Source organism: Camelus dromedarius, chromosome 9, assembly GCF_036321535.1.
Source record: "Camelus dromedarius isolate mCamDro1 chromosome 9, mCamDro1.pat, whole genome shotgun sequence".
Classification (NCBI taxonomy): Eukaryota; Metazoa; Chordata; class Mammalia; order Artiodactyla; family Camelidae; genus Camelus; species Camelus dromedarius.
In genome coordinates, this window is record NC_087444.1 from 15,702,863 (window position 1) to 15,774,951 (window position 72,089).

The 72,089-nt window shown below is 35.4% G+C and overlaps 1 protein-coding gene and 1 pseudogene across 2 annotated transcripts; both read right to left on the reverse strand.

Annotated features, from left to right (window-relative positions):
- Positions 1-18,101: 18,101 nt before the first annotated feature.
- On the reverse strand, positions 18,102-19,827 carry LOC135322003 (bridging integrator 2-like; annotated as a pseudogene).
- A 1,709-nt stretch (positions 19,828-21,536) lies between these two features.
- On the reverse strand, positions 21,537-40,346 carry LRIF1 (ligand dependent nuclear receptor interacting factor 1). 2 transcript variants are annotated; one of them, XM_010993467.3, is made up of 4 exons: positions 39,881-40,346; positions 27,584-29,090; positions 26,113-26,382; positions 21,537-25,258 (listed from the first exon to the last, which is right to left on the reverse strand). In XM_010993467.3, exons 1-4 carry the CDS (start codon positions 39,946-39,948, stop codon positions 24,821-24,823), a joined length of 2,283 nt encoding a protein of 760 aa, XP_010991769.3. In that variant the 5' UTR covers positions 39,949-40,346; the 3' UTR covers positions 21,537-24,820. The 2 variants fall into 2 exon arrangements, with proteins under 2 accessions (XP_010991769.3, XP_010991770.3); XM_010993468.3 differs by lacking the exon at positions 27,584-29,090 and having other exon boundaries at positions 39,881-40,333.
- Positions 40,347-72,089: the final 31,743 nt, after the last annotated feature.

Sequence of the window (72,089 nt, forward strand, 5' to 3'; positions counted from 1 at the left end):
GATGAGGATTGGGTTAGATAATCTAACATAAGTATGACTAGAGTTACAGAGAGAGAAGATACAAAGCATGGTAGACACCATACTTAAAGTTATAATGTCTAAGAATATTCCAGAAGCAATGAAAGGTACAATTCACAAATAAGAAGATATATAGACAGAAGGCACATGAAAGGATGCACAACATCACTAATTATTTGAGAAATGCAAATCAAAACTACAATGAAGTATCACCTCACATCAGTCAGAATGGACATAGTCAAAGTCTACAAATAATAAATATTGAACAGGGTGTGGAGAAAAAGGAACCCTCCTACAGTGTTGGTGGGAATGTAAATTGCTGCAGCCAGTATGGAAAACAGTATGTAGGTTCCTTTAAAAACTAAAAATAGAGTTACCATATGATCCAGCGATCCCAATCCTGGGCATATATCTGGAGGGAACTCTAATTCAAAAAAATACATGCACCCCCAGTGTTCATTGCAACACTATTTACAATAGCCAAGATATGGAAATAACCTAAATGTCCATCAGTAGATGAATGGATGAAGAAAATGGGATATATATCATATATTGTGTGTGTGTGTGTGTGTGTGTGTGTGTGTATAATATTACTCAGCCATAAAAAGGAATGAAATAATGCCATTTGCAGCAATACTGAGAGACTCAGAGATGATCATACTGAGTGAAGTCAGACAGAGAAAGACAAATATCATATAATATCACTTACATGTTGAATCTTAAAATGACACAAATGAACTTATTTATAAAACAAAGAGACACACAGACATAGAAAATAAACTTATGGTTACCAGGGAGAAAGAGGGGAAGAAGGTATAAATTGGGAGTTTGAGACTGGCAGATACAAACTGCTATGTACAGAACAGATAAACAATAGGGTCCTATTCTATAGCACAGGGAACTATATTAAAAGGCTTATAGTAACCTATAATGAAAAGAAATATGAAAAAGAATATATAAATATATATATATATATATATATATATATATATATATATATATGAATCACTATGCTGTAGAACACAAACTATAAAACATTGTAAATCAACTACACATAAATAAAATTTTTAAAAATATTTAAAACAAAGAAATAATGGCAAAAAAAGAAAAGAATGCCTGAAAATGTCCCTAACCTGGGGAAAGATACAGACATCCAGGTTCAGGAAGGCCAGATAGAAGTCCAAGTAAGATAAACCCAAAGACCCATACCAAGACATATAACTAAATTGTCAAAAAGACAAGGAGTCTTAAAAGCAGCAAGAAAAAAGCAACTTGTTATGTAAAACTTTCAGCAGATATTTCAGGAGAAATTTTTCAGGCCAGAAGATGTATTCAAAGTGCTGAACAAAAAAATGCCAACCAATATTACACTACCTGGCACAGTAGGCCTTTAAAACTGAAGGAAATATAAACTGTTTTCCAGACAAACAAAAGCTTAGGGAGTTAATTACCACTAGACTAACCTAATAAGAAATGTTAAAGAAAGTCTTCAGGCTGAAACAAAAGGACTCTAATAACAGAAAAATATATAAAAGTATAAAACTAAAGTATTAAAAATAGCTTGAACAACAACAGTTTGTGAGTGGATAAACAATGTAAAAAGATGTAAATTGTGACATCAAAACAATATGTGGGGAGAAGGAGTGTAAAAATGTTAGGTTTGAATGCATCCAAAGATTTTAAGTTATTATCAACTTAAAAGAGATGGTTATAAATATAATATATTTTAAATAAACATCAAGCTAACAACAAGGTGAAAAATTGTAGTAGATACAAAGAAGATAAAGAGGAAGAAATCAAAGAATACCACTACAAACGGTGGCAATGGTAAGTCCACACCTATCAATAATTACTTTAAATGTAAAAGGACTAAATTTTCCACTTAAAACACACAGAAAAACTAGATTGAAAAAAAAAACCCACCTATATGCTATGTACTGGAGATATATCTCAGCTTTAAGGGCACATGTGACTAAAAGTGAAGGGATAGACAAAAGATTTTCCATGCAAATGAAAATTGAAAGAAATCAGGGGTAGCTATACTTATATCAGACAAAACAGGATTTAAGCCAATGACTATAACAAGAGACAAAGAAGGTTATTATATAATGAAAAGGGGGTCAATTCATCAAAGGGCATATACTATTAGTAAGTAGTTCTGAACCAAAATGTAGAAGCACCTAAATATATAAAGAAAATATTAACAGATCTAAAGGGAGAAACAGACAGCAATAAAATAATAGTAGAGAACTTAAATAATGCACATTCAATAATGTATAGATCATCCTGACAGAAAATTAATAAGGAAACATTGGATTTTACATATTAGATCAGATGAACATAACAAATATTTACAGAACATTCCATCCAACAGTAGTAGAATACACATTTTTCTCAAGCTCACATGAAACATTCTCCAAGACAGATCATAAATTAGGTCACAAAAGTCTTAATATATATAAGAATACTGATATCATATCCAGCATCTTTTCCTGCCATAACTGTATGAAACTAGAAATCAAATACAAGAAGAAAACTAGAAAATTCACAACTACATGGAGAATAAACAACATGCTCCTGAACAACCAAAGGGTCAAAGAAGAAATGGAAGGAAAAATTAAAAAATACCTTGAGACAAATGAAAATGGAAACACAACATACTAAAATTCATGGGATGAAGCAAAAGCAATTCTAAGAGGAAAATTTACAGCAATAAATGCTTACATTAAGGAAAAAAGATAAAAACTAACTGAAACTAGAATAAGAAGAAGAAACTAAGCCCCGAGATAGTAGAAGGAAGAAAGTAATAAAGATGAAAATAAAAATAAATGAAATAAAGACTAAAAAAAAATTTAAAAGTCAATGAAACCAAGAGCTTTTTTTAAAGAAAAAGACAAACTTTTAGTTATAGTTAACAAGAAAAAAAGAGAAAGAATTCAAATAAATAAAATTAGAAATGGAAAAGGAGTCATTACAACTAATACCACAGAAATACAGAGACTACTATGAACAAGCATATGCCAACTAATTGAAAATCTAGAAGAAATGGATAAATTCCCAGAAACATAAAATCTTCCAAGATTGAATATTGAAGAAATAAAAAATCTGAACAATCCAATTACTAGTAAAGAGGTTGAGTTAGTAATCAAAAACCTCCCAAAAAAGAAAAGTTCAGAACCAGAAGCGTTCACTGAAAAACTCTACCAAACATTTGAAGAACTAATACTAATCCTTCGAGAACTCTTCCAAGAAATTAAAGAGGAAGGAACATTTCCAAATCTTTTTTGTAAGGCCAACAATACCCTGATACCTAAGCCAAGCAAGAACACTACAAGAAGAGAGAATTACAGTCCAAAATCCCTGACAAATATAGATGCAAAAATCTTCAATAAAATATTAACAATTTGAAAAAGATCACACACCATGACCAAGTGGGATTTATTCCAGAGATATAAAAATGATTTAACATCCACAAGTAAATCAGTGTGATACATTAACAAACTGAAAAATAAAAATTATATGATCATCTTCATAGACACAGAAAAAAGGACAAAATTCATCATTTCATGATAAAAATTCTTAGCAAATTGACTATAGGGGGAATGTATCTCACATAATAAAATCTATATATTACAAGCCCACAGCTAACATCATGCTCAATAGTGAAATATTGAATTCTTTTTCTCTAAGACAAGGAACAAGACAAAGATATTCACTATTTTATTCAATGTAGTACTAACATTCACAGCCAGAGCAATTAGGCAAGAAAAAGAAATAAAAGGCGTCCAAAAAAGAAAGAAAGATGTAAAATTATTTCTATTGCATTTAACATAATATTATGCATAGAAAACTCTGAAAACCCCACCAAAAACACTGTTAGAACTAATAAATGAGTTCAGTAAAGTTGCAGGATACAAAACTGGTATACAAAAATAATGTTTCTATACACCAACAATGAACTATCAGAAAGAGAAATTAAGAAGAGAATCTCATTTACCATACCATCAAAGGGAATAAAATACTTAGGAATAAATTTAGCCTAGAAGTTGCAAGTTCTATTCACTGAAAACTAAAAGAAACTGAAGAAAATCCAAAGAATGGAAAGATGTTCTGGTTTATGAACTGGAAGAATTAATATTGTTAAAAGTTCATATTTCCTAAAGCAATCTATGGATTCAATGTAGTCCCTACAAATTCCAATGATATTTTTCTCAGAAATAGTAAATACAATCCTAAAATTTATATGGAACCACAAAAGACCACAAATAGCCAAAGCAATCTTGAGAAAGAACAAAGCTGGAGGCACCATATTTCCTGACTTCAGATTATTTTATGAAGTATAATAATAAAAAAAATGGTATTGGCATAAAAACATACATATAGATCACTGGACCAGAATAGAGTCCAGAAATAAATGTATGTATATATGGTCAATTAATTTAGGACAAAGGAGCCACAAATATACAATGGAGAAACAACAGTCTCTTCAATAAATGGTGTTGAGAAAACTATATGTAATCAGCTATATGCAAAAGAAAGGAACCTGACCCCTGTCTTACACCATACACAAAAATCAACTCAAAATGTATTAAAGGCTTGAACATAAGATCTGAAACCATAGAACTCTTAGATGAAAATGGAGACTATAAGCTCCTTGACATTGGTCTTGGCAATTATTTTTTTAAACATTTTTTTCTTGAGTTACAGTCATTTTACAATGTTGTGTCAAATTCCAGTGTAAAGCACAATTTTTCAGTTATGCATGAACATACATATATTCATTCTCATTTTTTTTCGCTGTGAGCTACCATAAGATCTTGTGTATATTTCCCTGTGCTATACAGTATAATCTTGTTTAATCTATTCTACATTTTGAAATCCCAGTCTCTCCCTTCCCACCCTCTGCCACCTTGGCAACCACAAGTTTGTATTCTATTGTCTATGAGTCTGTTTCTGTTTTGTATTTATTTATGTTTGTTTTTTTTTTATATTCCACATATGAGTGATCTCATATGATATTTTTCTTTCTCTTTCTGGCTTACTTCACTTAGAATGACATTCTCCAGGGACATCCATGTTGCTGCAAATGGCGTTATATTGTCAGTTTTTATGGCTGAATAGTATTCCATTGTATAAATATACCACTTATTCTTTATCCAGTCATCTGTTGATAGACATTTAGGCTGTTTCCATGTCTTGGCTATTGTAAATAGTGCTGCTATGAACATTGGGGTGCAGGTGTCATTTTGGAGTAGGGTTCCTTCTGGATATAGGCACAGGAGTGGGATTCCTGGGTCATATGGTAACTCTATTCCTAGTCTTTTGAGGAATCTCCATACTGTTTTCCACAGTGGCTGCACCAAACTGCAATCCCACCAGCAGTGTAGGAGGGTTCCCTTTTCTCCACAGCCTCTCCAGCATTTGTCATTTGTGGACTTTTGAATGATGGCCATTCTGACTGATGTGAGGTGATACCTCATTGTAGTTTTGATTTGCATTTCTCTGATAATTAGTGATTTTGAGCATTTTTTTCATGTGCCTATTGATCATTTGTATGTCTTCCTTGGAGAATTGCTTGTTTAGGTCTTTTGCCCATTTTTGGATTGGGTTGTTTGTTTTTTTCTTATTAAGTCGTATGAGCTGCTTATATATTCTGGAGATCAAGCCTTTGTTAGTTTCATTTGCAAAAATTTTCTCCCATTCCTTAGGTTGTTATTTTGTTTTACTTATGGTTTCCTTTGCTGTGTAGAAGCTTGTAAGTTTCATTAGGTCCCATTTGTTTATTCTTTCCTTTATTTTTATTGCTTCGGTAGACTGCCCTAGGAGAACATTTTTGAGATGTATGTCAGATAATGTTTTCCCTATATTTTCTTCAAGGAGGTTTATTGTATCTTGTCTTATGTTTAAGTGTTTGATCCATTTTGAGTTTATTTCTGTGTATGGTGTAAGGGAGTGTTCTAGCTTCATTGATTTACATGCTGCTGTCCAGTTTTCCCAACACCATTTGCTGAAGAGACTGTCTTTATTCCATTGTATATTCTTGCCTCCTTTGTCGAAGATTAGTTGACCAAAAGTTTGTGGGTTCATTTCTGGGCTCTCTATTCTGTTCCACTGGTCTATATGTCTGTTTTTGTACCAATACCATGCTGTCTTGATGACTGTAGCTCTATAGTATTGTCTGAAGTCTGGGAGAGTTATTCCTCCAGGCTCTTTCTTTTTCTTCAGTAATGCTTTGACAATTCTAGGTGTTTAGTGGCTCCATATAAACTTTATTATGATTTATTCTAATTTTGTGAACTATATCCTGGGTAATTTGATAGGGATTGCATTAAATCTGTAGATTGCCTTGGGCAGTGTGACCATTTTAACAATATTCATTATTCCGATCCAGGAGCATGGGATATCCTTCCATTTTTTAAAGTCTTCTTTAATTTCCTTCATCAATGGTTTAAAGTTTTCTGTGTATAATTCTTTCACCTCCTTGGTTAGATTTATTCCTAGGTATTTTATTACTATGGGTGCTATTTTAAAGGGGATTATTTCTTTACTTTCTTTTTCTGTTGATTCATTGTTAGAAATGTAAATGTAAAGAAATGCCATTGATTTTTGAATGTTAATCTTGTAACCTGCTACCTTGCAGAATTCTTCGATCGGCTCTAGTAGTTTTTGTGTGGACCTTATAGGGTTTTCTATATACGGTATCATGCCATCAGCATATAGTGACACTTTTACTTCTTCTTTTCCAATTTGGGCCCTTTTTATTTCTCTCTCTTACGTGATGGAGAGTATTATGTTAAGTGTAATAAGACAGACAGAAAAAGATAAGTACTGTGTGATATCACTTATATGTGGAAACTTTTTTAAAAATTTATTATTTATTTTATTTTGACAGGGGTGGGGGAGGTAATTAGGTTTAATTTTTTTTAGAGGAGGTACTGGGGATTGGACCCATGACCTCATGCGTGCTAAGCTACCACTTGAGCTATACCCTCCTCCCTGTGGAAACTTCTTTAAAAATGTCAAACTCATTGAAACAGAGTGTAGTAAAGTCGTTGCCAAGGGCTGGGAGGTTGGGGAATTAGGGAGAGTCTGGTAAAAGAGTACCAACTTATACGATCAATAAGGTCTGATGATCTAATGTATAACATGGTATCTATTGTTGATAACACTATATTGTGTAATTGAAAACTGCTAAAAGAGTAGAACTCAACCATTCTCACCAAAGGGAGTTTCATTAAATAAAGACTTTGGTAAATTAAGTTTACACGTTGTCATTGGTGAGTTGCCAACGAAAGAACAGAAATATTGGTAAATATTCCAAACTAGTAGAGATAAAAAGTGAAATGATTAAGAGAGAATACTTCTCAATCTAAAAATATCAAGAAAGGAACTTTCTATGAGTAGGACTAACAGAAAGCCCCAAATAAAATTGCGAAGATAAGCCCAACTATTTCAATAGAAAAACTAAATGAAAAATGATTAAAGGTGCAATTTTTAAAACATCATTAAACTTGGTAAAAACAAAATTAAACTAACAATAACAACAAAAGCTGTCTTTAAATTGGTCAAAAAATACTTTAAGGAAAACAGCATTATTATAGGTGAAGTATCACTTCAATTCCCTAGAAAAATATATATAAGTTTAAAATTTTGTATGTACCTAATTATATAGTCTTAAAGACAAAAATTGACAGAACCATGGGGAGAAATAGACAAATAAATAATTATAGTGAAATATTTCTAGCAAACTTCTTTCAGTGATAGACAAAAACAAACATAGGAAAAATCAGTAAAGATTTAGGAAGCATGATTCATAAAATCAACCTAACAGACTCTTACAGAATGCTATCCCTCCAATCTGAACAATATAGATTGTTTTCAAACATACATAATATTATTTTCCTATTTCTATGTAACAAATTGCCACAAATTTAGTGGCTCAAAACAACAGAAATTTATTCTCCTATAGTTCAGGATATCCAATGTCCAAAATGGGTCTTAAGGGATTAAAGTCAAGATGCCAGTAGGTCTGGTTCCTCCTGAAGGCTCTAGGGGAGAATATGTTCCTCTTTTAACTTCTAGAGGTTGTGGCGTTCCTTTGCTTCTGGCTGCATCACTCCAAACTCTGCTTCATGGCCTTACTCCCTCTATAGTCAAATCTAACCCACCCTCCTCTTGTGATTACATTGGACCTACAGGGATAATCCTGCATAACTTCCCCACCTCAAGGTTCATTCTTAGCACATCTACTAAGTCCCTTTTACTGTGTAAGGTAACATATTTATAGGTTTTGGGCTCTAGACATCAACATCTTTAGGGCTCAATTATGTAGTCTACCACATAAATAAACATTTATTAAATTTGACTCTATATAAGGGTCATAAATCAAGTAAAAAGTATCAAGGGATTAAAAACCATAATGCAATTTTGCAAGAAATCAATAACAAAAAATAGCAAGAAGATGTCTATATATTTGGAAATTAAGAAGTACATGCCTAAACTTCCATGCATGAAGAAGTAAACAATGACAATTAGGAAATATTTAAACTAAACATTTTTTTAATATTGTTAAGGAATAATGGCTGAGAATTTTTCAGAACAGATGAAATGTATGAGATGGAGTTAAAATGAGTGCTACACTGGGATTTATTTCCTAAATTCATGTATTAGAAGATTAAAAAGACGGAGCATTCACCTCCGGAAGTAAAAACAGAATGGCAAAATAACCTGAAAGTAAAACAAAATAAATAACAAAATATAAACAGGAATTAGATACATAACAATATGTTGCAGATAGGATCAATAGGACTAGAAATAGATTTTGTTTAAAAAAATCTAGTATTTTAACTTCTGGTAAGATTGTGTTAGGGGAAAAAAAAGAAAAAGGCACAAATTAAAAATACGAATGAAAAGGAGATATTTTCAGAGATTCCAGAGACATTAAACAGAAGTAAAAGTATTGTGAATAACTTCATGATAATACATTTAAAAATTTAGTTGAATTGGGAAAAGTCTTAAAATAATTTATCAAAACAATTTTAAGTAGAAAACATGAATAGTCTAATAACTTTATAAAATTGAATCAATAATGAAAAATATTCTCAAAAAGAAAATCTAGGCCCAGATGGCTTCATGAGTGAGTTTTAACAAATATTTAAGTAAGCAATTAATCTTGCAAAAAAAAAAAAAATGCCCAGAGTATAAGTATAAGATGGAATACTCCTCAAGGTGAACTTGACACCAAAAACTTAAAAAACAATATGAGACAGGAAATTAATAACCATTTTCAATGATGAATATATCTCCAAAAATCTTAAAATATTAGCAGAATTAATTCTGGAATAAATTTCTGGATAAAACATCATGATCATGTTAAGCTTATCTTAAGAATGCATTAGAAAATCAATGTAACTCACCACACTGACCAAGGATAAAAACAAACCTCAATAGATGCAAAAAAAAGCATTTGATAAAATTTAACTTTCATTAATTATTAAAACAAAAACCAAATACCTCTTAATAAACTAGTAATAGAAGAGAACTTTCTTAACCTATTGTGATGGTTAATTTTATATGACCTTGGCTAGGTAACAGCACCCAGATACTAGATAAAACACTATTCTAGATGTTTCTGTGAAGGTACTTTTGCTTGAGATTAACATTTTAATCAGCAGATTTTGAGTAAACCAGAATGCCCTACATAATATGGGTGGATCTCAGTTAGTTGGAGGTCTTAAGAATACTGACCTCCTCCAATAGAAGAGGGAATTCTGTCAGCAGACTGCTTTCAGAATTAAACTGAAACTCTCAGCCTCCCAGCAGATATTCTAGCCTCCACAATTGCATAAGCCACTTTCTTAAAATAAATCTCTCTTTCCTTCTCCCTCTCCCTTCCTTCTCCCTATCTTTCCAGACCTCTTTTGGTATCTGCAGGGGATTGGTTCCAAGAGCCACTGTAGATACCAAAATCCCCAGATGTTCAAGTCCCATAGTCAGCCCTTACTGAAGGGCTTAAGTTCTGCATCTGCAGATTCAATGAACTATGGATGGAAATATCAATCTGAGGTTGGTTGAATCCATGGATGCAAAACTGGTAAATACAAAGGGCCAACTATATATTTATTGGTTAAAATCCACCCATAAGTGGACCCTCACAGTTCAAATCCATGTCTTCATGGGTCAACTACATATAATAGATATATACACATATGTCTGCATACATACACCTTACTGGTTTCTCTGAAGAATGCTGACTGATACACCTAGAAAAGAATATTTACCAAAAAAATACAACATTGGTTTTCATGGGAAAATGTTAAAATTTTTCTCTTTTATATTGAGGAGGAAATAATTGTTTAGTATTATGTCAGAGGTGCTAGAGCAAGTGAATAAGGCAAAGAAAATAAATGAGATAAAAGGATGAGAAAGGAAGGATAAAAACCACCATTATTTACATATGATATGTGGCTGTATATGTAGAAAACCTAAAGCATCTACTTATAAACTATTAGAATTAATAAGATACACCATCAACAAACAAAAAATAATTTACATTTTTATATGCCAACAGCAGTCTGGTAGAAAATAAAATTGTAATCTGATATAAAACATTTTAAAATCAAGTAAATCAGAGGACAAATCTAAAAACAGATGTGAATAATTATTCAGAGAAAACCACAAAACTTTATTGAAATTAAGGTAGACCTAAATAAATGGATACACCATCTCATGAACTGAAGATTGATAAAAATGTCATTTCCCCCAAGCTGATTTATAAGATAAATATTGTAAAAGATACAATCAAAAGCACAATATTGTGTATGTGTAAGGCAACAGTTTTAAATGATTCTAAAATGTATATGGAAACTGAAAGAACTGGAAATAGACAAGATACTTCTGAAGAAGTGTAAGGTAGGAGACTTGATCGATGAAATATAAACACATTATAAAGCTAGAGTAATCAAGATAATGTTGGCATAGGGACAGATAGACAGACCTTTGGAATAGAAGACAAAATAGAGAAACATACTCATGCATACATAGAAACTAGATATATGACAGATGTGGCACTATAGAGCACTGGAGAAATTATGGGTTTCTTAACACATGGTGCTGTGATATTTGAGTACCACTATGGAAATAAACAATCATACTCTTACAAAGACCAATTCCAGGTGATAAAAATACCTTAACTATGAAAGAAGAGAAACAAAGTTTTGTAGAAGATAATATAGGAAAATTCATTCTTGATCTTGGGGTAGATAAGGAATTTTTGAAAACATGACAATAATCACAAAAAGAAAAAACTGATGAATTTGATTATCTTCTACCTATCAAAGAACATCCCCAAATACTGGACAAACCACAGAGGAGGAGAAAATATCTGGCTCACAGATAATCAGCAAAGAGCTTATATCCAGAATGGGTGAAGAATTCCTACAAATGGATAAGAAAAATACAATATTTAGAAAATGTAGAAAAGACTGGACAAGGCACTTCCTAAACAATGAAATTCAAATGGCTGGTAAATATGATAAATTACTCAGACTGATTAGGAATCAGGGAAATAAAATATCATTGCATACATCACTTTGGCTAAGTAAATAAAAGAGCTGACTTGTTCCTGTGTGAGATAGGATATGGAATATTGGGAACTGTTATACGCTGCTGTTAAGTATATAGTTTAATATAACTCCTTTTATAACAGTGTGACATTTTCTATGATGCAGTAATTCCATTCTTAGATAAGTATTCTACAGAAATGCAGTTACTGCACAAGGACACAAGTATAAATTCATTTTATAGAAGCATTGTCTATAACAGCTAAACATTGGGAAAAGTCCTAATGACTATCAACAATAGAATGGATAAATTGTGACGTATTTATACAATGAAATACCACATGGCAATAAAAATGAATGAACTAATGGATGAATTTTTAAAACATAATATTGAACAAAAAACCAGCCCTCTGATAAATATATGCAGTATGCTTTTTTTAAGTACCTTTAGAGTTATGTATGTTATATTTCATACCCCAAATGTTTAATTATCGTTTTTAATATATCAAAAATATCAAGTATCTAGAAATAAATCTCTAAGAAGTTATGCAAGACCTTTTTGGAGAAGAATATTTTTTAATTAAAGTATAGTCAGTTTACAATATTGTGTTAATTTCTGGTGTACAGCATAATGTTTTAGTCATACGTATACATAGAAATACTCATTTTCATATTCTTTTTCATTAAAGGTTACTACAAGATATTGAATAATTCCCTGTGCTATACAGTATAAACTTATTTTTTGTCTATTCTATATATAGTAGTTCATATCTGCAAATCTCAAACTCAATTTATCCCTTCCCACCTCTTCCCCCTCTCGTAACCGTAAGTTTGTTTTCTATGACTGTGAGTCTGTTTCTGTTTTGTAAATAAGTTAGTTTGTCTCATTTTTAAAGATTCAAAATTATAAGTAATATCATATGGTATTTTTCTTTTTCTTTCTGGCTTACTTCACTTAGAATGATGATCTCTAGGTCCATCCATGTTGCAGCAAATGGCATTATTTTATTCTTTTTTATGGCTGGGTAGTATTCCATTGTATAAATATACCACAACTTCTTTATCCAGTCATCTGTCAATGGACATTTAGGTTGTTTCCATGTCTTGTTATTGTAAATAGTGTTGCTGTGAACATTGGGGTGCATGTTATGTATCTTTTTGAATTAGAGTTCCCTCAACATAAGTGCCCAGGAGTGGGATTGCTGGGTTACATGCTAAGCCTGTTTTTAGTTTTTTAAGGAATCTTGGAGAATATTTTAAAACTCAGTTGAAAGGCATTGCAGAAGACTTAAATAAATGGAGAAATATACCATGCTTAGAGATTGTTATCTATCAACATTATGTACATGTCAATTATCTGCAAATTAATCTATTAATTTTATTTAACCTGAATAATGCCCAACAGATTACATTATGGAATTTTACAAGATAATTATAAAATATATACAAAAGTGCAAAGGATAAAAATGCCAAGATATTCTTGATGAAGAGTAAGATAGGGTACTTGCCAAGATTTATATTAAAGCTATTGTAATACTAAGATAAAGACCAGAAAATAAATCCACACATGTACAGACACTTGCTATATTATAAAATAGGTATTATATGCCAGTCGAGAAAAGACAGATGGACTTTTCAATTAAGAATCTTTAAACAATTGATTAACTATTTGGAAAGAAATGGAATTGGACTCCTTATTTACACTATATATGCAAAAATCAATATGAGGTGAATTAAAAATCAATCTTTGAAAGGGAAAATTCTAAAACTCTTAGCAGAAATGATTGGAGAATTTTTTAAATAAATTCAGAGTAGTGTATAAGTCAGAGTTCAATCAGAAAAGCAGAACCACTAGAATGTGAAATATGTGTATGTGTTTGTTGTATGTGTAAAAGGACTTGTTCCAGGAATCTGGACTTCTTGCCTCCCTGTGAGGAGATATTTCTCCTTATCTGATCCTGGGACTTGAAGTCCACAGGGCAGAAAATCAGGAAGAAAAGATGAACGTGGCAGGAGGGAGAGGAAGAACAAAATGAAACACACAGGGGCAAGCTGAGGGCCACAGGACAGATTGAAATCTGTGTCAGTTCTTGTTGTCTCTGACCTTGATGGTACACATATCCTCCAAAAGCCATGTCCTCAATGTCACGGAGTTAAACACAGTCACCTGGCCAAGAAGTAAGAGAAGATGTAGAGAGTGCCAAGGAAAGATAAAGTAGTTTGAGTTCTGGCCACACCTCACATCATTGAGATGATCTAGTAAATCAGAGACAATGTGTGTGATCTACAAAGTGGCTGCTTCTTGCTTTTGTCCTCCAACTCTCCCACAAGACAGTTTTTCTAGTAATCTAACCTAACTAGAAATACTATACACAAGGGAATTCTGGGAAATGTAGTTTAGCCTAGCCAAGCTGACATAATACAAACCACCAGAGATGGAAATACTTTTCTTAGAGAAGATACAATAAACAGTTGTAATAACACATGTTTAAGTAATTTTTATTTAAGAAGGAAAGATGAGAGGTATACTTTCTGGGCTCTTAAGTATTTGAGAATATCTTTTTCTTGATATCATATTTCATTAAAAACTTAAGTATGGAGAAAATTCTTGATTTTATTTTTTCCCTCAGAACTCTATAAAAGTTGTTCTGTGTTTTTCCTCTTAATATTACTGAAATGAAAGCAGAAATTCATGAAAGTTTTTGGCTACCTTTTAAGCAATATTATTTTTTTGTCTGAATAGCTTGTAGTATTCATTTTTTGTCCTTATAATGTAAACTTTTTGTCAAAATGTGGTAGATATGGTTCTTGCAGCAGACATTATCAGTAGCCTACCCAGTATCCACTCCCTTGCTTCTTTATCCATCAGAAACTAAATTTTGTTTGAACAATAATGTTCCCAGCCAAAAAAAAAATTCCCAGCCTTCAGTGTAGTTAGAGGTGGTCGTGTAGTTTGGCCAGTGATCTCTTCTTTTTAACTTCTTTATTCCTGATCTTGAAATTGGAATGAGACATTGGAGGTGGAGCAGCCTCCATGTGACTATTCCTTCTCCCTTAATGTTCACTTGCAATATACCAGTGAACAAAACAATCAAAGACATTTTCTCTAACTTAAACATTGGTGCAGCTGAAACTCTGCTGTATATCAACATATAATAATATAATTAAATAAGTAAAATATGAAGAATATTGACCATAATAAAAGCAATGAAAAAATATCAGAATATGGAATTCTAGGACACTGGTGGGTGCAAAATTAAATAGGATGATGAGGAACGTTTCACTGATAGGATAACATTTGACTAAAGACAAAAAAAGAGAGCAGGCCATGCAGTTAGCTAGAGGAGGAACCAATGGTAGTGAGGAATAAACCAATGCAAAGGTCTGAGCCAGGAATGTGTCTGCTATATTCAAGGAAAAACAAGAAACTAGTTTGGATAAAGTTCAGTGGGGATGGGTGGACTAACAGGAGATGAAGTTAGAGAGGAAGTGGAGGGCTTTTAGGCTATTGTGCAGAATTTGTCATCTAATATGAATGAGATAGATAGTTAATAGAGGATTTTGAACAGGGGGGAAATTTTAAAATGATTTACATTTTAAAAAGCTTTTCTTTTGTTTTGTATTTAAACTTTTGATTTGATTTAATTTTAGACTTACAGAAAAATTGCAAAAATTGTACAAAAAGTTCCCTTATATCCCTTATCCCACTTACCCTGTGTTAACACCTACGTCAAACATAGGAAATTAACACTAGTGCAATATTATTAACCAAACTTCAGATTCTTATTCAAATTTCACATTTTTTCTTCACTTATGCCTTTTTCTTTTCCAGAATCCTATCCTAGTTCCCATATTGCATGCAGTTTTGTTCTTTTTGTTTCTTTCCTTCTTAGCCTCTTCCAGTCTGCAACAGTTCGTTACTCTTTTCCTTCTTCCATGACCCTGACACTTTAGAAGAACACTAATCAGCAGTTTTGTAGAATGCCCCTCAAATTGTGTTCATCTGATATTTTCTCATGGTTGGAAAGAGTATTAATCAGTTCAGGCTGCCATAACAAAATACCACAGATTGGGTGGCTTCAATAACAGCTATCTATCTCTCCCAGTTCTGGAGGCTGCAAGTCCAAGAGCAAGGTTCCAGCCAATTCAGTTTCTGGTGAAAGTACTCTTCCTGGCTTGCAGATGGCAGCATCCCCACTATGTCCTCACTGATCTTCGGTGTGAGCATGCTGTCTCAGTGCATTCTCCTTGGCAGTGGTGTTGTGGGGATCACTCTGATGTCTCATCTTGTAAGGACACTAATCCTATTGGATCAAAGCCCCATCCTTATGACCTCATTTTACCATCTTTTTTTTTTTTTGAAGTATAGTCAGTTACAATGTATCAATTTCTTGTATACAGCATAATGCTTCGGTCATGCATATACATACATATATTCATTTTCATATCCTTTTTCATTAAAGGTTATTATAAGATATTGAATATAGTTCCCTGTGCTTTACAGAAATTTGTTTTTAAATCTATTTTTAAATATAGTGGCTAACATTTGCAAATCTCAAACTCCCAAATTTATCCCTTCCCACCCCCTTTCCCCTGGTAACCATAAGATTGTTTACTATGTCTGCAAGTCTGTTTCTGTTTTGTAGATGAGTTCATAGTGTCCTTTTTTCTTTCTTTTCTTTTTTATATTTCACATATGAGTGATATCTATGGTACTTTTCTTTCTCTTTTTCACTTACTTCACTTAAAATGATGATTTCCAGGTCTACCCATATTGCTGCAAATGGCATTTATTCTTTTTTATTGCAGAGTAGTATTTCATTGCATAAATATACCACAACTTCTTTACCCAGTCATCTGCCAATGGACATTCAGGTTGCTTCCATGTCTTGGCTATTGTAAATAGTGCTGCTTTGAACATTGGGGTGCATGTATCTTTTTGAATTAAGGTTCCCTCTGGATATATGCCCAGGAGTGGGACTGCTGGATCATATGCTAAGTCTATTTTTAGTCTCTTGAGGAATCTCCATACTGTTTTCCACAGTGGCTGCACCAAACTACATTCCCACCAGCAGTGTAGGAGGGTTCCCTTTTCTCCACACCCTCTCCAGCATTTATCGTTTGTAGACTTTTTAATGATGGCCATTCTGACTGGTGTGAGGTGATACCTCATTGTAGTTTTGATTTGCATTTCTCTGATAATTAGTGATATTGAGCATTTTTTCATGTGTCTATTGGTCATTTGTATGTCTTCATTTGAGAATTGCTTGTTTAGGTCTTCTGCCCATTTTTGGATTGGGTTGTTTGTTTTTTTGTTAAGTTGTATGAGCTGTTTGTATAGTTTGGAAATTAAACCTTTTCAGTTGCATCATTTGCAGATATTTTCTCCCATTCCATATGTTGTTTTGTTTTATTTATGGTTTCCTTTGCTGTGCAAAAGTTTAATTAGGTCCCATTTGTTAATTTTTGCTTTTATTTCTATTACCTGGGTAGACTGCCCTAGGAGAAGACTGCTAAGATTTATGTTAGAAAATGTTTTGCCTATGTTTTCTTCTAGGAGGTTTATAGTGTCTTGTCTTATATTTAAGTCTTCAAGCCATTTTGAGTTTATTTCTGTGTATGTTGTGAGGGAGTGTTCTAACTTCATTGATTTACCCTTAATTACTTCCTTAGAGGCCCCATCTCCACACTGGCTGGGGGGGGTGGTTAGGGCCTCAATATATTAATTTTAGGGAGGACACAACAATTCAGTCCATAACAAAGGTTTTGTATTTTTGGAAGGACTACCACACACACACAAAAGACTTTATGCAGCATATCAAGGGATTTATGATATTGGTGTGTCTTATTACTTGTATTTATCTTGATCATTTGGATAGGTTGGTGTCTGGTAGGTTTCTCCCCTATAAAGTTACTATAAGTAAAGAGTATTTTGGGGGAGATAGTTTGAGGCAGCAAATCCTGTTTCTTCTCTAACTTCTGCCCACTAATTGTAGCACTCATTGATGAATCTTGTCTGCAACAGTTACTACTAGGACACTTACAATGATAATTCTCTATTTCCCCTTTCCATCTACACTTATTAACTGAATTTCAACTGTAAGGAAGAGGTGTCCCTTCTCCCTCATTTATTTAGTTTTTTTCAGGGTAATACTTTATATAACAATCTGAAAATCCATTCGTTTGGTTTTAAATCTTACAAAATGAGTGGTAAATCAAAGATCTGTTCACTATTCTCTGAGTATGTGTGCTTATATGTCTCTGTGTGGACGAATGTTTGTGTCTGCAGAAGCTTTTGCTTTTTATAGTCATTTTAGCCCCACTTTAACTAACATATAAAGTCTTATTAGTCTAACAGTGCTAAAACCTCCATTAATGCTAGATCTTTAGAGACCGCCAGTGTTCATACTATCTGGGAAACCAGACATGAATGCTGGATCTTAAGTCCCTCTGACCTATATCCTCCAGCTGAGGAGCTTCTCTGGGGAGGTGTGTGTGTGTGGAGGTCTTGGCAGTTCCTTTTCAGAGCCGTGCATTTTCAATCATAGATACCTCGTCTTGGGGCTCAGGTGCTGTGATGTGGCTCTCTCCTGGAATTGCACACACAGGAAGCTGAAGAGCTTGGTGCTGAGAGGTCATCACGGTAGGGGAAGAACCAAGTTCTTTTGGGTTCAGATTGTCAATGTTTTCCTTTTCTCTGGCCTCAGGAGTTCCTGCTGGCTTCTCTTGGCAGCTGTGGATCAGGAGAGGCCTCTAAGGAGGCCCTAGGACTTGGGGCCTCAGCCCCTGAGGAGGCCTTAGGGCTGGCAGATAACCCTGTTCGGAGGCAGAAGGGCTGGAGAGTGCATTCCTCAAGGAGAACCTAGGGCTGGGAGTGGCCCTGGGCAGAGGCGGCCTGTTGTGGGGTGCAGAGGCCCTCTGCACTGAGGCTGTCTTCTTTGGCCATTCAGATCCTTCACTTGAGGTGTGGATTCGGACGACTGCTTCTGGGAAAAATGAAGCCTGCTCTGAAGAGATCAGGATTCTGCCTGGTGATGGAGCTGGGGAGCAAGAAAAAACTTCCCCCTGGGACTCCCCACTGTCAGTGGTGGGGGAGGCCTGGGCCTGGGTGGGGCCATTACAGGCGAGCAGCGGCTCTTCTTCCTCAGAGGAACTTGCCTCGGCCTCCTCCTCTATTTCCTTGTTTTGCAAGGGCTCTTCTTTAATCTTGGAGTTGTCTTCTCTCTGGCCTGGATCAGACGCCAGTTCTTCTTCACTTGCTGAGATGGAGTCCCTCTCGCTCTTCAAGGAGAGTGCAGAGGCGCTGGTAGGTGAAGTCAGAGGGCTGGTGACTGTGGCTGTTCGGATCGGGGGAGAGATGACTAAGGAGCGCCTGCTGCTGCTTGAGAGTCCCTTCACCACAAAGACTTTGTCAGAATGTTGCTTCTCCAGTTTGCTCATCACCTCATAGAGATTGTGGTTCAGCTTGCTCATCTCCCTGTAGAAGACGTCCTTCAAGTTGGAAATGTTTTGGAAGATGGTCACATAACAGCCAATACGACTATTATAAAGAATGGGCAGCTCCTCTAGTAGTTCCTGGTTCAGATCTTCAAACACAATCTGGGCTTTGTTGAACTCATCCTCTGCCTTGGCAGTCTTGGCGTCATCTTTCTTCTTGGCGTTCAGCACTGCCTCCTGGTGGTGTCGGGCACTGTTAAACTCCACGAGTTTCCGGCCCCGCTAGGCGGTTCTTTCCTTAATCTCACTGAACTGGTCTACATAGTTCTCCATGGTCCTCAAAGCCTGGTGAGCTAACTTCTGTTCATAGTCTTCCCAAAGGAGATCATTATTGGCTACGATGGACTTCAGCTCCTCACGAACATCCTAGTTGCTGCTGTAAATCTCCTGCAGGGTTTCCGACACTCTCTTTGAACTTTCACGCATCACTTTGACGGCTCCTGAGGAAGTTCTTCAGGTCCTTGTATAGCTTGTGGCCTTCAGCCTGTTGGTAGAAGTTGCTGACACTTTGCTCAAACCGTGCATCTTTGGTTTCCACAGTTTTCCCCAACTTCTGCAGTACCTTCTCCTGGGCCCTGCTGAACTTCTTATCCACCTGCTTGGTGAAGAGGCCGGCGGCGCCGCCCGCCTTGCCCTCGGCCATCCTGTCGGCTCCCCGGGGGCGGCCTGCCTGGCTCTGCGCCCTATGGTTTTCTCAAGGCCACTGAGGAGGAAGTGCGGTTCCTGACATGCCTCGCATCCAGCCCGGGGGGCAGGCCTCGCGCTGCGCAACCCGCCCCGCCGCCGCCTCGCCACCCGCCAAGGTCCACTCGAGGCCCCTGGCAGCGGCCCACTCCGAGCCCGGGCCGCGGCCCTCCTGCGGCCCTCTCCGTGGCTCTCCTGCGGCCCTCTCCGTGGCTCCCAGCCGCCCTGCTCCCGGGTGCGGCCCTGAGGCACTGGGGGCCTTCTCCCTAATTTATGCATTTGATTATATATATATATATATATAGCATAGACTCACTGGGTATATTTTATTCCAGGGTTTAAAGTCAAACACTATCATAATTGTTGTTCAAATTATTCCAGTTTTGGTTAATAGGCACTTTTTCAGAGTGTCTTCTCTGTTTTTGATGAGCCTCCATCTTTAGGAGGAACATTCCCCCTTACCTTCTGACATCACAAAATGTTCTAGGATCATCTTGTATTTCCTTTGCTCCAGCCCACCCTGGAATCAACTTATTCAAGGAGCCCTGGTTCCTTACGTTGGAGAATGGTATTTAGAAGCCAAAAACTGATGCTGGGTGTGCTCTTTGTTCTGGAGTATCACTGCTTCTCGGCCCTCAGTGAATGAGTTAGGAAATACGTGAATGTATGCCACACATAGACCCATATGTGTATTTCTTTATCTGTCTGAATATATATTAAAAACCACGAGCTTATACTGATGCCTCTTGTTCCAATTCAATACTACAGGATTTATTTTCGCTTTCTTCCTTTCCTCATAATGTCTTCCTCCAACAGTCAGAAACCTGGCTCTCATTATCTGCAATATATGTACTCATTTGTTCAATTCTAGCGTACACACAAAAGTAGTTCAGGACTGCTGACTCATACCCCTGAGAAAAACTTTTACTAACTAGATTACAGTGCTTAAGTCTTTAGCTTTGTGCCCAGTGTCTTTACTGCTTCTAGGTTACTTTGGTTAGTTAGTTTTCTTTTTCATCCCCTTAAGTATTATCATGTATTCTTTCACAATACATTTACTTTCATTTGTTAGCATTTGTATTCCAGTTTGGGTTGCCCCCATTTCCTGTTTGGTTTTAATCATTTATTTAGGATTATGTGAAGATTATGCAAGACATTAGCATGATTCTAAGAGCTATACAAAAAGATAGAGAAATATTCCTTGCTAACACATTGCCATTCCCCTCTTCTTTCTATCCCTGCCCCTTTGGTAGTCAGTCTTGATAGTTTTTAGTTTACCTTTCCTGTGTTTTTTTTGCACAAGTGAACAGATGTTTATGTATGTTCTCACAGCTCTTCTTAATATAAAGGGTAACATGTGATGAATACTCTTTTGTGCTTTGCTTTTTTTTTTTTCATTTTATAGTATGTTTTTTTTTCAACTACTCTCCTATTAATGGGCATTTATGTTGTTTCCAATACTTTGCAATTAAAAACAACATTGTAGCTAATACATTTTGTAGCTATATATTTTCATATTGTTGGAGGTATAGCTTCAGGATAGATTCTTAGAAACAGAATTGCTGGCCCCATTGATTGAAAGGTAAATACATATGTAATTTGGTTAGACATTGCCAAATTTCCCTCCAGAAGAATTTGCATTCCCAATTTACATGTACCAATTTGCATTCTCATCAGCAATGTATGAACATGCCTATTTCTTCACAGCTTTGCCAACAGAATGTGTTGCTATATTCTTAAATGTTCCATTCTGACCAATGAGAAATGGTATCTGAGTGGTTTTAATTTTTATTTATTTCATTTTGAGTGAATTTGAATACTTCTCATATGTTTGAGGGTTTTTTTAAAAAAAAATCTTTCATGGCGAATTGTCTGTTCATATATTTTCCTCATTTTTCTATTTGGTTTTTGGTCCTTTCCTCCTCCTTAACTTACACTTCTAACACAATTACTTGGCTATTGTGCTAAGTAAAGGTTGTAGAAGGACACTGGTGGAAGCAGGGAGACAGTTATTTCAATGATTCTAATGAGAGATAATGCAAGGTTGTCACAGTGGAGGTGGTAAACAATGGTCAGATTCCAGGTGAACCTATAATGAAGAATAAGAAAAGGAATATATGTATGTATATGTATGACTGAAACATTATGCTGAACACCAGAAATTGACAGATTGTAAACTGACTATACTTCAATTTAAAAAAAAGAAAAAAAAAGCTATATGAGATTATCACAAGTGAATATAGGTGTAAAACAGACATGTAAGACCTGAGCAATAAGTAACTCCAACAATAAGAGATCAAGGAGGAGGGGAGGAATCAGCCAAAGAGACTGAAGAGGAGCAGCCAATAAGGTAGTAGGAAATAAAAAATATGGTGTCCTGGTAGCAGAGTTAAGAAAAAATTTCAAAGACAGACATAAAAAGTAGCAAATGCTACTGACAGGTCAAGTAAGATAAAGACTAAGAATTGACTGTTAGATGTAGCAATACAATGACTGTTGGAGACCTTGAGAAAAACAGCTTTAGTAGACTGGTAAAAATAAAACCCTAATTTGAGTGAATTTTAGAATGAGAGGGTAGGAGTTTAAGATCATCAGTATAGACAAATTTTAAGAATTTTGCTGTAAAGTATTCAAGCCACATTTCCATATCATGAAATACATTATGAGAAGAAATGTGGGTGCTTGATTCCATGAACAAAAAAATCTTAATAATAAGCCAAAAAATCAAAAGGAGAAAGTAGGCTGAAAAGAGGTTAAAGAAAAAAATGAAATGAAATGAGGATGGAGGCAATATGTCTCTTAGGATGATTTTGGTTGAATTTATTTAACAAACACTGATAGTATATGTATAGTTGGATCACTTTGCTGTATACCTGAAACTAACATTGTAAATTGACATGTCAATAAAAAATAAGAATTAAAAACAATGATACATTGCTATGTGTCAGGCACTATTGAAGGATTTATAAATACAAATTCAATAATCTCTTCCAATCCTCAAATTTCACTTGAGATTGTCCTTCTTCAAACCTTTAAATGTACTCAGATATAAGAGCCCACAATTGTATCTTATTCGTTTATACTATTTCCCTAAGTGAATATATCCAGACCTATGACTTTAAATAATATCTGTTTACTGATGGCCTATAACTATATATCTCCTAGTGCCCAAATTTAATATTTTAGCTTGATGGGAATATGAAATGTTAATTTTTAATATTTTAACTTGTTTTAATTTTTCCCACAAAGCACACGTTTCTTTAATAATAAAATGTTAAAATTTTTCATAGGTGGTAATTAATGAACTTATATTCCCACTAATAGATAAATTAAGAAGACTGACAAGTGACCATTAGTTATAGCAACATGGAAGTCACTGGTGTCCTTAACAAGATCTATTTTGGTGTGGTAAGGGGAGCAAAACCTGCCTGGAAAAGTTTGGCAGTCCTTCAAAGAGGATATGACCCAGCAATTACACTCCTACGTATGTACTCAAGAGAACTGAAAACATATGTCCACACAAAAACACGTACCAAATATTCATAGCAACACAGAAACATAACATCCTACTAGCCAAAATGTACACAACCCAAAAGTCTATAAACAAATGAATGGATAAATGAAGTGTGGTATATCCATACAATGGAATATTACTCAGCAATTTTAAAAAGAATTAAGTACTAATAGACCTGACACAGCACAATGAAACTTGAAAACATTAAGCTAAGTGAAAGAAATCAGTCACAAAAGAAAATATGCTGAATGATTTAGTTTATGCATATGAATGTCCAAAATAGTCAAATATACAGATAGAAAGTGTACTAGTGGCTGCCAAGGGCTGGGAAAAGGAGAGTCTGGGGAGTGACTGCTAATGCTTATGAGATTTCTAAGGGGATAATAAAGATGTTCTAAAATTAGATCATTTGATGGCTGTGCAGCTCTGTGAATACAATGAACACCACTGAATTATACACTTTAAATGGGTGAATTTTATGGTATGTGAATTATCTCAATAAAGCTGTTACAAAAATACCAAAAAGGCATGAGAATCTGGCTGGTGCTCAGTTTGCATTTGTTCTGCTCCTTCTCAGTATTTTCTGATTTACTGTTGTCTATTTTGTTGGAAATGTACAGATTTTATTTGACTTACTTCCAGGAATTTGTTAATTGTTAAAAAAAAATAACCTTTTCCTCCTTCTCCTTAATCTCTATCTCTACACCACTCTCCAAATCAAAGACAACCAGATAGAAAAATGTTTGTTTGCCTCTATTAGGAAAACTACACTTTACAATTTTAAAAAGTATGAAATATGGCCATATTCAGATTTACTTCTCATACAATCCAAATCACATATGTACATATCAAAAAAAAAAAAAACAAGGAACCATTCACCTAGGAATAATAACATATCACTTTAAGCAAACAATACATTATATAGCCTAAATTCTAAAACCCATTTTGGATTATATGAGACTACTTTGTCAAAGTTACAAAACAAGTGTCCCTCACGCTTGAGAAATGTTTGAATTTTTAAGTAATGCTGCTATAATACATTTTCTTTCATGAAATTAAAAAAATATTTACATCAATGGTGAGTAGAAGCTATCATCATTTTATGGATAAAAAGACATATACATACACAAGTCAATTGACAAAGCTGTTTAGAGCTGATTTCCTCTCTTGGATTATTAATTTCAGCAGTACACAATAAATACCTATTGCTGGAATAACATCTGTGCAATTTAGCTAAAGATATAAACAATAACAAATATTCCAACTTGGGGAATTCTAGTTAAAGTAGAAGAAAAATAGAAAAATTCTCCTTCCAAAAAAAGGTCTGGACAAAGACCCAGATAGCCCATGTAGATTATTCACAAAAGTCAAAAGTGAATCAACCTTTTCCGTACTCCTTAAATAAAATTTTATAATCAATTTTATAATGAAAAGACAAGTTTCATCTTCAAAGATGCTTTCAGAATGCATCTATAATTAACTTAATGCAAAAGTATATGAAAAACACAGCTATTTCATTCAAGTCTTTTAGCATAGCAATATTTTATTATTTTTGGTGCATCTTCTTACGCATTTCTTCAAGAGCTGCTTCTTTCTCTCTCAGCGCCTGCTTAAGTCTTCTTATTTTTTCATCTCTAATGGTTTCTTCTAACTCTGGTGGTGTCATGGGGAAAATATCATCAGTATAATTTTTATTGAAGGAATGGCTTTGTTCAAAAGCTGCACTTGAACTCAGTGTGCCTTTCTCTTGGTTCTCTTGGGTACAATCTTCTATCTCAGGTCTCTCTTCTTCCCTGGTTTTGCTGAGGCTTGAGAGATTGCTACAGTGTGATACATCTGAAGTTGGTAAAATACTGCTAAAGTCTTGCGAACCAGTGACATTAGTTCCTCCATTTAGAGCTGTGTTACAAATATTCTCAGTTTTTCTCTTCTTTGTGTGATCCATCTTCTTAGCTGTTTTTGCTTTTCTTTTCTTATCAAAACCCTGTTGCAATTGTGAGTAAGATTCCAAAAGAAAAACAAATATTATCGCTGTATATATAGTGTACTCTCAAATTTAATGAAGTTTGCAGATATAAATATTTAGCAATTAAATTCAACTCAACAAGATCTATTGAGAACAACTACAGCAAGAAATTAGCATTTACTACTGTATGGTATCAAAGTGAATAGCAATGTCCTGATGGTATTCATTGAGAATTGCTTAATTCACATTTTCCTGCTTAAGTTGAGTATTAGGAGCTGTACTGGTCTACTACCAAAACATAACAATTTGTGAAGAGTCTAAGAAATAGAATTTATTTTTTCCTCTGCATGGTAGGCATATATAGCTTACCACTGGGAAAGACTGACTGGTCTCTGATCTGTAGCTCAGGATATTAAACAATGGTAAAATATTTATAAGTAGAATGACAGAAGGCAAAGCTAGAGGGATATTTTTTTTCATCATTATTGTGTAGATTTCTTAAGCTGTTTTTTATATTAAGAGTAATACTGTAGTGAATATTTGCATGCTTATATTTCCTCTACAGTTCTGTTATTTATTTTAGATATGGTCTTCAAAGTAGGATAACTAATTAAAAAGTCATTTTCTTATAATTTTATGATAAACAGCAGGTGAATAAAAATACTTAAAATTAAAAAAAATTAACTGGGAATGTATTTTTATCTGTGCATACATGGTTCTTTTCAAAACCACTCTGGTATAATACATATATAACTCAAATTTGGTAACAACTATCATTCATATTAATGCACAAGACAAAAAACCCTATCAAGAAAGTTAATACATTTATGTATCTTTGGAGTACATACAAAGGACACTTTAAAATCTATTACCTGTTTTCTCCCTTCCTCCTTCACTATAAATTGTGTCTCTTTGTAAGTATCACTCTTCACCAAATTGCTAAATAAATCAAAACATTCTCCAGAGCCCAAATGGTGAGGAATCCGAGTAAGGCATACTCTCAAATCTTTAGTGAGACCAAATATCTTTTTAAGTTCAGCATCATTCTTCAGATATGCCTTATTGCTTCTTCCTTGAGAATTTTTCCTGTTATTTCTTTCTTGAGTAACTTTTTCTAATGTTGATGCCATCTCATTCTGGATCTGGAATTAGGAAAAAAAAACACACAAACAATACTGCCAATTACTTAAGCTATTTTATCAGACTAGCAACTAAGTGATTATCTCATCTTACTTAAAATGTCATGCTTTAAAGTCCTAAATGGTTGGACTGCTTTACTCTTGCCTTACTACCCACACTTGAAAACCTGAACTTAACTGAGCAAATCCACAATGTTCCCTTGCAATTTTACTTCCTTGCACTAGAAAAGTAGCAGGTAGTCAATTCTTAAACAAATGAAATGAGAATAGAGACTAATGACAAGTTAAAAGTAATCTATATGGCTTTATTTTGGAAACTGTCATGTTTTGGAAAACTCTTATGCCTTTAATCAATCTTATACTTAATCAGAATGTACCTCCTTACATCTCTGAAGTTCAGTGAATTCTGTACTGAAGGGGAGAAATGCTGACGTTATTAAGTAGACCCCTAAGAAGGAAAAGGTGGGTACAAATACTTAGCACAGACACACGTATCTTAAGTAGAACAGAAAGGTAACTATGTGAATATGTTGGATAATTGAATGAGGTGTCAGAAAGAAGGGCTAAAAAAAGGAAAAGGACACGTCTACTGAAAAAAAAAAAAACCCAACCCAATCAAGACGTTGATAAATCCTATTTCCACAAATGACTGAAAGATAAGCCCTGTCCTACCCCTTCCACCACCTACCTAAAAAAAAAAAAAAACTGCCAGATATCTCCCTAACACCACAAAACAAAGAAACAAACAAATCCCAGCTCTCCTCTATGCATAATAATAATCTGTGCATATACTCAAAGTAGGCTCTGAAATATTTATGTGTGTATATGTATTTCGGTGTACAAATATAAGTATGCACATATACACACACACAGTTTTACTAAGCTTTGAATTCACATTGTCCTTCTCCAACTCTTCTAAACCTTGTTGCTCTGTGATTTGTTTAATTTTGTTTTAAAGACTTGGCATGCCAAATGATTCAAGAGAAAGATATTGCTTGAGTTCTCTCTATCACACTCCTGAAGAGTTTTCTTCTGATGAAAGCTTTGACTTATTTAAGCATTCATGTCTGTATGGTATGTGTGTGATGAAGAGGAGGTTGGGAGAGGAGTGGAAAAGAGGTATCACAGATAACTTTTGAGAATTAAGAAAGAAAAGATTTCTATATACATAGATAAAAAGAACACCCTGACATGGGAAAATTACCTTTGGTTCTTGGTCTCTGAAAACACACTGTTGTGAAGTAACAGTTGTTGCATCAACAGAGGAACTTATTTTCTCTATGCTCTGGATGATATTTCCTTTTCTGGGGGCATTCTGTCCTGTACTAAATCCATCTGGAAAGTCTGGCTTTGTGAATAAAGTCTTACTCTGTTTTAAGCAGTTAATGGATTGGTTCATATTATGTGGATCTGGGGTAGAAAGAAATGGTTTCTCCACTTTTTTATTCTTCTCTGCCCTTAGATTGGCCATGGAAGCAAGTCGGGTATTTGAAAGTGATTTTGTCTCCATCTGGGAACATTTACTTTTAGCCAAAACAATATTTACAACCTCTCTGGATATTTCTGTGACTGGACTTGAACTCACTATCTGAGATGTATCTTTTCTTGGAATATCAGGAGAAACAGAATTCTGTTGGTCAATTAGTGATGGCAAAACATCTGTCCCCTTTTTAGCCAACAGGTAGACTTTCCCATTAAACATAACCAAAGCATTATCTTTAATAGGCATACTTTTGGATTGTGTCCCACCAGGACTGATGGTACTCAATGGTGGCATATTAATAATATTGTCTCCCAAACTTTTCCTATCTACAAAAGTTTTTAAAATCTTTGAAGCCACATTATTTGAAGATTTAACAGGAACAAGAGATGGAGTGCAAGGCTGTAGATTTTCTTGAAAAATCCATTTCACTGGAGCAGCTTGAGAATGCTGACCACCTTTTAATTGTGTCTCCTTAGCAACATTCACTGGAATTTGTGTGGTATTTAGTATCACTGGCTTTGCTATTTCTGTAACAGGTTTTGGGTAAATGTTTTGAAAGTTCTTGGTAACTACATTTTTCACTGTATTTACAGGAGATACATAAATAACAGTCGGTATTTGGGAGGCCTCAACTGTTCCTGAGGTACTTGTGGTTGCAGATGCAAGTATCTTTTGCTGAACTGAAGGAGGCAATGATGACGCTGGTACAGATTTCACTTCAGCATGGGCTGGAATCTGTAAATGATGCCCAGAAGGCAAAACTGGAGACTTGACAGTCATTGGAAGACTCTGGGTATTTACTAAAATATAAGATGAATCATTTTGTGTTGAGGAGGGAGAAACAGCAAATGTTTGCATGGTGAGTCCATCAATTTTCACACCATGACTCTGAACTTTAGAAACTGATGAAGTAAAATTTTCAGTTCCCACAGAAGTAACTCTAACTTTTTCTGCTGTATCTACTGTTCTTGTAAGAAAATAGTTTGAAGAACTGGCTGGCTGAAAAATGGGCAATTGAACTGATGAACTTGTGGAAGAGCTGGAAATCTGAGTCTTAAAAGTAACTTGAACTGGGCTTCCTGTATTCCCTTTCAAAGCATCAGACATGACTGAAGATTGAACTAGCGGTATAAGATTTCCAGAGGAATTAGGAATTGGAAGTAATTGCAGAAGATTTTTTCCATCCGAGCCAATCGTCTGAACTACTTGGTACATGCAGCCTGAAACACTTAAAAGAACATTGAGTAAATAAATACAACATACTACATGGTATATACATTTTATTTAAAAACATATTTGCAAATATTATTTTTAAAATACAAAAATTCATAAAATAAATGTAATTTGTCACTTTGCATTTTCAAAGTGATATACTGCAAAACAAAGATTTTGAAGAAGTAGAAGAAATAATCAAAGATATGATCAGCTTTGATTTAGATCTTCTCACATGATTAGGCAATAGGTATAAGATATTAGCATTTATTCCTAAAACTAAAAGTAGACTTTTCTAAGGTTTTACGCTGGATAAAATTTTGCCTACTAGAACATGCTCCTCTTACACTATTAGCATTTTCCTTTCTCCTTAAATTCTTTCCTCTTGTTTTCTCCTTTATTATTACTAATCAGGACTCTCATTTCATCTCCATTTATGCTTATTCCACTTCCCTCACTCTTTTCTCCCTTCACCCAATCTGTTCTATGTTCTTCCCTCTAATAATGACTCACAAGTTCTACTGTCAGCCATACTTCTTTGCTTAAGGCATCTCTTACGTTGATACCTTAGGGTGCCACTATTTCTGGAGACTAAACTTAGTTACTCATGTAGGAACCAGTTTCTTCTTTGATTTATTGTTTCAGCACATTTTTGATATTTGGTGCTAAATAGATCTTGGTGTGGCAATTACTCATATTAGTTCCAACTGTCTGTCAGTCCGTATTTATAACAGCAACATCATTTAGCTGAAAGGTTTTCAATGAACACAGAATACACCGGAAGTCATTTTTTTTCAACCTAGCCTATTTTAATCCTGATACTTATGAACTAGTTCTTAGCACAGGTTGTCTGATTTTTTAAAAATCTAATACATAACAGTCTCTGTATAATCAATTATTCGTAGATTTCTTGAATGCAGACTCTTCAAGTTGTACATACCTAAAATCACCTTTCAGTTCTTGGAAAATACTAAACCCTCACAGGACTCGGGGCCATCACACATGCTACCTAGGTATTTCTCTCCCATCCACATAACTTAAGTCTCAACATAAATGATACTTCCCAGGAGATACATTCTCAGGCCACCTTAACTACCCTTGTCCTTCCTTTATAATTAATAGTATTACATCTATCAATTTCCTTCATGGTACCACAAGTTGTCATCATATATTAGTATTTTTCACTAGTCAACACACTGTCTCTTATGCTAAATTCCAGCAACGTGGGTAAAGAGTCCATGTCTTACAGACCCAGTATGACCTTCTATGACTAAGGTCAATGAAGAAAAAAACTTAACAAAATATAATAAGCAGACTTCTCATTAGTGCAAAGGTGTGTTTTACTGCCTACAGGTACTTTTAAACACTCGGGTATTAACACGAATCAAAGCCAAAAATTCTATGCATCCTAGGATGCACTGGAACTCAGTTTTACCTTTCTGCAACCCAAAATAACATAATTATATCTTTACAAATGTTTAAAACAGTTTTCTTGCCATTTGACAGTACTTCAAAATGTTCTATTACTTTCAATAAATTAAAAGGTAATCTTTAAAGAGACGCACGAACAAAGAAAAGTATGAGTTCTTGCTTTAATGACGTGAAGAGAAAAACCCACCTTCACCACCTCCCCATACCCCAAAAAGCAAATATAAACTGGATCAGAACTCATTCAACTTTAATGTATTAAACCAAAATTTAAAGTGTCTGTTATGGTTGAGGTAGTAGGTTTAGTTATGGGGAAAAGGTCAATAAACTATAGCCTGTGGGCCATATCTGTCCCCCACCTTGTTCCTGTGCAGTACACAAGCTAAGAATTGCCTTTATATTTTGAATTTGAAAAAAATCACAAGAATAATATTTTGTGATATGTGAAAATTACATGAGTTTCAAAACCCAGTATTTATAAATAAAATTTTATTAGTACACACTCATATCCATTTTTTTATGCATTGTACATGGCTGCTTTCATGCTGCAACAACAGAGTTGAGAAGTTGCCACAGAGATCACATGGCCTATAATGCCTAAAATATTTACTATCTGGCCCTTTACAGAAAATATTTGCTAGCCTCCAAGCTAGTTCAACTCACAATTCCTGAAAGAACTTAAACTGCTGGAAACATGGACATGAAGATAGGCAATTATTAAGTGAGATAAATGATGTATTTGGATGAGTACCAAAATGCTCACCTTTTCTTAAAACATTCTCTCCTCAAGGTTTCCTAGATGTGACACGTTTACCCCTGTATGACTCCTCAATCTTCTTTGCCAACTCATCCTACTTGAATCAACCTTCAAACATTGGAATTCACCAAAGTTTAGAGTGAATTCTTCTCTTCTTACTCTGTAAGCTCTCTCTAGATGACTTATTTTAGATGCATGACATCAGTTAAATTACCATTTCAATATCAACAATTCAAATATTTGTATCTTAGCTCTTTTGAGATTCAGGCTTTTGACATTTCCACTCAGAATCTCAAACGCTCTTAAAACTCAACATGGCCTTCCCCAGTGTTTTTCCTTCAGTAAGTGGCATCCCAACTATCTTAAAAGCCTATGTCCGAACAAGTTAATTTCTGCTTTCTTACTGTCTGTATTTAACCTATCACAAAATCCTATTGATATTACCTCTTAAATTTCTCTTGATCTGTTCATTTCTTTTCAAATCAACTGTCACTACTATAGTCCAAACAGACATCATCTCTGGCTTGGACATTTACAGTAGCTTCGTATCTTCTCCTTTTCAAATTATTTCACACTTGAAAGCTGTCCCTTCTTTGCTTAAAATATGTCAGCAGCTTCCCATTTCCTTTGAGTGGTAGAAAAGAAACCAAGAGATTCTGATACAATGGAAGTCAAAGGAAGAGAGAGTTTCAAAAACATTGGCCAAGTCTATTGAAAGTTTCTGAGAGGCCACGTAGGATACAGGTTAAAAATGTACACTGAAATTAATGGCATAAGTATCACTGATGGCTTTAAAAGAGCAGTTTGGTGGGGAAAGAAGTTGCCAGGAGAGAATTATGAAGAAAGAATATGAAGATGGCAAGGACAGACAACTCTTTTATGAACTTTGACCATAAAAGGGAAGAGAAAAGCTGGTAAATAGTTGGAGGTTAAATGGGGTCAAAGAAAATATCTTTCTTTTTTCTTGTTTTTAATGTTAGGTGAACCAGAGCATAAATGCTCATGTTAGTCATCAAGAGGAAGAGACTGTTAATAAAGGAGAAAGAGGGATAATTAATAACGTAAAGTTTGAAAAGGAGGTAGGAAATTGGGACCAGAAGACAGGTGGAGAGATTGAATCATAAAGAGAGCTGATGAAATATTTCTCTTCACTGGAACTGGAAGAGAGGTTCAACTGCAGATCAATTTAAAGCTTTGGTGCTAGAAGGTTAATTCTGATCTAGTACCTTTTATCTGAGCTGTGAAAAAGGACATGACATCATCTGCTAAGAAGAGGAGCAAAAAGAGGAAGAGACTTGAGAAAAATCCGTAAGATTTGAAATAGCTTTTGTGAGAAAATAAGCTGACCTCATAAAATATTAGATTCATCAGGCAGCACTGATTGCCCAGGGAGATTGGTAATGATTATAAATTTATAGTGATATCAATCTCTGCTCTCGGGAGATTTCCCTTGTTTCATGGGGTATAGGCAAAGAGAAAGTAAGTCAATGAGTTCATCCAGGGTTGGGGTGTCTTCAGAAGACTACAACAAAAATCAAAGAGGAACAAAAGATTTTAGGGTATTGAAAAAATGATCAAATGATGAAATACAAAATCTATACTAGATGGGATGGAAATGAGAACATGAAGGCTAAAATAGGGAGAAAATAAAGGGAATGGACTGAAAGGCCAGATAAAGGTAAAAAATAGAGTGGGAGTACTTAAACAACTAAGCTAGAAATATAGGAACTGGTGTTTGGAAAGAAGGATGTCTGAATCAAGAACTTTGTAGATGCAGCAATTTCATCTGATAACAAGAACTACAGAAGTGACTAGCTAGTGATAGAATGGAAAACAAACTGGAAAAAACGATCTTTGTACTGAAAGACCAGGTGACAAAGAGGTTATCCATATGTAGGATTAAAGAGAAGTCATGTAGGATTAGAGAGAAGATTGAGTCGTGAGTGCCAAGTTCAGTGACAGGAAGTTAGTAGATGGTATTAATGAACCACAATTAGGATTATTTACCAACTTCTGGTCACTGATGTACCAGAAAGTTGTCTTGAAGCCCACTCTCTTCTGCAATCTATTTTCTTTCCCATTATTCTACTCTACCTTATTCTCAAAGATTACCAAAAATATCCTCATAGTTAAACCTGGCTTTACTCTATCCTTATTCCCTAAGGTACTTGGCTGAAATAGGCACAGCTAGCTAATTATCCCTCCATCTTGAACTTCTTCCTATCATGAGTTCCACTGTGTACAATGTTTCTTTTGTCATTCTTAATGTTCCCTTTCTTATTCGTTTTCTGCATTTTAAGCATCCAACTATGACTACTCCCTAAAGCACTTTCTTGACCCTGTTTTTCTTTCAAGACATTCTTCCTTAAAGACTGTACCAATGTTGAAGGCTTCAGCTATTACCTGCAACTATCTCCTTTGCAATAATGACTCTCACAGTCATTATCCCTTCATTCCTTACCCCTAATATTGACCTCAGTTCTACATCTGTGATGTCTGATCAAATATTTTCACTTTTAATACTTTAAAGATAAAATTACTCTCTACTAGAAACTAATACTCTATCTTACCATCCAGTCATGTGTCAGCACTATATTCCAAGTCACTTGGGTCTTAAAACATCTAACCATCTCTATCTTTACCACCCTCCATATTAACCTTTGATTCACCCACAGTACCTTATATAGATGTTTACAAAGGGTAAACATTCAATAAATGTGTACTGATTGAATTATCGATTCTATAAAGCTTTTTTCCCCTTTTACAGTTCTTACTCGTTCTCTTTCTTGACCATTGCCACTTCCACTACCTAGATCAGACCTGCATCACCTTGTGTCTAGTCCTCATTATCTCATCCCCACATTTGGTTCTAACTTTTAAACTAGTTTTTCTGACTATTGCCATTATAATTATATATTTCTGTCAAACTAAATAATTATTTTCATCCTCTTTGCTCAAAGTTCAATAATTCATCATTGCCAATTCAGCTTGACATGAAAATCATCTACAAACTAGCCCTAACCAACCTCTACAACAGTACCACCTATAACTTCTCAACATAAAATCTCTGGTCTTACCAGAGAGGTCTCTGCTATTCCAGATTCCGATGTACATTATTTACTCTAAATATTCTTCAAGGTTTTTTTTTTTTCTTCTCTAATAATTTAAAACATAGTTGTAAATTGTTAATCAATTCATCTTCTCCCTGGAATATATGCTAGTCACTCAAACTCACATTAATTTCTTCCAACCTGGAATCCCTAAAGCACTCCCATTGGTGCTATTAATGCTAGGAGTTAAATATTGCCTTCTATGTTGCCTTTCTGTATTGCCTTTGATCTGTTAGCTAATTTTTAAAGATAAATAAAGTATTGCTTTCCTCAATGAGATTGAAACTCTTCAAGGTTAGAGACCATATCATTGATTTTGTAACTGTTCATCCAATATCAAGCATAGTAGGCCCTCAAAAATTATATAAAAAATAATGCAGCTCTTTCAAACAAAGCAAATATTTCAAATATTGAACTGTCTCAATACCTTTTATTATTTAGTCTCATTTAGTTTATGTACTTCATTTGTCAGTAACAGCTGGCTAACAATAGATGCTTCAACAAACAAGACCCATGCTTTTATAATTATTTGAGCAGGGCAAGCACATTTTAATTGGCATTGTATTTAAACAAATCACACACGCTTCTGATACTTCATTCACATATTTTATTATTTGGCTGCTATATTTCCGCTTTATAAAAAACATTTATATTGCACAAACTATTTTCAAATCTAAGCAGATATTCCCTCTCTTCTCCTCCCATTTCCCCTCTAAAAAGGGGAAGAAAATACAGTTTCTTCTATGTGAATATATCAGTCAAGATTCATATAATCTACCAGAGACCATAAAATCCTTAAGAGTGTGTTATCCTATTCATACTTATATTCTCTACACCTAACAGAGCAACTGGCACATAGAAGACAGTAATATTAGCTGAACTGAATCCCACAAGCTATAATTTTTAAAAATCCATGATTTCTTAGTAACAAATGAAATGAATTCTAAAAGTTAAACTGAAATGCAGAATGCTAAGGAGAGAAGTGATAAATCAGGGTGAAGTTCATATTTCTTCAATCAATATACATTTTTTCCAGATCTAGAAGAGACCAACCTCCCATTTAAGATACTAAAACCCTATAAAGAATCTGTTTTCTTAAAGACCATATTCTGTTAGCCAAAATTAGAACTAAATCTAGAACCAGATTCTGCATCCTACACTCTAGTACATCACTTAAGAATAATCAACATGTTAATTACTTTAAACCAGCTAGGATCTGAACTGAGAAATTACACTGGGAAAATAACACAGTTTAAGGCTTTAAAAGAGAATGGAGGAAAACATTAGAAAGATTATGGGCTTCTAATCCTGGCCCTTCCAATTATTAGTTGATTGACTTTGGTAAATTTACTTAACCTCTTTGACTCTTCATTTGTAAAATGGGGACAATAAGACTTGCTCTGAGAAGTAAATGAAATAACTGGCTGGGATTATGGTAAACTCCCAATATATGCTAGATGTCATCTTCCATTAAACTATATAATTGGTGCCCAAGAACAAGTAAATAAATGAATCATGTAATCTTTTGAAAATGTGAGAACCTTAATAAAAGATACATTAAACATACTTATAATGTTATGTAACTTCTGACATTTTTCACTATTCTAATTTTTACATGAAGCATTCACAGATTAGAATATGGAATGATAAAAATCTTGCAGGTTAATGAACATTTTGTAGATAATTTTGCAAAATATATTTTTCCACTGCTAGTAGACCTTTTTCCATCTTACTCTCTATGATTTAACATTATGTACATACATAGTATATGCAAGTACATAATGTAACAGGATATATGATAAGATAAATCATATAATACTATATAGATACGTTTTTATAAATAATTGTCATAATAAGCAGTCCAGCAAGGTAGTTACTGCCATTTCCATTTTATAGTTGAGAAAATTTAAGTTCAGTAATATTAAATTACTTATTTAGAATGACATGCTGTCTTGGGCAATCCCATCCACTTTTCTGTATTTACTTTAACATAACCCCAGCGTAACAGGGTCCCAAAATATTCATGCATAAATGGAGAAATAAGTAAGAAACAGATTTCAGTTAGCCTGTGTGGTATGTGTGTCTCTCTTTCTCTCTCACACACACACAAATCACAAAAGTAACGATAAAAACACTTACACTGTAGAAAACTAAACAAAACTAATAAAGGCACACTGAACTGACAATGAAATATAATCTTTCTAATCAAACCAAGCCCCCTGCTGAGGACACTCATTTTAGCTCCCTAATTAAGAACAAAGGGTCAAAGGCGGATAGAAGCCAACTGCCAATCACATGACATCCTAATTGCTATTATTGTAGGATGTATCATCACAGGCTTTTATTATAATACCTCCAAGCTGATGACTCACAAGTCTCTAATTTCCAGCTCTGACCCTGCCTGAGTTCCAAATTCAAATATCTCTCTGATTGCTTTCTTGGTGTGTTCCTCATCTCAAATTAATTTACCAATATCTACCAGAAAATTGGCATCATAATTGATCCCCTTTTCTTCATGCCAATTCACTGACAAGGTCTGCCTATTTCCCCCTCTATATTTCTTTGAATCCAACCCATTCTATATCAGCTAGTGCAGACTCTCAGAATCTCTAAAAGGACAACTGAAATAGAATCTTTAATATGCCCGATCCCTCACCCCCAAATCCTCACTAACATCAGTTACATAAAATGACATCTGATCATGATAGTTCTTTTCCTAAAATCCTCTGAAGGATCTCCAACAGATGAAGTCTAACCTCTTTAGCAAATCCTTAAGAACTATCTATTTATCCTGCTAGTAGCATGGTATTAAATAAACACCAGTTACTAGTAATACGTCATACTGGTGCTTTATTTATCTATTCCCTCTGCCTGGGCATAGCCTGTATCATCTTTAATTGGATGGCTAATACTTACATTCCCCAACTCAGCCCCTCCAGAAACCTTTCCTAGAATTCCCTTTCTCTATGCCCTCAAAGCATCATCCTATACATAACACTATGAAAAAGTGTACTGTATCATATTCCCCTCTAGACTTGAAGGTTTTTCATGGGCTTTGCCCATATCCTAAATGGAGTAAGTCTCTCCATTTAGCACAGTCTATCATAAAGTAGGCACTCAGTGAACATTTTTTAACCAATTGTTTGAACTATACTGATAAATGGTGAACTAGCATATGAACCTAGGTCTCTTTAACTCTATCTTCTTTCTACTGTACCATTCTGACTTCTACTTTGTTCTTTGCATATAAAGCCCAAATCTAAATAAACTTAATGCCTACTGTCACAAATACCTTCCAGATTTTTACTTTGTACTGTAAGATTAAATTTGGGTTTTACATTTTATGCTCTGATGAAGTAAGGGATACTTCTAAACAATAAGCATTCTGTACCACATTACTGAGAAATTTTACAAAAGGAAATAAGTAACTCAAGAAAAACTCAAGTATCTAAAGAAAATAAGAAAATCATTTAGTCATTTTAAGGTTATAAAGAAAATAAATGACTTAGTACCAACAAAAAATATTACCAGAAAAAAATAAGAAAATTAACCTTCCAATAAACGAACGAGCTGACATTAACCCAATGATCTACAAAAGTTTACTTGGACGTCATGCAGATTGTTACTTGCAAAACAGAATAGAACCAAATATGAAACCAATAACCAAAATAAGTGTCAAATAGCTTCACAAAGACATCTGGTAACCCAAATATGTGATTTAAAACCTCAGGGATTTGAAGAAATAAATGCATTCAAAGATGATGAAAACAATGCATAAACCAATGAGTTAGTGAACTCCTTATTATTGATGATTATAACTAAAACAAAATTCAATTTGTAATGTTTTAAAAAATATAGAGATAGTCAAAAGGATCTGAAACTGGATAATACAGTTCAAATATACCATAAATAAAAATGTAAGGTTTCTGATTTCTGGTATTGAAAAAGAATGCAATCCTGAAACAAACTGTGTTAGATTTGGGTAAAGTAGATGTCATCAAATATCCAGGTACTAAAATAAGACAGAAGAAATGAACCATCATTAAAGAGTAATTCTATTTTTGCATAACTATACAGGGCAGTCTCTGCCTCCCCCCACCCTCGCCCCCACCCTACCCTCAACTTCCACCAAAAATAAGCCAAAAAAATATACGTACACAAAAGCTGGTTCTTGTTACTATTTGAAATCAACTCTTTCTTGGCAGTTCTTCAATATATTTTTAGCTCACCACTTCTGGTGACTATTTCTTTTCAGAATATTATGAGTGCTTTTTAACAAAGTATTTATTACAATTAGGTTTTGTATCTACTCGTAACTACCTACTTCCTGGGCTAAAATTTGTACAGAAGTAAAGTTGTATCTTATGATAATAACAATAGCTAACATTTAAATAATGCTTTTCCATTTTCGTATACTAAGTATTTTAGTATATTAATTCATTTAGTACTTAAAATATCTCTTAAGTGCTCTTATTTACACACTGGAAACCAGGTCACTGGGTCTCACAGATTTTTTTGTTATTACAAATCTAGGATTAAAACCAGGGAGCCTGATTTTCTTCAAGCATAAATGCTCTTTCTTAATTTTTAAATATCCACTTCCATAATCTCTTCTTCACATTTTCCTTCTGCAGAGACCCATTAACTTTTTTTTCTCACCACTTTTATATTCACAAACCATAGAGAGTACAACTTAAAATACTCTACCTTAGCTAACAATTTTGTTCCTGTTTTATTTCGTCTTAATATAAGCTTTAAAAAAATCTACTGAGTGATAAACTATCGTCTAAGCTTAAAAATAAGTCTTTCCAAAAAATACTGGAATCTCCACCTGTCAAATGTAGTTCCTCGGCATATACATCAAATTCGAGACAGCATTCTCATTACACCTGCTTCAAATACGCTGTTACAATGGATTGATTTTACATAATTTTTCTATTTTTACTTTTCTTATCTTCAAATAAAAATATTACTCTAAATTAAAAAAAAACTCCTTTTCTCTTATTTCAGGACAATTTTTGTTTCTATATTCATGTACTCATCAATTACAACAAAAACGTGTCTTTTCCTCCTAAATCTCTTAAATTATAGCTATTTTCACTGAAGATCCAGCGCCACCTGAGCTGCACTTGCTAATAATCCGCGCTGCTTGCTGCGTGTCTTTCTGCGAGTGCGCGAGAATCTTCCAGAAGGATTTGGTGACACAGACGCGCCCGCCATGTTGCTTTTCCTCTCCCGTGGAGATCTACTCTGTCAGCCTATGAAACTTCAGACGCTGGAGTCCTGCGGAGCAAGGGCAGAGGCTGACTGCGTCAGGCCCTGAGGTTTTACGTTTCCAAGAGGGAAGCGCTCTAGGGCTCTAAATGCCGAAGTGCCGCGCCCTTCCCCTGGAGTGCTCACCCACTCGCGTCTGAACTGCAGAACGTCAGGAAACGACGGCCGATTCGACTTCCTGCTAAGAGACGGGCGAGGGGCGGGTTGTGTCGAGGGAGATTCGAAACCGGTACTTACCAATGCGAGGCGCTGCCTGACTTTTCCTCTGCAGGTTTCAGGAAGACCCTCTGTAGGTTATTGGACATTTTAGACAGGTGGGAGGGGGCAGTACATCCAGGAAAGCGGGGAGTATAGGGGCCGAGGTCCTCCAAGGGGCGAGAACCAGAGCGAGAGAATGTTGGGCTGGAGTTGCCCTGGAGCAACTACGAGGGATTCGACGCGGTCTCGGGAGGGCGTATCCTCAGGCTTCGGAGAAGGCGGCGCAGCCACCAGAAACCGGAAGAATCGGAGCGGCTGACGGGGCGGCTCCAGCCCTAGCCTCTGAAAGAGCAGCAGCTTCGAGTCCCCGCCCCCTGAGAGCGTAGGCCGCCGCTCCAGTCATCCGGAATCAGCGCGGGAGGCGTGGCCCTTAGTGGCACCGCCCCTACCGGCGCCGGATCAGTGGTGAAGACCAAGCCAGGCAGGCTCGGTGGACCCCACCCACAGAAGCCAATTGCACGAGCAAAGCTCAGCCCGGCACCTTCCGGAATCGTCATATCCGGTTGCCTAGGTGACTGGCTCGCTAAAGCCCCGCCCTTATGCTACAGTCCAATCGTAGGTGATGCTTGCTGTCTCTTCTTCCGGATCAAGTAACGAATCGCAAAGGAAAATTCTTAAGATATCTACGCAAAATAAAATGTTTCCGGGGTCAATCGCAAATTTTCTGCTTTTCGTTCGCCGCTAGTGTAAGTTTTCCTGCCCCGCCAGTGTTTTAAAAGACACCGGCAGGATCTTTTGGAGTCGTATGCACTCCTGACTTGAGAAAATTTTAGACGCCTGCCTGTGGCGAGCCTTTGTGTTATTACTACTTCCTGAGGGTTTGTCGTTTTTTTTCCTCTTTCGTGAAGCTTTTCCTGGAGACTTTAACTAACAGCTCCCGCCACCCCACGCTCATGCCTCGCTCGAAATTGTTATTGTCTTATAATTAGTTTATTCTCTTAAAGTTTCATTCCACGTATAAATATACTTTTTGGCATCTTTATTTGGATTTCCAGAGAAAAAACTTTTCAGAAGTCTCTTGATTCCTGCTGTTAAATCACTTACCCGAAAAACAAGTTAGGTCTCTGGCTTGAGGGACAGTCTAGTTCAGCTGAGGCTACAAGGAAGCTGTGGGAAGAGTGGTTTAGAAGATCCAGATTTGTCAGCTATAAGCAGTAAAAAGTAAACTGAGGCGTACTGTTAAAATTTAGATTGATATAAGATAGCCAATTTAAAAGTTTATTTTGTTTTTTTAAAAATCCTGCTTACTTATTCTCCTGACTCCTTAATGAGCTAATATAGATGAAAGACCTTAATGCCTGATACATTAACAGAAAGTAATGTTTTAACTACTGTTCACTCTTTGTTAAAGGTTAATTTTAGCGATATCGAATCCTGTCTGTATAACTGGCATCTATCTTTCAGTCAGATATCTCCCGTATTACTACAGAGCGGGCAGAATGGTAAGCTCTTTATACTGTCGTGGTTTTGGTCATCATCTTATCTGTGAAAGCAAAAATGACTTTAACGAGTTGCCTATTTTTGGCTTGTTCCCGTTTTCTCACTATTTCTTTCGCAGTTTGACTTCTCATATCCATTAACCACTTCTTATAAATGAAACTTATTGTCATAGATTGGGTTCCCTGGGAAGCAGACTCTTGCGATGGACTTTGGTATGCAGAAGGTTTATTAGGGATCATTATCTGTGAAGGGAAGAAAAAGAAGTAGAATTGGGCAGAGGGTGAAGTTATGTTGTGATGCCCAGTGTCAACAAAGGCCTTAGACTATCGCACATACAGCTCTAAAATTAAGATGAACTTTTGAAGTTTTCCCCAATGACATGCAGGATTGCCAAAGAGGGGTGTCTGACCTTAGGCAAGGAGGATCTCCTTAGCTGAGGCAATTACTCAAGAAGCTGATAGCTGAGGCATGTCTGCAGGCAGCACTCCCAGTAACTGGTGGAATAAGACCTTCATTTCTCAAGGGAGGTCTGGGAGAGTCATCATAGCACCCACTGTGCTCATTAAACAACTCATTCAGCTGTTGCAGTTAATGCTGTTTATTACATTTGTTCAAATCTTTACTCAGCAGCATTATTATATCTTCACTCTCGATTTGAAGATTTATCCCTTCTTTGGCCGTTAAACAGAAGAGTTCTTTATTTTTTGTGGGGGTGATAATTGGTTTATTTATTTATTTTAGAGGAGGGTACTGGGGATTGAACCCAGGATCTCCTGCATGCTAAGCAGGCATTCTACCACTTGATCTATACCCTCACCCAGAAGAGTCCTTTAAATCTTGATCATTGAGCCTCTTATTTTCTCAAACTTATTTCCTGGCTCCTCAAGTGATTTCAGCCATGCCTATGGCTTCAATTACCACCTCTAGCGATTGCTATACTAACCAAATACTTACACAATACTGCGTGCCAAGTACTATTCTACGTGCTTTACAAATATTAACTTATTTACTCTTAACAACTAGTAAAAATGATTACATTCAGATGAAGAAACTCATGCACAGAGAATAAAGTAAGAACATGGATAAAGGGGTGAAAGACCAAAAAGAAATTAAAGAATGTTAAATATGGATCTATTTAGCTGGAATATAGAGTGACAATTCTAAGCAGGAACTAACAGAAATGAGTAGATTAATAAGTCAACAAATCCAGGGGATGATTTTATACATGTACATCTCTGAGAAATTAATAATTGAAGCAGACAAAAGATAGGCATAGATAACAAAGCTACAGCTATCCAAACAGTATGCTATTGGCACAAAAACAGACACGTAGATCAATGGAACAGAACTGAGAGCCCAGAAATAAAACTACACTTACATAGGCAACTTATCTAAGACAAAGGGGTCAAGGATATATAGTAAGGAAAGACAGCCTCTTTAATAAATGTTGTTGGGAAAAATGGACAGCTACATGCAAAAGGATCGAATTGGACTACTTTCTCACACCACATGCAAAAATAAATTCAAAATGGATTAAAGACTTAAACCAGGACCGTAAACTTTCTAGAAGAAAACAGGCAGCACATTCTCTGACATTGGTCTTAGGGATTCTTTTTGGATGTGTCTCCTCAGGCAAGGGAACCAAAAGCAAAAATAAACAAATGGGACTGCATCAAACTAAAAACCTTTTGCACAGCAAAGGAAACTATCAATGAAACAGAAAGGCCACTTACTGAATGGAAGAAGTTAATCGCAAACAATATATCCCCAATATACGAATAACTTATACAACTAATCATCAAAAAACAAATGACCCAATCAAAAAATGGGTAGAGGACCTGAATAGATGTTTTTCCAAGGAAGACATACAGATGGCCAACAGGCACATGAAAAGATGCTCAACATAACTAATCATCAGAGAAATGCAAATCAAAACCACAATGAGGTATCACTTCATACCTATCAGAATGGCTATAATCAAAAAGGTAACAAATGTTGGTGTCAAGTATGCGTGGAAAAGGGCACCCTTGTACATTGTTGGTGGAAATTTAAATTGGTGCAGCCACTATGGAAAACAGTATGGAGAGTCCTCAAAATATTAAAAACAGAATTACCATACAATCCAGCAATTCCATTTCTGGGTATTTATCTGAAGAAAACAAAAACACAAATTTGAAAAGATATATGAATGTCTATGTTCACTTCAGCATTATTTGTGACAGTAAAGATATAGAAGCAACCTAAATGTCCATCAACAGATGAATGGATAAAGAAGATGTAGTGACTATGTAATTACATTACAATGAGTATTGTGGGATGCACACAGAATAACCCATGGGGGTACCTAAACCTCAATGTTAATTATATTACAGTGAGCACTGGGTCATGTCAGTGGTCCTTCTCACTACTGCACAGTTGCGGCTGTTGGGTTCTAATCAGTGTCTTGCTGGCACTCATTTAGAGAAAGTAAAGCTCCTTTATGTTGGAGAGGGGCCTAACACCATCTTCCAGACCATCCTCCCTCTCCTCCATCTATCTGCCCAGTGCCCCTATTTATCTAAATACCTAACAGGAGCAGGGACATATATTAAGGTGAAAAATCTGAGGTTTTATGGTCTGCCTAGTGAGTTGTTAATAAAGCTGAGTAAGCAATTTAAAAAAAAAAGATAGGCATAGATAACAAATTTCCAAACAATACAATGAACCAGTTCAAGCCATCAGATATGTAAATAACTCTACTATCATCAGATTGTTCACCTTATTTTGGGGCACAAATATAATATGTATTAAAATAATGTATTAGGCTGCAAAGGAAGCTCTATTAGCTCCAAAGGATGTACTATACATACTATGTTCTCCAACCATAAGTTGATTAAAATTAGCTATTCAGACAATTAAGAATAGCTTTAAGACATAGTTAGAAACTGAATGACCTATTACTAAGTTACCCTTGGATTAAAGATGAAATCATAGTGGAAATTAAGTAATTTAGATACATTTGTCATAAAATAAGAAAGTTTAAGCAAATGACTTAAGCATTCAATTTAGAAGCATTTTAGAAAGTAACATTAGCAAACAAGAATAAGTTAAGCATATAACAACAAAAACAATGCAGTAATATACAAGTAAGCAAAATACAGAATGAAAAGGGGAAACAACTGTAAGTACAGCAAAGATTTTTTTTCTTTGTGAGAATTATAAACAACAATTGTAACATTTGCTGAATTCTGCTACAATGAACTACCATGAGCTGCTGATTCCTTTCTCTAAATTGTAAAAGGGAAACATATATTCTAAGGACTAAGATAAATTTTGAGAACTCCTGAGGGAGCTGAAGGCTGTCTTAAAATGCATATGTAGGAAAGAGAGTAGCTGCAATCTGGGATGGAGCACAGTTACAGAAAACAATGAAAGAATAGATTGGAGAAAGGCAGTTTTATTTCTGTTGTCTCACTCCCACATTGCCTTGGGATAATTAATGTCTGTCCACTCAGAAGACTATTTCTCAGAGGAAATAGTCTTTCTTTTATGTCTCCAAATGCTTCCACTTAAAAAAACTCTCTTTTGTTCTCTTCCTCACACATACAGCATGAGGGGAGTAGGAGGTGGGCAGGCTGGCAGGAGAATGGGCACGAACTTAATGTAAGTAAATTTCAGGTATTTTACAAGGTAAAGTGCCGTGTTCATTATTGTATTTATGTATTTATTAATCATTTAACATGTGAAAAACTGTACTTCCATTTTTCTTTGGTCCCTATCTTTTTGTTTAGTGTGTCAGAATTTTTTGGGATTGTGCTCATAACCTTCCCATGAGCCAAATGGGTTTTAATTGTGTAATTTTAAATAGTGTGGTGATTTTTAGGAATGTATTTGTCATGTTATAGCAGAACTAACTACAATAATCACCAAAAGCCTTTGTAAAGCCACTTCTGGACAAGATAGGGTAACAGGGACCAGGTTAGCCTCCTACTTAGAGCAATGACAATAACAAACACCAGACAAGAATACATGAAACAAAACTTTTCAAGACAATTAGATAATGAACAGTGTCTTAGCTCAGGCTACTATAACAAAATACTATAAAATAGGTGGCTTATAAAAAACAGAAGTTAAACTCTCACAGTTCTTGAGGCTGAAAGTCCAAGATCAGTATGCCAGCATGGTCAGATTCTGCTGAGGGCCCTCTTCTGGGTTTCAGACTATCAAATTCTCATTGTATCCTCAAGTGAAAGAGAGCAGGGAGAGGAAAAAATTCTCTTAACTCTTATAAAGGCATTAATCTCACTAAGGAGGATTCCACCCTCATGCTGTTTTGTAATCCTGATTACCTCCCAAAGGCCCCACCTCCAAATCCATCAGATAGCAGGGTGGGTAGAGTCTCAATATATGAATTTTGGAGGACACAAACATCCAGTCCATGCCAGACAACCGTTCCTAAACTATGGGAAACAAATGAGATAAATCTTACAATTGCCTCAGATTACTGCTTTGAGAGAATTTCCACATTATGGCTTAGGTGGGGGGAAACTGAGGAAGAGCTTGTCAGACCAGCTGAATGTGAAGATAGAACTAATAGTCCAGGATATAAAGTAATTATAGTTAATAAGAGACTGTAGGAGGAAATGACTGCATAGAAGTAGAACCCCAGAGATCTGCTAAAAATCCCTCGAGTATTCAGCAGAGTAATAATAAACACATAAGTATAAGGAAATAATCTGTAGCTGGAGAAAGAACCATCCAAAAGGGATAGAGGGAAACAGTACCTAACACTAACACAGGGTTGGAAACAGTGCCTGTTCTCACATCTGGACTGGAAAAACTCATATATCATGAATGCTGTAGAGTACACTCCAGAGCAACCTAATGAACCATAAAAACAAGACCTGGAAGTATCCAACTGTTTCCAAGTAAACTGTCTCCCAGAGCAAAAATCAAGAAAATGTTTAGCAATATAAAAATATCTGACACCTTGAAAGATAATAGTGGCATGTTACAATCCAATCCAAGATTATCAGGGATAAAAAGAGGCAATAAAATATGATCTATAATGAAAATAATCAAGCAAAACTAACCTAGGTGTTAGAATTAGCAAAAGATATTAATACAGGTTTTATAAGTGTATACCATATGTTCAAAAAGTTAGGACATGGATAATATCAAAAAGATCCAAGTACATTTTTTTTTCAGAGAGAAAAGCTAGTACTGAAATACAAAAACATACTAGTTTGGATTAATAAAAGATTGGATGTTGCAAAAAAAATGATAAGTTGTCTTTAAAGCTTAGTCCTTTACCTTAGTTATGGTTTTCTATGTATTTATCTTATCTAGGATTTATAGGGCTTCTTGAATCTATATTTTGATAACCTTAATTTTGGAAAATTCCCCTAGTATTTCTTTAAAGATTACTTCTCCCACTCTCTCTCTCTCTTTTTTTCTCTCTCTCTCCCCACCCCACATATCTTCCTGTACTGCGATTACACATATGTTAGACCTTTATTTTAATCAACTTCTCATGTGCCTCCTATGCCCTATTCAACATTTCATATTCTTTTTCCTGTGTGCTTGATTCTGGGTTACCCTGAACTCTTTCCTGGGTAAATTGCCTATCTTCACATCACTTAGCTTTTCTTCTTATGTTCTTCCTTCATTTGTAATGTGTTCCTCTGTTGCCTCATTTTGCCTAACTTGCTGTTTTTATTTCTATGAATCTGGTAGGTTGGTTACATTTCCCAACCTTAGAGAAGTGGCCTTTTGTAGGAGAGTCATATGCATCTCAGCTGCCCACCCCTCTCTCATCACCAGTGCTATATACTCTAGGGTGCTCTCTATGTGGGCTGCATGCTTCCTTCTGTTTGCAGACTGACTACTATGGATGGTCTGGTAGGCTTAGTTGGTTGCCAGGCTCTGCCTTTTGTGGAAGCTACTAGCCACTGGTTGGTCGGGCTAGGTCACAAGGTGGCTGGCTATGGAACCCCATTGGGCCCCTAGTCCTAGCTCACTGGTGGGAAGTCAGAGTCCAAGAGACTCCAGCGCCGATGCCTGCCCTTTGGTAGATGAAGCCAAGTCCTGGAGTCTGGCTGCAGGGACCAGGGGTCCCAGAGCTGGTGATGGACTACTGGTGGGTGAGGCCTGTTCCTGACACAGCTAGCTTTGGATCTGAGATGTCCTGAAGCTTGTGTTGGCCTTCTGGAGGGTGGGATCAGGGCCCAGCTGGCCCTAGGGCTTCTGGCCTGCTGGTAAGTGGGCTGGGTCTACAGGCTATGGGTTGTTGTTGTTCTGAGGCTGGTGTCTGCTTACTGGTGGATGAGGCTGATCTCAAGTCTAAAGCAGGCTCACTGTTGGGTGTGGCCAGGGATTCTAGGGCTGGTACCTGCACACTTTTTGGTGAAGTTGGGTCCCTGGGTCTCTGGCTGCAGCACCTTGGGGAGTCCCAGGTCTAATGTCTGCACACCGGTGTGTAGGGCCAGGTCCTGGGCCTTCTGGTGAACAGGGATGTATCTAGGGGTGGCTGTGGACTCAGAGGATCTTAAAACAGCCTTTCTGCTTGTGGTTAGGGCTGTGTCCTGCTCCACCACAGTAAGTTGCTTGGCCTGAGATGTCCCCATACTGGTAACTACAGGCTGTAGATTGGGAGTAGGCCTGGGTTCTGAGGCTTATGAGCCAGTGGAAGGAATCCAAAATGGGGCTTGCCTGCAGCAGTGTCCATGTGGTAGGAAAAGCTCCAAAAAATGGCTGCCACCAGTGTCTATGTCCCCAGGGTGAGCTTTGGTTGCCTCCTGCTTCTCCAGGAGACTTTCCCAACATTAGCAGTTACATCTGACCCTGGCTCCTTTCATATTTCTTCTTCTTCCCTAGGTTCCAGATGATGTGAGATTTTGTGTGCATCCTTTAAGAGTGGAGTCTCTGTTTCACCCAGTCCCCTGGGACTCCCAAAAGTAAGCCCCATGGAAAAAAAATTAATCTAGTAAAAGAAATAAAAGAGCATGCTGGAATACAATTTATCCCTTACTGTGTCTTAGTAACTATGCCCTGTGAGTAAAGTCAAACTATGCCCTGTGAGTAAAGAAAATTAGAACAAATCAAGACAGGAATACTAATGGACCAGACTTTTTAAGAATGAAGATTTAGGTTATCCCTCCAGATACATATATCTGTGAAAACTACCACCAGTGGATGGACAGAATGCCTTATTCAGATAGATAAGCCTCAAATATGCACCAATTAAATATACTAAGTATATATATCAATAAATATATTTATATATATCAAATATATGTTTTCTTCTCTGTCTTATCCTTTTTAATATAATATAAAATGTATTGACTTATATCATACTATTTAGGTATTTTTAACTTTACATCATAGCATTTAAGTTATGGGATATCAAGAATAAGAGTAAATATCACTCAAGGACTTTGCATCCTCTTCTGGGGAAGAGGTCATTGCATTTTCAGTTATATGCAGAATAGCTGCATCACTTCAAGCAAAAGTGGAATCTTGTTATCATCTTTATTTGGAAATTAAGCATGGCATAAAGAGATGCATACAGGTGAGAAGTTGACAAGGAGTCAACTTGTAATGATTAATTTTATGTGTCAAGTTGGCTGGACCATAATGCACAGATATGTAGTGAAAAATTATTTTGCATGTTTCTGTGAAGATGGTTTTGAACAAATTCACATTTAAATTGGTGGACATTGCAGATTGGAGGAGGCCAAGATGGCAGAGTAGAAGGATGCTCGTAGCTCATCCTCTGCCACAACTACACCAAAACTCACAACCATGGACCCACTCAGCTAACCAGAGCACCTGCCAAACTCTGACAGAACATTGCCTTCTTCAAAAGACAAAGACGCCAAGAATCTGGTAGGAGAAAAGGGAAAAAGAAATAAGAAAAGGCAAAGCAGTGCTGGACTGGTCCTGTGGGGAGGCAGGGGCAAAGAAGGAATAGCGCTCGTGTGCTGGGTCTCCCCCTCTCCAACGGAGAGGCCAGCAGGACAGAGGGTGAGCCTCTGAGGCTCGGATCTGTATGATGCACCCCTTGACTGACAGAACTAAGTTAAATGGGCACAAAGGGTCCCTGCAACACCCAGCCTGAAATGCCAGCCGGCAGCTGGGGGACCAGACAGGCTGCCCGAGCCAGGTGGAGGACTGGGGCAGCTGCACTGAGGCAGCCCCGGGGGTCCACAGGGTGCTGCGTGCCGTGGAAGAGTGGTAAACAGGGCAGAACAACCTGGGCCCTCCATAAAACAAAAAGGCTGATGTGCCCTGGGGGGAAGTGTGCCATACCCCCATCTCTGAAAACCCGCAGAGAGGCAGGGTTGAGGCACAGCCACCATATCCTCTGGCACTTAGCACCTAGGCAGGGGCAGGGTCAAAACCTGAATCTGTACCTAACAGCTTAGCAGCCTCAAAGGCCAGACGGAGACTTGTTTACAGCCAGAGGCAGACAGGATCTTTCTGCCCTGGTACCTCAGAGAACTTGTGCTGCCAAGACAAACAAGGAGCTGAGTTTGGGCACGGAGCAGAGGTGGGGCTGTTCCACAGTCTTCCCCAAGCTGCTAACAGAGCTCGGACCCAAGGCAGAGTGGGCAGCTGCACAAAGCAGGGGAGCGACCAGCACTGGGAGAGGGTGGGCAGCCACCCGCCTTCCTGGCAGGAATGGCAGCACCTGACCCAGTGTTGGGAGGGGGCGCGATCTGCTTGCCGACAGGCACTGGGAGCAGCAGAGACAAGGGCGCCACAGAAGGCCTCTGGAAGCAGCAAGCTGAGTTCACAAAACAGGGCGAAGACAGAAAGACTTCTCATTAAGAGCGTACAGTCTCCACGAGAACACTCCCCCCCCTTTTAACCTTTTTTTAATCTGCTCTATTTTCTATTACCTTTATAAGTTTTACCTTTAAAACAATTATATATGCTTCCAGTTTTAATCCCTTTAAAATTTTTCTTTAAAAATAGTTTCATTATTATTATTTTTAAACAATCCACCTCATTTCATTTTTATTTCTCTTGGTTTTGATCTCCTGTTAATGATTATATACAGGTTTCAATATTTTTTTGCTTTTTTCTCCTTTTTTAAAGGTTTTTAAAAGACGTCTTAACCTGACTGATATTCTGCCTCACTTGTTCTTCTATTATTCATTATAAACTGTTTTCAAACCTTTTTTTCTCCCTTCTTTAAAATTCTCTTTTTATTTATTCTCTTTTTATCTGTTGTATTTTCTATTGCCTTTTTAAGTTTTACTTTCTAACAATTGTATATGCTTCTAGTTTTAATCCCTTTTTAATTTTTCTTTTAAAATATTTTTGTTATTATTATTTTAAAAAATCCACCTGATTTGATTTTCATTTCTCTTGGTTTTGATCTCCTGTTATTGATTATACACAGGTTTCAAATATTGTTTTTTGCTCTTTTTCCCTTTTCTAAGGTTTTTAAAAAGACGTCTCAAGTTGATTACTAGTCTGATTCAAACTGCTCTTCTATTATTGATTATACACTGTTTTCAAACTTTTTTTCTCCCTTCTTTTAAAATTCTCTTTCTCTCTCTCTTTTTTAAATTTTATTCCTGCATAGGCGTTAGATAGATAAATAAATGAACTACTTAAGGACCACAATAGATAACTGATACTCCATAAGCCACAGTGCCAGAGAGATAGGAGCAAGATGAAGATCCAGAGGAACCACTCCCAACTAAAAGAGCAAGAGAAACCCCCTGAAAGAATGGTCAATGAAATAGACATTGATGGCCTACTAGATCAAGATTTCAAAAAAGGAGTGATCAAAGTACTGAAGGAACTAAAATAAATAGCGTTTAGAGATATAAAATATGTCAAAAATGAAATTAAAGCTATAAAGAAGAACCAAGTAGAATTGGTAAACTCATTTGCTGAGATGAGAGCTAACCTAAAGGCTGTACAAAGCAGACTAGATAATGCAGAGGAACGAATAAGTGACCTAGAAGACAGGACAACAGAAAGCACCCAATCAGAACAGCTAAGAGAAAAACAAATAAAAACCAATGAAAACAACATAAGGGACCTATGGAATAATATAAAGCATGACAATATGCATAATAGGGGTTCCAGAAGGGGAAGAAAGAACAAAGGGGATTGAAAAGGTATTGGAAGAAATCATGACAGAAAACTTCCCAAACCTAAAGAATGAATCAGATATCCAAGTACAGTAGGCTCAGAGGGTCCCAAAGAGGAAGAACCCAAACACACCCACACCAAGACATATCATAATCAAGATGGCCAGAGTCATGGATAAAGAAATGATCCTAAAGGCAGCAAGAGAAAAACAAAGAGTGAATTACAAAGGAACCCCCATAAGGCTCTCAGCTGATTTCTCTACACAAACACTACAGGCCAGAAGGGAGTGGCAAGATATATTCAAAGTCCTGAATAAAAAAAGATGCAGCCTAGGATACTCTATCCAGCAAGGCTATCCTTTAGAATAGGAGATATAAAGAATTTCACAGATAGGCAAAAACTAAAAGAGTTTAGCAACACTAAACCCATGCTAAAAGAAATATTGACAGATCTACTCTAAATAGAAAAGAAGCAGGATGTTACAGAAATGAGAAACTCATAACTGTAAAGGTATAACTACCATGAATTCCAAATAGAATAAACACAAAATTGTAAAAGAAGACATCTAAATCATTAACAGTGGGAGAAGGAAGCAAAAAAATATAGAGTATTTTTTGTTCTGTCTTTTTTAAATGTTTTGTTCTTGGTAGGATGGGTTTGAGATATTACTATCTGTTTTATACAAACAGTTATAGTAATGGGTTAATAGACTTACAAAAAAGGGTAACCACAAGCCAAAAACTTACAAGTGAATCACAAAAACTAAATAAAATCCAAGATAATACAAACAAAAATTACCAAACCACAAAAGGAAGAAGAAAGGAACAAAGAGGAAATACCAAATCAACTGCAAAAATAAGTTCAAAATGGCAATAAACATACATCTATCATTAATTACTGTAACTGTTAATGGACTAAATGCTCCAATCAAAAGACATAGAGTGGCAGACTGGATAATAAATCAAGAACCTTCAATATGCTGCATACGAGAGACCCACTTTAGGGAGAAGGACACATATAGATTGAGAGTGAAAGGATGGAAAAGGATATTCCATGCAAATGGAAAAGCCAAAAAAGCAGGTGTAGCAGTACTGATTCCAGACAAAATAGACTTTAAAACAAAGGCCATAAAGAAAGATAAAGAAGGACATTTTATAATGATTAAAGGAGTAATACAAGATGAGGATATTACACTTGTTAACATATATGCACCCAATATAGGAGCACCTAAGTACATAAAACAATAACAGAGATAAAGGGGGATATTGATAGGAATACAATCATTGCCGGAGATTTTAACACCACATTAACATCACTAGACAGATCTTCCAGACAGAAAATAAGTAAGGCAACAGAGAAATTAAATGATACAACAGAAAAATTAGATTTGGTGGATATTTTCATAGCATTACACCCCTCAAAAATAGGATATACATTCTTTTCAAGAGCATATGGGACATTTTCTAGGACTGATCATGTACTTGGGCACAAAACAAGTCTCAACAATTTTAAGAAGATAGAAATTATCTCAAACATCTTTACTGATCACAATGCCATGAAACTAGAAATCGACTACAGAGAAACAAAGGAGAAAAAAAGGACAGCATGGAGATTAAACAATATGCTATTAAAAAAAACAATATGTCAATGAGGAAATCAAAGTTGAAATTAAAAAATACCTTGAAACAAATGAAAATGAAAACACAACCACACAAAATTTATGGGACGCAAAAAGGCAGTGGTAAGAGGGAAGTTTATAGTGATATAGGCCTTCCTCAAAAAAGAAGAACAATCTCAAATAAACAATCTAACCCACCCGCTAAAAGAATTAGAAAAAGAAGAGCAAAAAACCCAAAAAGGCAGGAGAAGGAAGGAAATCATAAACATTAGGGAGGAAATAAATAAAATAGAGATTAAAAGAAACATAGAAAAAAATCAATCAAACCAAAAGCTGTTTTTTTGAAAAAGTAAATAAAATCGACAAACCTCTGGCCAAATTCACAAAGAAGAAAAAAGAGAGAGCACAAATGAGCAAAATAAGAAAGGAAAATGGAGAAATTACAACGAATAACATAGAAATACAGAATATCATATGAGAATATTATGAAAAACTATATGAAACCAAAATGAATAACCTAGAGGAGATGGAGAAGTTTGTGCAAACATACAGTCCACCAAGAGTGAACCAAGAAGAAACTGACCACTTGAACAAACTGATCACTAGAAATGAAATTGAAATAGCAATAAAAAACCTCCCTACAAATAAAAGTCCAGGACTGGATGGCTTCACCAGGGAATTCTACCAAACGTACAAAGAAGAACTCTTACCAGTTCTTCTCAAACTCTTCCAGAAGATTGAAAAGGAGGGAATACTCCCAAACTCATTCTATGGAGCCACCATCACCCTGATACTAAAACCAGGAAATGACACTACCAAAAAAGAGAATTATAGGCCAATATCACTGATGAACATAGATGCAAAAACCCTCAACAAAATATTAGCAAATAGAATCCAACAGCACATAAAAAAGATTATACATCATGATCAAGTGGGGTTCATCTCAGGGAAACAAGGGTGGTTCAACACACGCAAATCAATCAATGTAATACATCACATGAACAAGAGAAGGGACAAAAACCACATGATCATCTCAATAAATGCAGAAAAAGCATTTGATAAACTTCAACACCCATTTATGATAAAAACTCTCACCAAAGTGGGTATAGAGGGAACATATCTCAACATAATAAAAGCTATATATGACAAACCTACAGCCAGCATAGTACTCAACGTGAAAAACTCAAAAGCTTCCCACTAAAATCTGGGACAAGACAAGGCTGCCCACTATCACCACTCCTATTCAACATAGTCTTGGAAGTCCTAGCCACAGCAATTAGGCAAGAGAGACAAATAAAAGGGATCCAAATTGGAAAACAAGGGGTAAAAGTGTCACTATAAGCCGATGACATGTTACTATATATAGAAAACCCAAAAAGGTCCACACAAACACTGCTAGAGCTGATCGAAGAATTCAGCAAGGTAGCAGGTTACAAGATTAACTTTACAGAGATTACATTAAAAGTTTCTCATGCCAAAAAAGGAACCTGCCTACCCTGTTGGTGGGAATGTAAGATGGTGCATCCACTATGTAGGACAGTAGGAATTTCCTTAAGTAATGAAAAACAGACTTATCATATGATCCAGCAATCCTACTCTTGGGCATATATCCAGAGAAAACTGTAATTTAAAAAGATACGTGCATCCCAATGTTCATAGTATCACTACTTACAATAGCTGAGACGTGGAAACAACCTAATGTCCATCAACAGACGACTGAATAAAGATGTGAGATAGATATATGTATATATCTTTTTTCCATTGTGTGTGTGTGTGTGTGTGTGTGTGTATATTCCATTGTATATATCCATTGTATACAATGGATATATTGTATTCCATTGTATATATTCCATTGTATATATACAATGGAATATGACTCAGCCATAAAAAAATGAAACAAACGTTCAAAAATCAGTTCATTTCTTTACACTAACAATGAATCAATAGAAAATGAAAGTAAAGAAACAATTCCCTTTAAAATAGCACTGAAAGTAATCAAATACCTAGGAATAAATATAACCAAGGAGGTGAAGACTTACATATAGAAAACTATAAACCATTGATGAAGGAAAGAAAAGAAGACTTTAAAAAATGGAAAGATATCCCATGCTCCTGAATTGGAAGAGTCAATATTGTTAAAATGGTCACACTGCCCAAGGCAATCTACAGATTTAATGCAATCCTTATCAAATTACCCAGGATATAGTTCACAGAACTAGAATAAATCATAATAAAGTTTATATGGAGCCACTAAACACCTAGAATTGTCAAAGCATTACTGAAGAAAAAGAAAGAGGCTTGAGGAATAACTCTCCCAGACTTCAGACAATACTGTAGAGCTACAGTCATCAAGACAGCATGGTATTGGTACAAAAACAGACATATGGACCATTGGAACAGAATAGAGAGCCCAGAAATGAACCCACAATCTTTTGGTCAACTAATCTTTGACAAAGGAGGCAAGAATATACAATGGAATAAAGAGAGTCTCTTCAGCAAATGGCAATGGGAAAACTGCACAGCAACATGTAAATCAATGAAGCTAGAACACTCCCTTACACCATACAGAAAAATAAACTCAAAATGGATCAAACACTTAAACATAAGACAGGATACAATAAACCTCCTAAAAGAAAATATAGGGAAAACATTATCTGACATACATCTCAAAAATGTTCTCCTAGGGCAGTCTACCCAAGCAATAGAAATAAAAGCAAGAATAAATAAATGGGACCTAATGAAACTTACAAGCTTCTGCACAGCAAAGGAAACCAGAAATAAGACAAAACGACAACCTACAGAATGGGAGAAAATTTTTGCAAATGAAACTGACAAAGGCTTGATCTCCAGAATACATAAGCAGCTCATATGACTTAATAAGAAAAATCAAACAACCCAATCCAAAATTGGGCAAAAGACCTAAACAAGCAATTCTCCAAGGAAGAAATACAAATGATCAATAGGCACATGAAAAAATGCTCAATATCACTAATTATCAGAGAAATGCAAATCAAAACTACAATGAGGTATCACCTCACATCAGTCAGAATGGCCATCATTCAAAAGTCCACAAATGACAAATGCTGGAGAGGCTGTGGAGAAAAGGGAACCCTCCTACACTGCTGGTGGGATTGCAGTTTGGTGCAGCCACTGTGGAAAACAGTATGCAGATTCCTCAAAAGACTAGGAATAGACTTACCATATGACCCAGGAATCCCACTCCTGTGCCTATATCCAGAAGGAACCCTACTTCAAAATGACACCTGCACCCCAATGTTCATAGCAGCACTATTTACAATAGCCAAGACATGGAAACAGCCTAAATGTCCATCAACAGCTGACTGGATAAAAAACAAGTGGTATATTTATACAATGGAATACCATTCAGCCACAAAAACTGACAACATAACGCCATTTGCAGCAACATGAATGTTCCTGGAGAATGTCATTCTAAGTGAAGTAAGCCAGAAAGAGAAAGAAAATATCATACGAGATCGCTCATATGTGGAATCTAAAAAAAAGATAAATACAAAACAGAAACAGACTCATAGACATAGAATACAAACTTGTGGTTGCCAAGGGGGCAGGGCGTGGGAAGGGACAGACTGGGATTTCAAAATGTAGAATAGATAAACAAGATTATATTGTATAGCACAGGGAAATATATACAAGATCTTATGGTAGCTCACAGAGGAAAAAATGTAACAATGAATATATATATGTTCATGTATAACTGAAAAAAAATGCTCTACACTGGAATTTGACACAACATTGTCAAATGACTATAACTTAATAAAATATATTTAAAAATAAATAAATTGTTGGACATTGCAGTTATAAGAGAATTTTAAAGTGATACAAGCTTATCTCATGAAAAAGAAATCTCAAATAAATAGCCTAAACTTACACCTAAAGAAATTTAAAAAAGAACAAATGAAACTCAAAAATTAAAGGAAAGAAATCTTAAAGATAAGAGCAAAAATAAATGAAATAGAGACTTAAAAATAAGGGAAAAACCTAGTAAAACTAAGAGCTGATTTTACGAAAAAATAAACAAAATTGATAAACCTTTAGCCAGACTTATCAAGTAAAAAGTAAAGAGGGCCTAAATCAATAAAATCAGAAATGAAACAAGAGAAGTTATAACTGACACCACAGAAATACATAGGATCTTGAGACTAATGTGAATAATTATACACCACATTAACAAAATGAAGAATAAAAAAGAATAAAAATATTATGATCATCCCAGTAGGTGCAGAAAAAGTTTTTGATAAAATTCAACCTTCGTCAAGTTGAAAAAAAAACTCTCAACAAAATAAGTATAGGGGAAATATGACTCAACATAATAAAGGCCATATATAGTAAACCCATAGCTAACATCAAAACTCAACAGTGAAAATCTTGAAGTATTTCCTCTAAGATCAGGAACAAGACAAGGATGCTCACTATTGCCACTTTTATTCAATATAGGTTTTGAAATCCTAGCCACAGCAATAGACAAGAAAAATAAATAAAAGTCATCCAAATTCAAAAGAAGTAAAACTGTCATTGTTTGCAGATGACATGAAACCATACATAGAAAATCTTAAAGGGACTACCAGAAAACTACGAGAGCTCATCAACGAATTTGGCAAAGTTGCAGGATACAAAATTAATACACAGAAATCTGTTGTATTTCTATACACTAATAATGAAATATCAAAAAGAGAAATTAAGGAAATAATCTAATTTAGCATCACATCAATAAGAATAAGATACCTGGAAATAAACCTACATAAGGAGGCAAGAAACCTGTACACTAAAAACTATATGATGCTGATCAAAGACATTGAAGATGACACAAAGAGATAGAAAGGCATATCATGTTCATAGATTGGAAGAATTATTGTTAAAGTGACAATACTACCCAAAGCCATCTACATATTTAATGTAATCCCTATTAAAATACCAATGATATTTTTCACAGAACTAGAACAAACAATTCTAAAATTTATATGGAAACACAAATGATCGCATATAGTCAAAAAAATCTTGAGAAAGAAATTGCTCCCTGACTTCAGACTATACTACAAAGCTACAGTAATCCAAACAGTATGGTACTAGTGCAAAAACAGACACATAAATCAGTGAAATACAATGGAGAGCCCAGAAATAAACCTATGCACTTATGCTGAATTAGTAGACAAGGGAGACAAGAATGTACTTTGGGGAAAAGACAATCTCTTCAATAAGTGGTGCTGGGAAAACTACATGTAAAAAAAAATAAAATTAGAATATTTTCTCACACAATATACAAAGATAGACTCAAATGTATTAAAGACCTAAATGTAAGATCAGAATTCTTTAAACTCGTAGAAGGAAACAGAGGCAGTAATTTCTTTGATATCAGTCTTAGTAATTTTTTTGGGATATGTCCCCTTAAGCAAGTGAAACAAATGGGATTACATAAAACTAAAAAGCTTTTGCACAGCAAAAACAAAAACAAAAAAACCTATCAACAAAATAAAAAGACCACTTACTGAATGAGGGAAGATATTTGCAAATAATATATCTGATAGGGGTTAATATTCAAAATATAGGAAGGACTCATACAGCTCAACATCAAAATAAACAAAACAAAACAAAACAAAACCCAAACAACCTAATTATAAAATGGGCAAAGGACCTGAACAGACATTTTCCCAAAGACATAAAGATGGCCAACAGGCACATGAAAAGATGCTCAACATCACTAATCATCAGGGAAATACACATCAAAACTACAATGAGATATCACCTCACACCCATTAGAATGGCTGTTATTAAAAAGACAACAAATTAAGTATTGAAGAAGTTTCGGAGAAAAGGGAACTCTCCATACGCTGTTTGTGGGAATGTAAAATGGTGTAGCCACTAAGAATAGAACTATCATATGGTCCAGCAATTCCACTCCTGGGTATTTATCCAAAGAAAATTAAAACACTAATTAGAAAAGATATATGCAACCATATGTTCCTTACAGTATTGTTTATAATAACCAAGATACAGAAGCAATGTATGTGTCCATTAATAGATAAATGAATAAAGAAGATGTGATGTGTGCATGGTGTGGGTTAGACACACAATGAAATATTATTCAACCAGAAAAATTAATGAAATCTTGCAATTTGCAACAACATGAATGGCCCTAGAGAATATTATACTAAGTGAAGTAAGTCAGACCAAGAAATATACTATATGATTTCACTTGTATATGGACTCTAAGAAACAAAACAAATGAATGAACAGAACATAGCAGAAACAAAGATATAGATACAGAGAATAAACAAGTAATTTCCAGAGGGGAGAAGAGCAGTAGGAAAGAAATTGGTGAGGGAGATTAAGAGGTACAACCTTTCAGTTGCAAAATAAATGAGTCACAGGTATTAATGAACAGTGTGGAAAATATAGTCAATAACTGTGTAATATCTTTGTACAGTGACATAACCAGGCTTATGGTGTTATGTTTGAAGTGTATACAAATATCAGATGACTGTGTTTTGTAACAGGATCTAATACAGTGTTGTAAGTCAATTACACCTCAAAAACAAACAAACTCATAGAAAAAGAAACCAGATTTTGTGGTTACCAGAGGCTAGGGTTGTCAGGGGAGGTGCAGGGATTGGATGAAGGAAGTTAAAATGTATAAATTTCCAGTTATAAAGTAAATACTAGGGATATAACTTACAACATGATAAATATAATTAACACTGCCGTATATTACATGTAAAGGTTGTTAAGAGAGTAAATCCTGAGTCCCCATCACAAGGAAAAAATGTTTTTTCTATTTCTTTAATTTTTTAATCTATATGAGATGATGGATGTTCACTAAGCTTATTGTGATAATTATTTCATAATGTATAAATCAAATGATTATGCCACTCTCAAATTTCTACAGTGCTGTACGTCAATTATATCTCAATAAAATTGGAAGGTGAAAAAAATTGGTAGACTTTGAATAAACAAATTACCCTCTACAATGTGGTTGGCATTCATCCAATCAGTTGAAGGCCTGAATAGTACAACAACAACAAAAAACTGACCTCTTCAGAGCAAGAGGGGATTCTCCAAACTGATGGCCTTTGGACTTGAACTTTAGCATTGACTCTCCCTTGGATCTCCAGTCTGCTGGCCCATTCTGCAGAGTTTGGACTTGCCAGCCTCCATATTGTGTGAGACAATTACTTAAATCACGTGTGTGTGTGTGTGTGTGTGTGTGTGTACACACCTCTGTTCTCTGGAGAATTCTACAGGAGAATAAGATTGGTTCTTTGCAGAATCCTGAATCCTGAACAATACAAGAAGCAAACCGATGTAATTGATTTCAGACTTTTTTCTTTTCTAATATAGACATTTACTGCCATAAATTTCCTGTTAAGTACAATTTGAATTAATTTTTTAATTAATAGGCTTTATTTTTGAACAACTTTAGGTTTACAGGGAAATTGAAAAACACTGAGGGCTCCCATATACCCCTTTGTCTCCCCCCTTCCCAGTTTCCCCTTTTATTAACATCTTGCATTATTGTGGAACATTTGTTATAATTTATTTACCAATGACACATTATGATTAACTAAAGGCCATAGTTTATGTTAGGGTTCACTCTTTGTTGCAAATTTCATGGGTTTTAATAAATGTATATTGACATGTATCCACCATTACAGAATCATACAGAATATTTCATTGCCCTCAAAATCCCCTGTGCTCTATGCATTCATCCCTCCTTCTTTTCCTCCCTCCCTCCCTCCACCAAAGCCCCTGGCAACCACTAAACTTTTTACTGTCTCCATAGTTTTGCCTTTCCAAGAATGTCATATAATTGGAGTCATACAGTATGTAACCTTTCAGATTGGCTTCTTTTACTTGGTAATATATATTTACGTTTCCTCCATGTCTTTTCATGGCTTAATAGCTCATTTCTTTTTATCACTGAACATTATTTCATCACATGGATATACCATAATTTGTTTATCCATTCACCTATTGAAGGACATGCTGGTTGCTTCCAAGTTTTGGGAATTATAAATAAAGTTGCTATAAACATTCGTGTGCAGGTTTTTGTGTAGATATAAAGTTTCAATTCATTTGGTTAAATACCCAGGAGAACAATTGCTGAATCATATGGTAAGAGTATGTTTAATTTTGTAAGAAACCTCTAAACTGTCTTCCAAAGTGGCTCTACCATTTTGCATTCCAACCAGCAATGAATGAGAGTTCCCATTGCTTCACGTCCTCACCAGTGTATGATGCTGTCAATTGTTTAGGTTTTAGCCATTGTAATAGGTGTGTAGTTGTATCTCGCTGTTTTATTTTGCAACTCCCTAGTGACGTATAATCCTGAACATCTTTTTGTATGCTTATTTGCCATCTGCATATCTTCTTCAGGGAGATGTCTTTTTAGACCACTTGCCTATTTTAAATTGGGTTGTTCATATTATTTTTGTTCAGCTTTAAGAATTCTTTTATATTTTGGATAGTTGTACTTCATTTGATTTGCATTTTGCAAAGATTTTTCTCCCAGTCTGTTGCTTGTCTTTTCATTCTCTTAACAATGTCTTTTGTAGAGCAGATGTTTTAAATTTTAATGAAGTTTAACCTTTTTTTTTCCTTTTATGGCTTATGCTTCTAGTGTAACTAAGAAGTCATCAACACATCCAAGGTCACTTGGATTTTCTCCGACATTAGCTTCTAAGAGTATCCTATGAATTTTGATGTCTTTTTTTATTCAGTTAAAAAATACCTTCTAATTTCCCTTTTGATTTCTTTCTTGACCAATGGGTAATTTAGAATTGTATTACTTAGTTTTCAGATATTGAGAGTTTTTTTCAGATATCTTTCTGTTATTGATTTCTAACTTAATTCTATTATGGTCACATGATATACATTGTGTGAACTGAATTTTAGATTTGCTTGCAAATTTCATTTAAAAACTGGTTTTGTGTTCGGAATTTCACTGAATCTATAGTTTGTGGAGTATTTGCATTATTATGGTGTTATGGCTTCCTACCCATGAAGATGTTATATAGCCTAATTTATTTATATCTTCTCTGATATCTTGTTATACAATTTTATAGTTCTCTTCTTAAAGATCTTGCATATCTTTGTTACATAAATTTCTAGGAATCTTACTTTTTTGGCTTAATTTTATTGTTGAGGTAAAATTCATGTAACATAAAATTAACCATTTAAAGTATACAATTCAGTGTCACTTAGCACATTCACAAGGTTGTGCAACCATTACCTCTAGTTTCAAAACATTTTAATGATCCGATGCAAATTAGCAGTAACCTTTCATTACCCACTCCCCTGAGCTCCTGCCAACCACTAATTTGTTTTCTGCCTCTATGGATTTACCTATTTTGGTAATAGGTATATTACCAAAATATAAGTACAATCCTCATATGTTACCTTTTGTGTCTGGCTTCTTTTACATAGGATAATATTTTTTAGGTTTCTATCCATTGTAGCATGTATCAATACTTCATTTCTTTTTATGGTTGAATAATGTTCTATTGAATGAGTATTCCACATTTTGTCTATGCACTTATCTATTGATGTACATTTGGGTTGTTTCTACTTTTTGGCTATTGTGAATAATGCTGCTATGAACATTTATGTACAAGTATTTTTTTGAATATCTGTTTTCAGTTCCCTAGGATTGCTGAATCATATGGTAATTTTAACTTTTTGAGGAATATTTAACCTATTTTCAACAGCAGATGCACCATTTTATAGTAACAACAGTAATTACTCCACATCCTTGCCAACACTTATTACATTCCTATTTTTTTTTATTATAGTCATCCTCCTGTGTGTTAAATGTTATCTTATTGTGGTTTTGATTTTCATTTCCTTAATGACTAATGGAATCAAATATCTTTTTACATGTTTATCAGTCATTTGTATAATTTCTTTGGACAAATGTCTATTCAAGTTCTTTGCCCTTTTTTGAACTGGGTTGGGTCTTTTTAAATTGAGTTCTAGGAGTTCTTTATATATTCTGGATATCAATCCCTTAATAGATATATGACTTACCAATATGTTCTCCCATTGTGTCAGTTGCCTTTTTGAATTTTGTTCTGTACTGTTTTATTTTTATTTTTAAGTGTTTTTATTGTGGCTAAATTATACATGCCATAAAACTTACTATTTTAACTATTTTTTATTATGGAAGATTCAGGTGCACAGCATTATAGTTTAATATCTGCATACACAACAGTGATCACCGCTGTAAGTCTAGTTACCATCCATCACAATACAATTAACTCCTTTCAACCATTTTGCCCACCCTCAAATGCTCTTCCCCTCTGATAAACACCAGTTTCTTCTCTGTATCTGTGAATTTTATTATGTTTATTTTGCTTTTATGTTTTGTTTTGCTTTCTAGATTCCAAATATGAGTGATCATATGATATCTTTCTACCTTTGACTTATAACTTATTTTACTTAGCATAATGCCCTTAAGGTCCCTTCATGTTGTCACAAAGGGCAGGATTTTATTCTGTTTATTCCATTATATTCCATTTTATATATATACACTACATCATCCTTATCCATTTATCCATCAATGACCACTTAGGTTGTTTTCCTATCTTGGCTATTATAAATAACACTGCAATGAATACAGGGGTGCATATATCTTTTCAAATTAGCCTTTTTATATTCTTCAGAAAAATACTCATATGTAGAATAGCTGGATCATATGGTAGTTCTATTAATTTTTTGAAGAATCTCCATGTGGTTTTTCATAGTGATTGCATCATTTTACATTCCCATCAACAGTATATGAGTTCTATTTTCTCCACAACCTCTCCAATAGTTGTTACTTGTCTTTCTGATAATAGCCTTCCTAAAGGGTGTGAAGTGATATCCCATTGTGGTTCTGATTTACATTTCCCTGATAATTAGTGATGTTGAACATTTTTCATATGCCTGTTAGCCATCCGTATTCTTTGGAAAAATGAATATTCAGATCCTCTGCCCATTTCTTAAACAAGTTGCTTGGTGTTTTGATAGTGATTTGTGTGTGTTCTTTATAAATTTTAGATATTGATCCCTTATCAGATATATGATTTGTCAATATCTTCTCCCATTCAGTAGGTTTCCTTCTTGTTTTGTTGATCATTTCCTTCACTGTGCAAAATCTTTTTAGTTTCATGTAATTCCAACTGTTTATTTTTGGTTTTGTTTCCCCTGCCTTTGAATTTGATCCACAAAAACACTGCTAAGACCAATGTCAGTGAGGTTATGACTGTATTTTCTTCTAGGAATTTTATGCTTTCAGGTTTTACATTCAACTCTTTTTTTCTGTTCTGCAGTAGTGATTTCCACTAATCTGTCTTCTAGCTCACTGATCTGTTCTTCTGCCTCATTTAGTCTATTCTTGGTTCCTTCTAGTGTGTTATTCATTTCAGTAATTTTATTCTTCAACTCTGGGTATTCTATATTTTTCCAACTCTTTGCTAAAAACTTTGCTTTGTGCATCTATATTCCTCTTGAATTCTCTGAACATCTTCACCATCATTGCTCTAAATTCTTTCTTGGATAAATTATCTATCTCCTCATCACTTATTTCTTCTTCTGGGATTTTATCTTGTACCTTGGCCTGGAAGATATTCCTCTGCCTCCTTGAATTGTCTATCTTTCTATTTGTATTTTTAGGTAGGTTAGTTATGTTTCTTGTCCTTGGAGAAGTGGCCCTCTGTGGGAGAGATCCTATGTGTCCCAGCATTACACTCCTCTCTTGTCACCCAAGACTCCAACTGGTTCCAGTGTAGAGTCTGGCATGTGTTTGTGGATTCCTTCCACAGGAAGGAATCTTATTTCTGGTATCTTCCCTATTGTAGATGAGGCTGGACTAGAGGCTTATGCAGGATTCCTGGCAGGAGCAGTTGGTGCCTGCCCACTGCTGGGTGAAGCTTAGTCCTGGACCTCTGGTGGGTAGGGCCATATATAGAAGCTTATCTAGAGGTGTTTGTGGCAGGAAGTCTGTTGATGAGTCAGGCTATTCCCACCCAGTATGTTGTTTGGCCTGAAGCTTCCAAGTCCGTAAGCCTACAGGCTGTCAGGTAGGGCTAGGTCTTGGTGCTAATGATCCAATCAAGATATTAGCCTCCAGGAAAGCTCATGTAGCTAAGCACTCCTGGAATGTCCACCACCAGCTTTTATGTCCCCTGGTTGAGCTGCAGCCATCCCCTACCTCCCCAGGAGAACTTCCAAAACCAGCAGGCAGGTCTGGCCCAAGTTCTTATGAAATCACTGCCCCTGCCCTTGGACCTGGTGCATGCAAGATACTGTGTACACTTCCCAAGAGAGTGAAGTTTCTGTTTCCCCCAGTCCTTTAGGGGTTCCTGAAATTAAGCCTTACCAGCCTTCAAAACATATGTCCTGGGGTCTCCTCCTCCCAATGCCAGAACCCCAGGCTAAGGAGCCTGATGTTGTACTAAGAACTCTCACTCCTGTGGCAGGGCCTCTGTGACTTATTCTTCAGCTTGTGGGTTGCCCACCTGGTGGGTATGGGGCCTGATTATACCATAAGCACACTCCTCCTACCGTCCCACTGTGGTTCCCTCTATGTTTTCAGGTGAAGAAATATTTTTGCTAGGTTCCAGACTTTTTTTTAATATTTATTTAGCAGTCAGTTGTGGTTTTGTTGTAGGTACAAGGAGAGGCGAGCTCATGGTCCTGTTACTGTGCCATCTTGATCAAAAATCTATATTCAACTCTTTAATCCACTTTGAGTTAATTGTTGTGTATGGTGTATGATATTGGTCCAGTTTCATTCTTTTGCATGTGGCTGTCCAGTTTTTCCAACACCATTTATTGACAAAATGTCCTTTGCCCATTGTATGTTCTTTGCTCCTGTGTTATAGATTGTTTATATATGTGTGTGTTTATTTCTGGTCTCTGAATTCTGTTCCATTGATTTATGTGTCTGTTTTTGTCCTGGTATCATACTGTTTTGATTACTATAGATTTGTAGTATACTTTTAAATCAGGGAGTGTGATAACACCAGCTTTGGGTTTTTTCTTAAGTTTGTTTTGGCTATTCAGGGTCTTTTGTGGTTTTATATGAATTTTAGAATTATTTGTCCTAGTTCTGTGAAACATGCCATAGGAATTTTGATAGAGATTACATTGAATCTATAGACTGCTTTGGGTGGTATGGACATTTTAACAATATTAATTGTTACAGTCCATGAGCACAGAATATCTTTTCCAGTTTTTTGTGTCTTCTTCAGTTTCTTTCATCAGAGTTTACAGTTTCAGTGTACAGGTTTTTCACCTCCTTGGTTAAATTTATTTCTAGGTATTTTATTCTCTTTTGGTACAATTGAAAATAAGATTGTTTTACTAATTTCTCTTTCTGATAATTTGTTGATAATGTATAGAAACACTGCAGATCTCTGTGTATTTATTTTGTATCTTGCAACTTTACTGAATTTATTTATTAGTTTTAACAGTTTTTGATGGAGTCTTTAGGCTTTTCTTATATATATTATCATGTCATCTGAAAATAGAGGCAGTTTTACTTTTTATTTCTGATTTAGATATTTTTAAATTTCCTTTTCCTGCCTAATTGCTGTGATTAGGACTTCTATTACTATACTGAATAAAAGTGGCTAGTGTGGGCATCCTTGACTCGTTTCTGATCTTAGAGGAAGTGCTTTCAGCTTTTTACCATTGAGTATGAAGTTAGCTGTGGGTTTGTCATATATGGCTTTATTATGTTGAGGTAGGTTCCCTCTGTATCCATTTAGTTGAGAGGTTTTTTAATTAATTAATTAATTAATTATTTTAGTTGAGAGTTTTTATCATAAATGAATGTTGAATTTTATAGAATGCTTTTTCTGCATCTATTGAGATGACCATGTAATTTCTCATTCTTCATTTTGTTAATGTAGTGTATCATGTTGATTGATTTGTGGATGTGAAACCATCTTTATGTCCATGGGATAAATCTCATTTGATCATGGTGTATGATCCTTTAAATGTATTGTTGAATTTGTTTTGCTAATATTTTGTGGAGGATTTCTGCATGTATGTTCATCAAAAATATTGGTATGTAATTTTCTTTTTTTAATAGTATCCTTGTCTGGTTTTAGTATTGGGTTAATACTGGCCTTATAAACTGTATTTGAAATCTCTGCCTTCTCATCAATTTTTTGGAAGAGTTTGAGAACAATAGGTATTAATTCTTCTTTGAATATTTAGAAGATTTCACCAGTAAAGCCATCTGGTCCTGGACTTTTTTTGAGGAGGGGGGGTTAATTACTAATTCTATCTCTTTACTAGTAATCAGTTTATTCAGGTTTTCTATTTCTTTCTGATTCAGTCTTGGAAGATTTTATGTTTTTAGAAACCCATCTGTTTATTTTAGGTTGTCCAGTTTGTTGGTGTATAATTGTTTGTTGTAGTCTGTTATGATATTTTTTGTTCTGTGGTATCATTCATAATTTCTCCTCTTTCATTTCTGATTTTATTTATTTGAGCCCTCCCTTTTTTTTCTTATTTTGTCTAGCTAAAGATTTGTTGATTTCACTTCAAAGAACCATTTCTTAGTTTCATTTATCTTTTCCATGATCATTTTAGTCTCTATTTCATTTATTTCTGCTCTCATCTTTATTCTTCCTTTCTTCTACTAACTTTGAGCTTCATTAGTTCTTCCTCTAGTTCCTTTAAAATGAAAACTTAGATTGTTTATTTGAGCTCTTTCTTGTTTCTTGAGGTAGACCTGGATTGCTATGAACTTCCATCTTAGAACTGCTTTTGCTGCCTCCTATAGATTTTGATATGTCATATATCTGTTTTCATTTATTTTAAGGTTTTTAAATTTTTTTCTTTGATTTCATTTGTTGTTCAGTAGCATGTCATTTAAACTCCATATTTTTGTGGTTTTTCCATATTTCTGATTGTAATTGACTTCTATTTTTATACACTGTAGTCAGGGGAGATATCTGATATGATTTCAATTTTCTTGGATTTATTGAGACTTGTTTCATGGCCCAACATATGATTTCTCCTGAAGAATGTTGTATGTGCTCTTGAGAAGTCTGTGTATTCTGCTCCTTTTGGATAGAATTATATATTTATTTATTTATTAAGTTTTTTTTATCCAACGTGTCATTTAAGGCCAATACTTCCTTATGGATTTTCTGTTTGGATGATCTATCCATTACTGTTAATAGGGTGTTAAAATCCCCTACTATTATTATATTGCTTTCAGTTTCTCCTTTTAGGTTCATTAATATTTGCTTTATATTTTTTGGTGCACCAATGTTGGGTGCATATATATTTATAAATGTTATGTCTTCTCTGTTTTATGGACTACTTTATCATTACTTAGTGACCTTCTTTGTCTTTTATTATAGTCTTTGTTTTAACGTCTATTTTGTCTGATATGAATATAACTATGTCAGCTTTATTTTCACTTTCATTTGCACAGAATATCTTTTTCCATCCTTTCAGTGTCTGTTTCTGAAGTGAGTCCCTTGAAAGCAGAATATTGATCTGTCTTGTTTTTTAAAACATCCATTCAGCCACTTTATGTCTTTTGATTTGCAAATTTAGTCCATTTACATTTAAAGTAATTATTGATAGGTATGGACTTATTGTCATTTTGTGAATTGCTTTTTGGCTATTTTTGTCATTCCTCTCTGTCTTTTTCTTCTCTTTCTCTCTTCCCTTGTGGTTTGATGGCTTTATTTGGTGTTATGTTTAGATTCCTTTTAAAATTTTCTTTTGCATATTTACTGTAATTTTTTCTTTGTGGTTACCAAGAGGTTCATAAATCACGTCTTATGTATATAACATTTTTTTTTAAAGTTAAAACGTTTTAGCAACTTATATTCAAACACATTCCAAAGTTTTACATTTTAACTCTCCTACTCACATTTTATATTTTAATGACACATTTAGATTTTTAAAAAATTTTATACTTTAACTAATTATTACAACTTTGGTTAATTTTACAACTTCTACCTTTTGACGTCATACTTGCTATATAAGTGATTGATCTACTACCTTTACTTTTTCTTACCTTTTCCAGTGAGATTATTACTTTCATACATTTTCTTATTATTAATTAGTATATTTTCTTTTCAACCTAGAGAAGTCCCTCTAATGTTTCTTTAAGGCTGGTTTAGTGGTGATTAACTCCTTTAGCTTTTTTTTTTAATTGGGAAAGCTCTTATTTGCTCCCTTAATTCTGAATAACCTTACTCAGTAGAAAATTCTGGGTTGGAATTTTTTTTTTCATTCAGTATTTTGAATATGTCATGCTACTCCCTTCTGGCCTGCAGAGTTTCTACTGAAAAATCTGCTGACAGTCTTATGGAATTTCCCTTGTATGTAATGTATTGCTTTTTCTCTAGTTGCTTTTAAGATTCTATCTTTATCATGAGTTTTACCCTTTTAATTATAATGTTTCTTGGTGTGGTTCTCTTTGGTTCATCTTATTTGGAATTCTCTGAGTTTCCTGAACCTTGATGTCTGTCTCCCATACAGAGGAAGTTTTCATCCATAATTTCTTCAAATAATTTTTCTTCTCCTTTCTCTTTGATCCTTCTGGGACTTCTGTAATGCAAATGTCACTCCACTTGATGTTGTGCCAGGGGTCCCCTAAGGTATCCTCAATTTTTAAATTTTTTTAAAATATTGCTGCTCTGCCTGGGTAATATCTTATGCTTTGTTATCCAGTTAACTGAATCATGCTCCTACTTCATCTGTTCTGCCTAGTAAATTTTTGGTTGTTTTATATATATATATATATATATATATATATATATATATATATATATATATATATATATATATATATATAAGCTTTGTTTGGTACTTTCTTATTTTTTTAATCTCCGTTTAAGTTCTAACTTTTAAAATATATTCTCCTGAGATCAGTAAGCATCTTTATGACTATAACTTTGAATTCTTTATCAGATAGTTTGCTTATCTCCTTTTAATCAAAGTCTTTTTCTGGGAATCTCTCTTGTTCTTTGGTTTGGAATATTTCCCTCTGTCTTCTCATTTGCCTGACTTTCTGTGTTTGTCTATATGTAATAGGCAAAACAGCTACCTCTCCCAGGCTTGGAGAAGTGATTTTGTGTAGGAGATTATTCATAGGTCCCAGAAGCACAATATCCCCTGGTCTCCAGAGCCAGGTGCTCAAGGGGCATTTTTCTTTGTGAGAACTTTGTGCCCCTGTCAGCTATGGCAGGGCTGAAGCTACTGCACAGGGAGGACAGGATGTGATGAGTTCACCTGGCATAGTTGTGGCATAGATGCAGCATGGAGTGGGCAGGGCTCAAGGCACTTCCTTGGCCCAGTTGTAGCATGGCTACTGCATGGGGATGTCAAGACTTGGGGTGCTTGCCTGGCTGTGGTTCAACCCAGCTGGTTGCATGCAGCTGCCACTCAAGTTGAGTGGGGCACAGCATGCTTGCTTGTCCTGCTTGGGGAGTAGATGTTGTGTGGGGTGGGTGGGGTGCATAGCATGACCATAGGTGCTAGTAGGCTAGAAGGAGGGAATGAAAAATTGGTTCCCACAAACATTTCTGTTCCCAGAGTCACTGCAGATTCCTGCCTCTCTGGCAGCTACTTTAGGATTAGTAAGTCATTCTCACTCACTTATGATCTAGGTGATTTTTAAATTCTTTCTTTTGCAATAGATCTCAGGGTGAATGAGTCTATACATGAGCCCTTTAAGAGTGGATTCTTCATTCCGTATAGTTCTATGGTTCCCTGGACTTAATTTCTGTTAATTTTCAAAGCCAGATATTTTGGGGGTTTTTCTTTCCTGTGCCAGGCCCAAATGTCAGGGTCCCTGTGGTAGGGCACAGTCCCTTCACTACTCTTGGGAATATTTTGTATTTGGGGGATTCCTTCTCAACCATGGAATACCACACACGGGGGTGGGGTCCTGGTCAAGACTTGAGTCTGTTTTGTAGATGAGTTCATAGTGTCCTCCCCCTGCCTTTTTTTAGATTCTACATATGAGTGATATCATATGTATTTTTCTTTCTCTTTCTGGCTTATTTCACTTAAAATGATGATCTCCAAGACCATCCATGTTGCTGCAAATGGCATTTTTATTCTTTTTTTTTCCTTTTTTTTTACTGAGTTATAGTCAGCTTACAATGTTGTGTCAATTTCTGGTGTACAGCACAATTTTCAGTAATACATGAATATACGTATATTCATTTTTATATTCTTTTTCACCATGAACTACTACAACATCCTAAATATATTTCCCTGTGCTATACAGTATAATCTTGTTTATCTATTCTATATGTACCTGTCAATATCTACAAATCTCAAACTCCCAGTCTGTCCCTTCCCACCCACCTCCCCTCTGGCAACCACAAGTTTGTGTTCTATGTCTGTGAATCTGTTTCTGTTTTATATTTAATTTCATTTGTCATCTTTTTTTTTTAGATTCCACATATGAGTGATATCATATGATATTTTTCTTTCTCTTTCTGGCTTACTTCACTTAGAATGACATTCTCCAGGAACATCCATGTTGCTGCAAATGGTGTTATGTTGTCGGTTTTTGTGGCTGAATAGTATTCCATTGTATAAATATACCACTTATTCTTTATCCAGTCATCTGTTGATGGACATTTAGGCTGTTTCCATGTCTTGGCTATTGTAAACAGTGCTGCTATGAACATTGGGGTGCAGGTGTCATTTTGAAGTAGGGTTCCTTCTGGAATCCGCACAGGAGCGGGATTCCTGGGTCATAGGGTAAGTCTATTCCTAGTCTTCTGAGGAATCTCCATACTGTTTTCCCTAGTGGCTGCACCAAACTGCAATCCCACTAGCAGTGTAGGAGGGTTCCCTTTTCTCCACAGCCTCTCCAGCATTTGTCATTTGTGGACTTTTGAATGATGGCCATTCTGATTGATGTGAGGTGATACCTCATTGTAGTTTTGATTTGCATTTGTCTGATAATTAGTGATATTGAGCATTTTTTCATGTGCCTATTGATCATTTGTATGTCTTCCTTGGAGAATTGCT

What these genes read in the sequence shown, in the direction of transcription:
- LRIF1 (XM_010993467.3), bottom strand. Translation starts at nt 39,948, where the DNA reads ATGTCCAATAACCTACAGAGGGTCTTCCTGAAACCTGCAGAGGAAAAG. An exon ending in TCAGAGACCAAGAACCAAAG is followed by an intron (nt 26,383 to 27,583) that starts GTAATTTTCCCA and finishes TCCTAATTCCAG; the next exon opens with ATCCAGAATGAGATGGCATC. An exon ending in AGGAGGAAGGGAGAAAACAG is followed by an intron (nt 25,259 to 26,112) that starts GTAATAGATTTT and finishes CAATTGCAACAG; the next exon opens with GGTTTTGATAAGAAAAGAAA.